Source organism: Paramacrobiotus metropolitanus, unplaced genomic scaffold (assembly GCF_019649055.1).
Source record: "Paramacrobiotus metropolitanus isolate TYO unplaced genomic scaffold, Prichtersi_v1.0 Parri_scaffold0000023, whole genome shotgun sequence".
NCBI lineage: Eukaryota > Metazoa > Tardigrada > Eutardigrada > Parachela > Macrobiotidae > Paramacrobiotus > Paramacrobiotus metropolitanus.
Genome location: NW_026570243.1, coordinates 1,348,865 through 1,418,325, shown reverse-complemented (window position 1 = coordinate 1,418,325; position 69,461 = coordinate 1,348,865). Strand labels below are relative to the sequence as shown.

The 69,461-nt window shown below is 42.5% G+C and overlaps 8 protein-coding genes, 1 long non-coding RNA gene and 1 other non-coding gene across 16 annotated transcripts in view; 6 read left to right on the top strand and 4 right to left on the bottom strand.

The window, feature by feature from the left end:
• Positions 1-565, top strand: part of LOC129587120 (uncharacterized) — a 3,991-nt gene extending 3,426 nt beyond the window's left edge. The window contains exon 6 of the long non-coding RNA XR_008690257.1: positions 427-565. This is a non-coding gene — a long non-coding RNA (uncharacterized LOC129587120). The remainder of the gene's footprint in view (positions 1-426) is intronic.
• A 380-nt stretch (positions 566-945) lies between these two features.
• Positions 946-4,414, bottom strand: LOC129587126 (uncharacterized). Of its 4 annotated transcripts, none has more exons than XM_055480724.1 (9): positions 4,199-4,414; positions 3,731-4,117; positions 3,577-3,652; positions 2,994-3,389; positions 2,742-2,850; positions 2,334-2,516; positions 1,834-2,264; positions 1,641-1,762; positions 946-1,396 (listed from the first exon to the last, which is right to left on the bottom strand). In XM_055480724.1, exons 1-6 carry the CDS (start codon positions 4,365-4,367, stop codon positions 2,388-2,390), a joined length of 1,266 nt encoding a protein of 421 aa, XP_055336699.1. In that variant the 5' UTR covers positions 4,368-4,414; the 3' UTR covers positions 946-1,396; positions 1,641-1,762; positions 1,834-2,264; positions 2,334-2,387. The 4 variants fall into 4 exon arrangements, with proteins under 4 accessions (XP_055336699.1, XP_055336700.1, XP_055336701.1 ...); XM_055480725.1 differs by having other exon boundaries at positions 3,731-4,114; XM_055480726.1 differs by lacking the exon at positions 2,334-2,516.
• A 36,866-nt stretch (positions 4,415-41,280) lies between these two features.
• On the top strand, positions 41,281-42,661 carry LOC129587189 (trace amine-associated receptor 2-like). The gene is made up of 3 exons (XM_055480808.1): positions 41,281-42,294; positions 42,358-42,465; positions 42,543-42,661. Exons 1-3 carry the CDS (start codon positions 41,407-41,409, stop codon positions 42,546-42,548), a joined length of 1,002 nt encoding a protein of 333 aa, XP_055336783.1. The 5' UTR covers positions 41,281-41,406; the 3' UTR covers positions 42,549-42,661.
• A 1,368-nt stretch (positions 42,662-44,029) lies between these two features.
• On the bottom strand, positions 44,030-46,396 carry LOC129587173 (uncharacterized). The gene is made up of 4 exons (XM_055480787.1): positions 46,051-46,396; positions 45,195-45,306; positions 44,484-44,661; positions 44,030-44,377 (listed from the first exon to the last, which is right to left on the bottom strand). The coding sequence occupies exons 1-4, from the start codon at positions 46,132-46,134 to the stop codon at positions 44,266-44,268; spliced, it is 486 nt and encodes a 161-aa protein (XP_055336762.1). The 5' UTR covers positions 46,135-46,396; the 3' UTR covers positions 44,030-44,265.
• Positions 46,397-47,647: 1,251 nt separating this feature from the next.
• Positions 47,648-47,719, top strand: Trnad-guc (transfer RNA aspartic acid (anticodon GUC)). Its single transcript has one exon. It is a non-coding gene; the product is annotated as a tRNA-Asp (tRNA).
• A 220-nt stretch (positions 47,720-47,939) lies between these two features.
• On the bottom strand, positions 47,940-48,950 carry LOC129587146 (succinate dehydrogenase assembly factor 3, mitochondrial-like). The gene is made up of 2 exons (XM_055480755.1): positions 48,838-48,950; positions 47,940-48,552 (listed from the first exon to the last, which is right to left on the bottom strand). Exons 1-2 carry the CDS (start codon positions 48,850-48,852, stop codon positions 48,148-48,150), a joined length of 420 nt encoding a protein of 139 aa, XP_055336730.1. The 5' UTR covers positions 48,853-48,950; the 3' UTR covers positions 47,940-48,147.
• A 3,603-nt stretch (positions 48,951-52,553) lies between these two features.
• Positions 52,554-53,718, top strand: LOC129587128 (uncharacterized). Its single transcript, XM_055480730.1, has 3 exons — positions 52,554-52,679; positions 52,745-53,026; positions 53,246-53,718. The coding sequence occupies exons 1-3, from the start codon at positions 52,623-52,625 to the stop codon at positions 53,477-53,479; spliced, it is 573 nt and encodes a 190-aa protein (XP_055336705.1). The 5' UTR covers positions 52,554-52,622; the 3' UTR covers positions 53,480-53,718.
• A 2,735-nt stretch (positions 53,719-56,453) lies between these two features.
• Positions 56,454-61,964, top strand: LOC129587049 (nuclear distribution protein nudE-like 1-B). The gene is made up of 8 exons (XM_055480627.1): positions 56,454-56,735; positions 56,797-56,950; positions 57,338-57,474; positions 58,172-58,217; positions 59,336-59,426; positions 60,204-60,398; positions 60,722-60,813; positions 61,485-61,964. Exons 1-8 carry the CDS (start codon positions 56,677-56,679, stop codon positions 61,554-61,556), a joined length of 846 nt encoding a protein of 281 aa, XP_055336602.1. The 5' UTR covers positions 56,454-56,676; the 3' UTR covers positions 61,557-61,964.
• A 141-nt stretch (positions 61,965-62,105) lies between these two features.
• Positions 62,106-63,846, bottom strand: LOC129587050 (uncharacterized). Its single transcript, XM_055480629.1, has 2 exons — positions 63,189-63,846; positions 62,106-62,547 (listed from the first exon to the last, which is right to left on the bottom strand). The coding sequence occupies exons 1-2, from the start codon at positions 63,463-63,465 to the stop codon at positions 62,510-62,512; spliced, it is 315 nt and encodes a 104-aa protein (XP_055336604.1). The 5' UTR covers positions 63,466-63,846; the 3' UTR covers positions 62,106-62,509.
• A 786-nt stretch (positions 63,847-64,632) lies between these two features.
• LOC129587177 (uncharacterized) lies at positions 64,633-66,950 on the top strand. Of its 4 annotated transcripts, XM_055480794.1 has the most exons (6): positions 64,633-64,984; positions 65,214-65,289; positions 65,485-65,551; positions 65,624-65,780; positions 66,256-66,289; positions 66,372-66,950. In XM_055480794.1, the coding sequence occupies exons 2-6, from the start codon at positions 65,215-65,217 to the stop codon at positions 66,612-66,614; spliced, it is 576 nt and encodes a 191-aa protein (XP_055336769.1). In that variant the 5' UTR covers positions 64,633-64,984; position 65,214; the 3' UTR covers positions 66,615-66,950. The 4 variants fall into 4 exon arrangements, with proteins under 4 accessions (XP_055336769.1, XP_055336770.1, XP_055336768.1 ...); XM_055480795.1 differs by lacking the exon at positions 64,633-64,984 and having other exon boundaries at positions 65,036-65,289; positions 65,642-65,780; XM_055480793.1 differs by lacking the exon at positions 64,633-64,984 and having other exon boundaries at positions 65,036-65,289.
• Positions 66,951-69,461: the final 2,511 nt, after the last annotated feature.

Here is a 69,461-nt window from a genome sequence, read left to right as displayed (position 1 = left end):
GTACTCTCAAACTGTAACAGAAGAACTAAGGTGGAAATAAGACGAACGAATCAGGAACACAGAAGATCAGGAATCCCTCAGGAACGAGCTAACCACAACTTCCGGTCGTAAGTCCTGTGAGGATCGGCAAGAGCTAGGACGATTGTGTCACGAGCAAACCTGTATTCTATGCAATAATCCGGGAGCGATCATGTACATCAGAAGGAACAAGTATTGCTGTCTCTTTATCCAATTCACTTCACAGTTCACAACACTAGGAAATCGTAATTAGAAAGCAGTCTCAGAAGTAAATCTCAGACTACTGATACCGATATTAGGCATCACAAGAACTTATATAGACTTTGCGTTATGACATCATATACATCGCTAGTAAAAGAGAACAGCAAATCACAGCAGAGATTGACTAGATTATCCGTTATGTTGCAGGTGGAAGGCGGACAGTCAGCATCCAGTACGTACATCCGGCGTATGATCCTACTCCCATACGTCAAAGTATAATATTACTACCGGAATCTTGAACATTTTTACATTAGATAAAGGTGTTATACTTTTTATTCGGCAGCCGCCAGTACGCATGTCACGCTTGCCCAGATTTACACTAATTAAAATCAACAGATTTTAAACAAGATATTATTGATACTACGCTATCTTCCGGTTTAGTTTGCGGGCATGGCAGGAGAACCTTTGCACGATTAGATTGTAATCTCCGATGCAGTATCTTATAATCCCATGTACACTGTACCTTTTGTGCAATCAAGATCCAATCGGACCGAGAACAAATCACAGCTGGAACCGGTACAGGTCTAACGCTGGCGTACATATTTTCGTATTGATAACTTTGGTTTTTTATTATTCGGAGCAAAAAACATGTGTTTACAAAGTCTGCAACCACGATTCGCGATGTTTTGATCGTGCAGTGAAAGAAAGGTACTTCAACAGCAATAAATAAACCAGAGTTGTTGGTATCACATTTTTGGTTGACTTGTCGAATTCCATTTAAACGTTATGAAGCCAATTTACTTCAGCCACAATGAGGATAAGAAAGCATGATTACGTGCTCTACAATCCGTAACTCTCAATTAGAAGTTGTAGACCCTAAAATTTTAGATAGCGTCAATACGAATAGCGAATGTCATTACTGGATAAGCATCGCCTGCACCGGTGTCTAATATACCGGTATTTTAATGAAGTCACAGCAGAGCGTCTTGAGTACGAGTACAGATAGTTCGCGAATCAATAAGCCTTAAACGTCCAAGATGTCGTCAGTCGAGCCGTTGCTGTTTCATTAAGAAATCTACTGAGGACGTCGCCCGACGGGTATCTCCATAAAGTCCAGTACTTATGGCTGTCCATTCCCGGATAAGTGGAAGCAAAGACGAATTTGGCCGCATCGTTCCTAGAAAACTTGTTTAAAGATAGGTATTCTTATTCTTAAATAGGTATTCTTATAATTATGTTGTGGCTTTATTGCGCAAACGGTAGTCGGAAAAAAACGTGCTTGCGCTTTAACGCAGTCTATCATGGTTACCGGATGTTTGTAAATTATAACTGTATGAAATGGAAAAGCCGGTGCGAGTGTTAAACTTATAGCTGATGTACGAGTACTGTATATGAAAAGCGAAATGATTACATAAGCGTACCCTTCAACAGTCTTCAGATCCTCGCGTTCCGCTAACGTAAGCGTTAGTGTGACATCGTCAATCGTTACCGGGTTCGCTTGGGCAAATGCTTGTTCCACCGCATGAAGGACTAGCGAAGAATTCTGAAACCGCACGAGTAGGATCAAGTTTAAATCTAAGCTTGCTCGAACTGGTACAATGGTGCAATATTTACCACATAAGTAGCAGTAGGTCTGGAGTCGTACATGCCAGGTGCTCGCTGTGTTGGCAGAGACTGTACGTACAAGGTGAACGTCTCGTTTACGGGACACAGCTCAAAGGGATTACGTCCTGCTTTACATCCCTTTATGATGCTTTGTTTGGCAGACTGATACCGCTGCTCAACTTGACTGTCAGTCAGCGGTTCTCTGTACTTCCCAGAAGGATATTTTTGCAGTATGTAAGTTAGATTGGCATTTAGGCTTGGCACCGGCATCTCCACTGTAAGACCCTGCAGTCTGTCGTAAATGGTTTCAGCGTAGGATAAACTCGGATCTGCGTTAACAATGGTAAACCCGTCGGAATCATAAACTGATACGAAGAAGTTGATAGCGTTTCCAACCAGCTCCGGGTTCCAAAGAGTAACGGCTATCTTTAGGGAAACATCTACAAAATAACTTTTTCCGTATTTTATATACCGCCATAACTGTACGGGAGCTGTGTTCTGTTCGATACCGTTATCATTCAAAGATTTCTGCAGCCGCTCAGTCATCTGCTCCTCCAGCCGCGTTAACAACTGTATCTTATAGGATTGTTCTGGTTCGACTGCGGCATGTTAACATACATTCGAAATGAATAAGTTTTGTCAACCGGCCATGGCACGGTTCCATTGACAAATGGTGAACCCATGGGTTGTGACTAGAAAAGCGTCATAATAAGTTACCGTGGAAATTCGTATTAGTACTGGACGTCTAGATGAGGTAGTCCGATTTCTTCGGACAGCCGACAGGAGAATTTAGTAACTACCGCAGGGGTTTCAGTGAATTTTAGTTCGCTTAAATTATTTACAGTATATCAACATGAGTTTCGATGTGGATTACGGACATCATATGGTTGTAGCACGCTGGCTTCACCGTCACGTACGTCAAAGAACTGCTTTCCATACTTGTGATGGAGCGGAAGATACGGCATCTCGCCCAGGTAGATGTTGTTGTGCACAAGCACCGCGGAAGGGATTACTGTGACCGTGAAGCTACAGTATCCAAATTCAAAAAGGGTATTACTATAAAGTATGTATAAGTGTTCGATCGAATCTGGTTTGATACCCTTACTAAATCCGCGAAGTGCCCCAAAAGCTCCCTGCACAATTTTGCACATTTGTAATAAGCTGCTTACTATGAAAAGGAACCATTTGCTCGCGACGTCATGATCCACGGGCTAGTGGTACCAAACTGAATATCCAAATCACCGCTCTGCGGGCTGCCACAACCTCGGTTGGCCATTTCTTCCGTAGCTATTTCTAGTAATTCGCTGTGCAAGGTGGCCATGTCGGCTACATGGCTCAGGTTTGCCGGCTTCAAGTATACCGTAAACCGGGCGTAGCCGTACACGGCAGCACCGCTGACTAACGACACTCCAATTTTCTGCAGATTCTCCTGGAGATCCGCAACGGATGGTGGATCAGCTCGAGACAACTGATTCAGTGCAATGTCGTCAGAGTAAATCCGTGTGTTCACGTCGCCAATTTTTGAACGAATTGGCAGGATATAGACGACTTGCACAAGAGGTAACCTACAGGAACCGAAAGGTTTATCTTGAAATGGCACACGCAGATCAATTTCGTACGTTCTACTGGTTCCAGTAACTATGCAGTTTCTACTGAGTGTCGAAGAAATGTGCTAACTGCCTCGCAGACACGATATTCGTACATCTGAAGTTACAATACTTCGTGTGAACTGAATTCGGATCGTAACCCTACCCTTCCAAGGTGCTGAGTACTGTGCCGTTGTCAATGAAAATGATCTGCACCTGGTTCCATGTTGAACTGCTGCCATCTATCAAAAAAACACTGTCATTGTATCTAAAAAACAAATTCTCCACTTGTCGGATTGACAAGATATAGTACCAATTACCGAAATTTTTCGACCATGCCGCCGATAGCGCATCTTCTAGCTGTTTGACGGAAGCGTTATGTGGCTGCAAAGCGACCTGGTGTACGCCGACAAAATCGGGTATCTGTAAGCCCCTTCTAGTCTTGATCAAAGAATTCAAGTAGAAATCCGACTTCTCCGTGATGTTCATGTAAAACCGAACGCCCCCGACGGCTGAATTGGAATAGTAATATCCTAACCATTCTGGATTGTCCTCAATCTCCACAGCATTTATAGTATAGTTCAGGTAGCTGGAATTGGAGATGCTGTGGGTTGTTTCTACGAGCCAGTTATCAAAGACCGCTGGCTTGTTTATCTTTGCAGTGGCATTGCAAAACTCCGTCGTCGTTCCAGGAATATTGTTTGCTACTGTGATTTTGCGAAAACGGCACCATCTTAGAAACGATGAATACATAGTACAAAATGTGCAGCAAAACAGCCACGTTTTACCGTCTTTCGTCTCGGGAGCGGGCGTAGTGTGCGGTACATCGACTATTTGAGTAAGGGCCCGAATGTCAGCATTTCCAGATGGAATTAACAACAACGTGCAGACGAAACGTAACATTGTTACTGGAATTTTGTATATGCTTACAATAGATAGAACAGTTATTGATGGCATTTGATGCTACCCTAGTTTTGATTAAATTGGCGGGTATGGCAGAAGAAACTTTGTACGAATAGATTGCAATCGCCAATGCACATATCTTAAACTCCCATGCATCTTTTCTGCAATCATGATCCAATCTGACAAGATATCCCGAGGACAAATCACAGCTGGAACCGGTACGCTGCATTCACAAAACGTTACATAATGTGTACACGTTTACTGTTGAATATACACCGTCTGCTGTTTGAGTAGGCATATTGCGTTCTGTACAATAACATGCATTATCGAGGTCTTTTGTAATAATTTACATCTGAATATCCTTTATAAATTTAAGCAAAGCTTGCTAGCGCCTTGTGTTCCAACATGCGCGACGCTGATGGGTACAAATTAACGCATTAAACTGTTACAAACGGAGCCGGTTTGGCTGCAGTTTCAAAACCTACTGGGTTGGGTAATTAATCCATATTACTAAGATCTATCGACTGTTAGTGTGGGAAATCCGCTCGTGCCAATTATTGGCACGTTGGCAGCAATGCTGACCGGAAGCGGCTGGTTCTAGACAAGTGGGCAGACGACGCATGTATGGTTAGTGTAGTATTGGTATAGTATTGGTTGAGTATTGGTAGGCTACGCATGACGGCATCATCATGCGCTGCGATATACCATTAGAAGCCACAGGAAATTGTTCCTACACTTTCCCCTCGCCCAGAGCAGTCGGGTAATATCGGACAGCCAGCCCACCATGTACCGTCATGTTTCTTACGGTTTTCCATCTTTCTTGTTGAAAACAATACCAAGCTCTTTCATTAACTTTATTTTTGAGTAGCGCCAACATCTTTCATTAAATGTATTTCTGAACCTTCCTTATATTTTAAAGCTTTCGAAATATATGGTGTATTGCATCTGTGGATTCAAGTACACCCGACAGATGTAATAATTATTGTAAAGTTCACTAATTTGATAATTATTATGCTCATATTTTAGTATTAGTATAATTATTAACTCGTATTAGTGACTCCGTCACAACAACCCTATAGATACGCCGCTTGCACTTGCATGTATAAGTACGTACATTCTGACACCGCGCTTCAAACAGCGAGTAGAAGTATATTACAGAATTGTATGCACTTGGGAATTGACATCTTTAGAATTCTAATAACATGCAATCACAGTTAATATGTAGTAGCTAAATTATATGACCAGAAGGTCATTCTGAGGGCGGTATCGCGTTCCATGAAGTATTTTCCGTAAAATATCGATGTTTTGTTCCTAGCCAAAACTAGAGTCGGTATACCGACCTTGTCGGCCATGGAGCATACTATGCTCCATGGCCGACATTGTTATACTTGTCGGCCCGACAAGTATAATTATATCGATTAAAATAAGATTAATGCCATCAGTGGCGACATACTGTAAGCTATAGCCCAGTCTACACCTGTTTTACTACTTAAAATTTTCGCCGGTTTTCATGTTTCCTGGCGTCTTGGACATTACTCACATAATTTCCGACACTTCACCATATAAAACGCATACTGTTAAGCTTGCCTTTTTAATGTTCGACTGCAGATGATCATGAATCCATCGAATGTTACCAGTAAAACAGCGGCAAAAGGTGGTGATTCACTTCTGGCCATTTCCAGCACTATTACGACTGCCGTTGCGTTTTTCCTAAATCTTGTTGTTTTGATCTTCTACATTATTCGCATCCGCATTAAAGCGCCATTCACCGTATTTATTGCCAATCTTCTGCTTGCCAATACGCTGTTCTGCATTACCCCTTTTTTCGATCTGGCCATAAGTCTTTACGTAAAACAGTTACCCAACGATACAACGTACCATAATGCAAGTCAAGCGGCATCGTCATTATGCGCTATAAAGTTTTACTGGCACTACACGTTTTCGGGTTTGGTGGCTCACGCACACGCTTTGATCGGCGTCAACCGGGTCTACGCTGTTACGTACCCCATTTCCTATCGGAGTTTTCACACAGTGAAAACAACACTTCTAATCTGCAGTGGAGTATTTCTGTATATGCAAATTATCGTCGTCCCGTATTACGTGAACCGGTTCGTCCATGTGGACAGCTTTTGTGACCGCTCTCAGCATTATGAAGCTTTCACAGTGTTTAGTCAAGCAGCTATGGTTATTCTGCCGACTGTAGTGGCCATTTGCGCGTATCCAGTTGTCTGGATGATGAGACAAAAGCGAAGGGCGCAGATTGCAGCAAAAGGTGCATCTGGCAGCCAATATTATTTTATGAAAGGACGAAACAGCCACAGAGACAGATCTTTCTTGATCTTAACTACCTTGACAGCGAGTTTACTGGTGTTTTGGATGCCGGCGAAAATTTACTTTTCAGCGCTTATTTTTGCTGGTGTAAATCTCGGATCGATGTTTTTAGCTGTTGTCGTGACACTTTCCATGTTTCAAGCTGTGTCAGATCCTGTGTGCTTTGTTCTGACCTTTCATGAACTGAGAACTGCCGTTTTACTGGCATGCTGTAGGAGAAGACCATGATATATAATTACTTTGTGCAACATTGTGTACCTGTTTTTCTCTTCGTTCATGTGAAACATCTTCACTAATTTATTCGCCCAGAATTTGCCGGTGCACGCTCATTATTAGATGTATAATTGTGATAAAAAAGATGTGAAAACCAAATCTATTAGTGTGTCGTGTATAAGCGTTCACGCCGTTTAAGGCTCCATGAACAATCTTTACTCTTCTACGCCTGTAATGCTCAATCGGTAGGCACTCGTACTCTCAAACTGTAACGGAAGAACTATGGTGGAGATAAGACGAACGAGTCTGGAACACGAGTCAGGAATCCCTAACGATAGTCCAACTACAATCTCCGGTCGTAAGTCCTGTGAGGATCAGCAAGAGCTAGGACGATTGTGTCACGAGCAAACCTGTATACTAAGCGATAATCCGGGAACGACTATGCACTTCCGTAGGAACAAGTATTGCTGTCTCTTTATCCAATTCACATCACAGTTCACGACACTAGAAAATCGTAATTAGAAAGCAGTCTCAGAAGTAAATCTCAGACTACTGATACCGATATTAGAAGTAACAAGAACTTATATAGACTTCGCGTTATGACATCATATACATCGCTAGTAAAAGAGAACAGCAAATCACAGAAGAGATTGACTAGATTATCCGTTTGTGTTGCAGGTGGAAGGCGGACAGTCAGCATCCTGTACGTACTCCGGCGTGTGATCCTACTCCCACACGTCACCCCCACGAACGATGCTTGGCCGTGCCAATATAAACAATCCATCCCGCAACATCCCAGTGCGATTGTGCACTTCCATCCATCCTGATCCCGATCCACCGCACAATCCACGTGTCCATCCGATGCCCAATGCGACTGTACGCCGCGATTCCCAGAGAGTTAGAGTGTGGAATCCTTGGCGAAGAGGCATCCGGAAGTCCACGGGTTTGGCAGGGCGGAGGTCCAAGGGATCCAGGAAAGCGAACTACGAATTACCGATACCGTGCCGTTTGAGTTTAGATGGTGTTTTGTATGTACAGGAGACGGAATAAAGCTTTATCGAACGCAATGTGTAGATGTGAAGCGTGAAAATGTGTCGAAGCTACTATGTATTAAACGAACAAAAGCGCTGATTCAACCACAAGTAGTATTCTTACGAATTCTCGAGTACTACATCATCCAGTAACAACTGTCAACAACAACAAACAAGCAAAAATATCCGCACCAGCACAGAATTAAGCCTTGGTACACAGTACAAACCAATAAAAGGAATAACAGAAAAATGGTACCGCTAGTGTGCATTAAATCGAAAACACAATAAGCAGTAACACAGGTGAGATCAAAAGGGCGAACAACAAAAGATCATTGAAAGGTTATTCGAGGTTACTTGCCAGCACTAGGAGCCAATGAAAACAGGCCAGTGATACCAGAGCCAGATGCAGCGGCATCCAAACGACGAGACACTTCCGCAGCCATCTGTCGTCGGCGATCAGCATCCAATTCACGCGGCTGCTGCTGGGCCAAATAAGCAGGCACAAAATTATGCTCAGCTGATCCAACAGGACCGGAAGGTGCGGACGGCGCACGAGGGCGATCAGCCGGAGAGCGGTCACGGGCATCGCGGACAATCGGCACTTCAGCTAACGGCAACACATTTGGTGGCAAACCCGGAAATTCAGCGTTCTGCGGGGCCTGCTGCTGAATCTGGGCGGGCGGAATAACAGCCGGAGGAACGACAACGGCATTCAAGGCTGGCGGGCCATGTAAATTGACAGCAGGGTTGACAGCATCGGGCTGACCTGGAACCACAACTCCGCCGACTTGGCCCTGATTCGATGCATTCGCCGCTTGGTTTCCCGGGTCATCAACCTCCATGTTTGCGGCGGTAGCTTCCACTGGTGCAGCTGCGTTAGGAGCTCCATCAGGTACTTCAATAACCTCCGGTGCGCCCAGATGTCTCCCATTACGACGCCAGTGATCGTTTCCGCGACGGAGATTATTGTCTCCAAAATTCCGATGATTTCCTCGGCCGTACGGACGAAAGTTGCCACGGAAAGTACCACGGGCGCCACCCCTTCCTCGGTGATTATAACTGGCATTATATTGCTGCTGGTTGGAAGACGAATGAAAAATGGCGTCTACCAATTTATCGAAAGCACGGTTAGGATCAATAGGCGGCATGCCCAAACTAAAGAAAAACTGGTGACCTTTAACGCAGAATGAAAAGAGAAAAGCGTTAAAATCACAGTCTACACACGGTGAAAATCTAACGCGCCAGAAGGCCGAAACAAAAAAATCCACAATGCCGATTTCTGCACGCAACTCACAAGTGATTTTATACCTGTCTAGTAGAGTGAATGTTTAAACTGCGGCAATTTCCACACAGGTACGGGAGACAACCAACCAGCGCGTCGCGCTATATCCCTTTAATTCGACGTAATCAGAAAATCAGATCTGTCTAGGTACAACGAAAGATTCAGCAGTGATAGTTACAGCGGAGCGATAAAAAAAAATAGTAAACGACCAATTCATTGACTCAGGGCGCGTAAAATTAGAAAAATAAAAATTGGATACAATAAAACACAAGATTCCTGTCACAATCTATAATACCGAATACGATTGAAACACAGCGCTGACAGCCGTTGAGATAATACCAAAGCAACCAAACCACAAGGAACAAGAAGTAGGATGACGAAGTACAGCTGCGAACGGTCGTATTACAATTCATCCGAGTGCGGCTGTTGGGCATAAACGGTCGGTTCCGCAGTCTCAGGCGAATCCTCACGCGGAACGGCCGGAACAGGCATTACAGCAGGGGCAACCGGCTGCAGAGACGGCAGCGGAGCAACATCCATTTTTTCCAGATCGGATCCATCGTCGCCATCACAATCAACGACCATATCCGCATTCTCGTCAGCTTCAACTTCAGCATCCTCATCAGCGGATAGCACTGCCGAAGGATCCTCATGGTCACCGCCATCATCCGAAACCGAAACTTCGCTTGGCGCAGAGGACGAGGACGGCGAGACCTCCTTGTACTTGCGCTTTTCCCCACGAGTACGAAAATAATAAGGGCCAGCAGCTGAAGTTGAAGCCTGCGGTTCAGCATTTTCCACTGCACCGACATGGACAACCGCTTGACGCGCAACCGCATCTGCCTTCTGACGCTTGGCGATTTCTTGAAACAAGGCAACAAAAACAGGATTCAGATAAAGATACTGGCGGCGTAGTTCTAAGGCAATAGCTGTGGGTAAACAGCAGGTGATCCGACTCAAATCGTAGCGATTTATTAAAGATCCATTCGTATACAAAAAGCCAGATAAATATAACTCCGAATAACGAGGATGAAAGCGATTAAGGCCAATAAAATATGCCTGCGAAATAACCACATCCTCACCGTTCTTGTTTGCCACAGCCATTCTTGGAAATACACCGGAGTGAGCTCGTTTGCGAGCCGTCTGCTTGGTCTTGAAGACCGGCCGCGGTGCATCCGGGTTATACGGAACATAGAGGATGCCGCCTTTGCGCAAGTGCTCTTCTTCTGATATAAACAAGAAACAGCAATTAACACAAGCGGGGGCGAAGAATTATCCCCGTTAAACTGCATCACGGATATGTAACGGCAACACAGACCAGATATCCGCTGATTGCAGGTAAACACACCAAACAGATTCACAACAATATTAATTGGAAATTTGAGCCGATAAATCCAACCAGAAGTGACCGAAAAATGAGTACTATCGTTATTATTAAGCAAAAGAAACCAAATCAACAGGGTATTACGAAAATACCTCGCTTTGCTCGCACAGACGGAGTCTCAGAAGATGATGGCTCCTCTTCAGTAAGATCTGGAGTACCCAACTGTCTCTCCGCCTGTGTCTGCAGTTTCTTCGGGGACGACTGACGGATCTCAACGTCAGGGTTAGCAGGAAATGATCCTCGACGGGCATGACGGCGGACCACAGCTGCATTGCGACGCAGAATTGTACGTCGCCGTTGTTTGTCGTATCGGCGCTGTAAAGCATTGACTACTGCATTTGCCCAACTCGTTGAAGGTTGCTGAGCCACTGCTGCACTCACCGATCCGGATGGCCCAGGAGATTGTGCAGAAAACACTGGCTGGGCAGCAGTACGGCGAGAGACTCGAGATCGAGTGACACGCGATGAAGAACGGGCTTCATCGCTGTCCGGGGAATAACCAAAATTCAGCCCTGCTGTTGCACGACTCGGGCGCGGGGTACGCGAAGCAGTCTTGCGCGCGGTTGGCTTCTTTGCTGGAGGAGACATTCTCAAAATGTAAAAATGATAAATTATAAAAAGACAGGGAAAACAGGATACTATCGATGGCAGCAAATTCGGAGAATTGAAGAACTGGAGTGCAGAGAAAAAGCACAACAGATAATTTCAACTGGCACCGACACCGGAAATGCAAAATTCACTGAGTATACCAGCAGGCGGTTGACAGGCGACAAATGGATTTTGTGAATTTTAAACCCACTTTAATCATTTGGCGTAGAACACACAGGATACCGCTTGTTTCGCCAAGGATTTGTAAATTACAACCATAAAGGGTAGATTTTTATACAAAATATAAATCGTAACGAGTAAAAGAATACGAAAAAGGAAAACGAAAGTCAAAACACGCGGCTGGGAAATATTCGAACACAGACCGGAAACTGTACAGTTTCCGATAGCATTGTCAAATTAGGGCGGCTGACAGGCGACTGAATGCCGGTTATGCAGCACAGCAAATATCAGCTGTTCTTCACTAAAAGTGAAAGTGAAGAACCTACAGTATTTATCCTTTTGGGGTGACGGGATTTTCTGTTTGTCATTTACTACCATATTCTTTTTGTTTGTTTCGTTTAATTTTGATTATTTCGCTGGATCATCATGTCAGGACAGCCTGTAGGACCAGCTGGAGAGCCACTACCCTCGCCCGAAACGGATGCGATTGAACATGCTCGATATTGGAAAGAGCGAACTCGCGAATCGATACAGTTTGCCATGGCTGAGCCTTTGCATCAAAACGAAACCATCCAAAGCCGTCGACAACTGGCGATGCATACCGCAGCCCACGCCTGCATTCTGGAGGCCGAAATTACGGGCTACTATGTGGATATGTCTTCGATTAAACAGTTTATCATTGACATGCACGACGTTTTCACAGCTGATCGAGTGGACTTCTTCCTCGGCGATGCGATCAACGCCGGAATCCTGCTGAAAAAGATGTCGCGCGACGGGCGCTTCATTCTCGAAGTGGCCGAAGAGGTGCATAAGAACCGCGATCCCGAAGCAAAAGTAATCGACATATATGGAAAATTTCGTCGGATGATTCGTGCTGTTCTGTATCACGGCCGTTATGCGATGTCGCGGGCCGAGATCCAGCAATGGGCCTGCACTTACGACGTGCTGCTTGAGGATCGCGATTACTGGCTCGAACGGGGGCTGCGCCGACTGGTCAAAGAAAAGCACGTCATCGTGGTCTACGGAAACTTGTTCGTCGATAGTTGTATTGACTTGTGGCTGCGAAGCATCCGCGGATGCTGCCTTTGCAACACGCTGGCACAAACAATCAGTGAGTGTTTCTCGAAGCATTTTTAATACTTACACATTTTCGTCAGCAACTTATGGCCAGACTTGTGGCCAATATATTCGTGCACCATGATAACCGAACACCATTTGCAAATGTGAAGATGGGCACTATGAAAGTCGCAATTAACGGAAAAGAAACCGAACAACATGTCACCGATTGTAGTTTCGGCTATATGGGAGAAGACGTCGATCTGGTCGTTGACGGCGTAATGGAGCGCCTGGACGCAATTGAGCCATCAAAGAATAACACGACTAACAAGAATTTGATGATCCGGGCCAGCAAAGACGGGCGGATTGAAAGAGAGCCAATTATCACTCTCACCCAGCTAAAAGCCATGGGCGGCCGTCCGAAATATGTTGCCCCAGAGAAAAATGTGCAGAAGAAAAAAGACGACAAGAAAACTAAGGAAAAAGCTGAAAAGCCCGGCGCTGACAAGAGTGATCACACGGACGATATTGACAAACTACTGAAAATGGTTGAAGGAGAGCAAGCAATTATGAAGAGCTGCAAAGCGTTGGTGAACACGCTGAAAACGCGAGCGATTACTGACGCCAAGCATATCGCGTACATCCGTGAGGCGCTGGAACAGCGTATGAATAACTTGAAAATCGCCAAAGATAAACTGGATTTGGACTAAACGGCTATAATTTACGTGCGATGGTTTTTCCTACGGCTGTCTGATAATTGTGCTCTGAAATTCAGCCGACTTTGTTTCTTCCGTTTAATCTCACTTCTGTTCTGGTTTTATAATTTTCATTCGTACAGATTCTCATATAGTCGTTAATTTTGCTGGTCGGACAGATCTGGTCTAATCCTAAATTAATTTTGGATTTATGTAGCATTTTAATAACTACAATAAAATCGGTGTAAGAGTATGCGCAATCGTAATTACAGTAAACTCCGGTGTAGAATGACACATTAACAGTTTAAAATCAAATATCACACCGGCAATCGTGAATCAAACGCTAAAAACAATTCTAACATTCTATCAGGGGAATAAAGTTACTGAAATCACCAAAGAAAAGTAAAAAGAATGGAGAGAAACTCTTAACACTTGCAAAATTTGTATTCACGCAGGATTGAACCTTGCATCTGGGTGGACAACTAAATCCTGCTCTTGCCCATACGCTAGCATGGCTATACCACATTTCACTTTTAATTTGGCAATCACCAAAGGCGCTGCACTACGAAAATTCACAATACAAGGAAAATTCACCACCACAGCCGCGGATGGATTTTAATATTTCACCGTCACCGTGGCTATAAAATTCATTCCGTCAACGGCAATATTTTCACAATAACAGCAATAAGAACACAAAAACAAAAAAAAGTAAGTTTTCAGAAAATGCATATTAACTTCAAGGGGTTTCGAACCCGCACCCTTCATTGCACCTGTTGTTGTGGTTCAACAGTTCAGTGCACTACGCCACTACGATCTGCGGAGTTAAACTTTAAATTCGCTCGTCGGGAGTGACCGTAAAATTAGCGATCTCGAAGCCAACATAATGCTGCATATAGATATAAAGATATAAAACCGAAAAAGAAGGTTTTTTAAATTAAACGAATTAACTTTAGGGATTTGAACTCTAGACTTTGTAGGAAGCGGGTCGGTATGGATTATCAGTCTAGCCACTACACCACAAGGTGCTCTACGCTATGGCTGAGTTAGATTCAACACCGGAAGCGCCATGTCGTGTACATTCAACCTGACTGCAATAAGGCACTAAACCATTAACCCATTGGCGTAACTTCGTCCCACAAAAATACAAAAATATAGGGCAGAAAAAGGTAGTTTTAAACATGCAGCATGCAACCCTGAGATTAAGACCGGCCGTCAAGGAGGTAGTACATGAGGCGAATGGCCATCATTCATAGCCACTGAACTACGAAGTCATTCGAATGCAGACAAACAGACGGCCAAGTGCAATGTCAACCATTGAGTGTGCATACAATTTTACGCCCAGCTCTTTGAGTTTAATTCTAACATTCTGGGAACTATTGTCAATACTTTTCCCAAGGCGAAAACAAAAATATAAAACGAAAAAAAAGTAAGTTTCTCAGAAAATGCAAATTAGCTGTAAGGGACTTGAACCCGAAACCTTTTAATTTCCCCGTTTCTGTAGTTCAAAAGATCTTCCTACTACACTACGGAATTATCTACGGCGAAACTTTTGAATTCACACGTCGGAGAGAGCATAAAATTACAATGGTCAACAGCAATGCATATTCGATGTTATTACAACAAAATAAAATCCAAAAAAAAGAAGGTTTAAAGAAATGTGCATCACTTGTAGGGGTTTCGAACCCAAGGCCCTAAATTGACCGAGTAGTCGCGGAGATAAGGCGGACAACCACTACACTACGACGTCTCACGGCAAAAGAACAAAATCCGAACGATAAGGGTTGTACATCTGTGCGCCGCTCATTGAAAATTAATACGAAATTGACGGTATCACACTGAATATGTAAGTACAACAAAGTGCAACAATTTAGACACGAAAAAGAAGGTTCTACGAACACGCTTTTAAAATTTTTTGGGAGTAGAACCCAGGACCTAGCGGAGAATCGTCCAGTATTAGTCTCCTGTCTAGACCACTGCACTACGATAACCAACGGTAAAAACATTGTAAAAGAGTGCCAGTTCATGGCAACCGCACTCAATGTAGAGTACAACATAATTCGCACCATTTAATCCAGTGTATAAAAATAGAAAAATATAAACAATAAAAGACAAAAAGAGGGGTATTTACAAAATTGCATTGTTTGTGTGTACTGGAACCTCCGACCTCCAATGACGAAGCAACGGAAGCCACTACTATACTAGCGGGGTCGCTCTATGCCAAAAATCAAATTACCACAGCGCCGTAATAGTCGCTATAAGAATATGCCGGGATTGACTATCTGTTATACTACTGCCCGCCCGAGGAACAGGCTACCTGAAAACGAACGAAGGTGTTCCCGGAACTGAGCTATCGTGCGATTGCATGCTACATGTGGAGATTTTACCAATAAACAACACCGATGGCAACTACGTGAACTTTATTAAATTCGCAACTCGCATAGTGGCCAAACAACAACAGTAACTTGCGGGACGAAACGCAAAAATCATAATGAACCAGCTAAACGGTGTACAACACGTGTGGCGAAACGCAACCTTGAATAAAAGAGAAAAACTAACCGTAAAACAATGAAGATAAAAGATAAAACGATACACTAGATCTACAGTATGAGATCTCCAAAAAGAAGGACATAGGTGCACGAATAAAAGAATGAAGGCAAAGGAAAATCATACGCGTGTAGCGATGTATTTCAAGCACTTCGCACAAAATACCAGACATTCTAACGATAGTGGGCAAAATCCACTTCCAAAAGTCCACCAGATGATGCCACATTAAGGAATCTTGGGAGGGAGCTTAGATACAGCCTCCTTCACAGCAATTCTGCCACGCTCAAAACGTTGCTGAGCTTCTGTGCGTTCAGCCATCTTCTGCGCCACAATCTCCGTCCATGCCGTGACACGGTTCTCCAGCGCCTGCTTGGCCGCTTCCTTACGCTCACTTGCTGGTCGGGTCATAATGATGCGAAAACCACAACAACGCAAAGAACGAAATGAGACAAAAGTTATCGCAACGATATCGGGCGTATAAATGAAACGGAATAATATAATTTAAATTTTATCAAAATTTTACACTAGGATAGATTCAGGATAGGAGTCTGACAACCGCCCACGCTGGCGACCACATACTTCGAACCAGCAAGGTCCACTAACACACGGCCTACGGCAGAGCGTGTGTATTGCAGCAACACTTCTAAACGTTGTCAGCCACTTCACTAGAGTGTGTATATTAGAGGAATATACGCTCGACAATTCACCATTTTTCAACACACCAAATGCGGACTTCCAAAAGTTTTCTAATTCTTTTCACAACATTTTACAAAATTAAAAGATATTGGGTAGATTATTCCATCAATACCAAATTCACAGAAACAGAGCCATAACGATTAGGCTCCCATCACAACTGTTGAGAAGAGCAAACGGCGGTCGTTTAAAGCATTAACAGCACAGCAGCCTTTAAAATTATACACAATTAAGCGCTACGCTGAAACATGATTAAAAACGCAGGGAAGGATACCCCACAGCAAGGGATTTAAACAGAAAGGCCATACAGTTTAAATCATCCAACCTGTACTCTAAACACGCAAACGGCCGATCAGAAACAGGTGAAACGGATTCCGCGCAGAGAATGGCGCTGCACGACAATGTGCTTACGCTTCTTCTTCGGTTTCTGGTCAGGACCAAAGTCTTCATCCACCCACAGCATATCCACATGCAAGACCTTGACTGGATCCGGAATGTCCAGCTTGTTCTCTGCCCACCAGTCAGCAAGATCGGAGGCAGGCTCCTTCCAGTCTTCAAGATTGCCAGAGCCCCAGATATACGGCACAGGCTCGTCACTTTCAGCCATTGGCTCTGCTGCCTGTTGAATCTCAGGTTCCGACCACCGGATACGGCCACAAGTACCTGGACCGAGGTTCTCGCAATCGACGCAGCAGAGTTCTTCTTCCATGCGCTTTTTCTCTTCAGCCTCTTCAGCTTGTCGGCGAAGACGGCGAGTGCGCGGAGATTCCGGTCTCGGTGGCAGCGGTGGAAGATCCAAATCCGCACGGATGCGATCTGCTGCAGCACGGCAGACCAATGTATCAGGTCCAGGCCAGATTCCACTGCGGACGTAGAAGAACTCCGTTTGATCCGCACGGATCCTGTCCTCCTCATAATTAACCAACATCTCAAATTCTTCAGGTTTTTCCAAAAATAGTTCTCTCGGGTGCTCGTCCGAAATAATACGGCCAAAACTACTTTTGTAGCTGAAAGGACCTTTAAAATAATCCATCTTTAGAATTAACTGATAAAATTTTTTAACCGACGGAAAGGTGTAAATTTAGACATTCGCAACAGCGTGGGCAAAAATCGACTGACAAGTCCGAACAAGAAAAGTGCTGACACACTGCAGCTGTATAGACCGGAAACAGCTGAACAAACTCAAACTGCCACTGCCCTAACATTTGGCTACATACGGGCTACATACGGTTGACACGACGACAGTACTCTACATGTTAAAACGTGAAGACTGAAGTTTTCATTGTATTTTAAAGCTGTTAGATACTTTTCTTGGCATTTCAACAAAAGTCAGGCAAGTAGGAATTATATATCCGAATTTTACGGATTATCGGATCTTATAATTGATTATTAATTCTGATGTTCGAGTGCCAAGAGGTAAGGATTGGGGTTCATCTGGTGATATCGCGTCATAAGACTTTAATACTAATTAAAGGATGGCATCAGCGTTGCCAAAAGGCAGAATCGAGACCAAAACTGAGGTTTCTGTGCTGAAAATTCTAAACGACCAGACTTCTTATTTAAACTAGAATAATGCTAGATCCGTACAACGGATGTACGACGTACAACGGATGTACAATGTTTACAGGAATATGGCAACTAAACGGCAGGAGCCATGTCTTCGTCATTATCACGGCGTGGGCGATGCCGTTTGGCAATCGAAGCATCCAGTTTGCCCGGGCCGCGCTTCTCCTGTCCTTCTTCCAATAACCAACGGGCTTGTTGCTGTTCCTGCCATTTCTGAGCTGACAAGCGCGGATCGGCTGCGTTCAAACGATCGTAAAAACGCTGCTGCGCTTCCAAGCGTAAGTGTTCATCTACATAGGAGATTTCTTCTTCAATATGTTGATTGTAAGCATCCACCAGCGTAACAACAGCACCACGATCTCCCGCTTCTCCTGGAACATAATCCAATGCAGTGAGAAACTCAATGGGATTACGCACAACATTGATGCCGTGGTTCCGACGGAGTTCGCAAACGATCTGCCCGACGAGCCATCCTTGTCGGAAATCCACACGCAGGTAACGCAACAATGCATAGTGTGCGTCCTTTGACAGATCCAGAGTGTGGACAAAGCGATTGTATTTGTCCAGGGTCATTTCCGAACCATTGTGATAAATCTTGCCACGAAAACGCAATCGAGTCTCAGGGTGAAGCTCCACATAATCGGTGTCTGGATTGTAGGGACAATGAATCAAACCAGACGGAGGAATGTAACTTTTTCCTCCACGAGCATAGTCATACGGAGATGGCCGAAGGCCGCAATCCACCATGCGAGTCGACCATTCGAACGTTGGCTCAGGCCATCCAACATGAGGATCGGGATACATTGGCGGCTGAACATCGGCCAAAACATCTGCCAAAACCTGCACTGAATCCTCCGAGGAACTGGTGGTATCCTCATGCTGATAGGAAGGATGTGGTGGTACCTTCAGGCGATGCATTATAACGGCACGTCTCAATTTGCTAGCCAGAAGATCAGAGTGAAGCAAGGGCAACTCGCACAAGATCAGGGGCAGCGAATGAATAACACTGATTTTACCGGTGCGAATTTTCGTTTTTACAGCTACTGTCAAGCAGTTTCAGCACCGCAGATGTCTCTACAAGAGCGATAAACCCTACGTCATTGCAACCTAGCCAATGGCGAGTATATTCAGTACCTTTGTACGTACAGCGACTTATTTGGGAATTTTCCAGGTAATTCAGTAAATCAAAGCATAAAATTTCAATTCTTTAGAATTTAAAAATAAAAGAAATGTACATATTTACACGGCCGCTTGGCCCTTTAATCCAGATTACATAAGGTACAAATCCGGCAAAATTTCGCTAAATCAGACTTCATTTGAGGCCAGAAAAACCGAAGAGTTTTATACAAGTACTCATATGGCGTAATAGCACTACAGTATTTATGTAATAAACGGCGGTGCACTGATTCAGCCACTATTTTACGCCATTGAAACGGGATCAGAATTTTAGGGATTCTTTTTGGTATATCCTCTTTTTCACCATAATGGCAAATAATGCCTTTTATTTTCAGTACAAGGGGAAGGTGCCAAGCTGCATACGGGGATTCCTCTAAAGTACAGTCTCCGTCAACAACGGCGTCCCACAACATCATGTCACTACACTCCATTTGTCGATACTTCCAGAATTCCTGTTTATCAAGGGCGTTATCGGATATCACGCCCTGGGGCCAGAACTGCTCAATTGGGCGCGCCCAAGCCGGGGCTGGGAGAATTCTATCTTCTGCAACTGCCGGGGAAGAATTCGTTGACTGTGTTGGGCCAGTCTCCCTTAAATTACAGGTAATTAGCGGTGTGTCACTAGCCAATGGCTCAACCAGTTCGGAGTTTTCTGTCAGCTGGAATACATTCGGTGTAGGTGAAAATTGATTATGTACAGCCTTACGCTTTTTATTATCCACTGACGGATCTCTTTTACGCTTTTTGTCATTTACTTCGTTTACATATCGTTCTACAGGTTTAACGACACGCCCAGAGCGAGTTTTCAAAAGCGGAACAGCCTCCATCTGGTTATCCAAGTATTCAGCGTATTCAGCATCAAGACGCGACGATGCTGAATCAACGGACGGGATCACCGGCGGCGGCGCGGGTGCCTCAACCAATTCATCGGGGCATTCCTTCTCCACACAATCGAGCAATTTCGGTAAGTGCTCGTCTTGTAGAATAGTATCAACGTCGCGGAAATTATACGGCTTTAGGCGGCTGACATGGACTGTGTCAGTTTTAACGTTCCCACGCCTATTACTCTTTACTACATAGTGAACCGGCCCTGACTGACGAACGATTTCCCATCCAGCAGTCCAACGGGGCATAAGGGATGGATTCTTCCCCACTTTTCTGTGAAGTACGTACACCAGAACCTGATCACCCGGTTTATACGATACTGCGAAATATTTGCATCGTAACGAATTTTTTCCTTCAGTTTATGCCGAAATTCTTCTGCGTTTACCAAATCCAAAGCCTCGCCAAGTCCACGTTGCATCTGCTGCACATAAACGTGAGCGAGGATCACGAAATCCTCTTCAAATGGCAGGAAGTTATTCAACGGTAAGCGCATCTCGGTGCCGTGCATCATGAAGAATGGTGTGCGGCCCGTTCGCTCCACAATCTTACTGTTAAAGGCAGCACAAAGTGCTGGGAGGAAGATATCCCAGTCACTTTGCTGTTCATTAACATACTTCGCTAATGCCTTCTTGATTTCCCCTACGCGTTTCTCAACAAGTCCGTTACCCTGCTGGTGTCCTGACGCCGTCGGTGCGTGAGCAACACCAGCGAGAGCTAGAAGCTCTCGAAACATTTCTGACATAAAATTACTGCCGCGGTCTGAGGTAATGTGTACGGGCATGCCAAAGACCGTGAGGATACGACGATAGAAGAACAACGCCAAAGTGGCGGCGTCATTTCTCTCAACTGCCTCCGCGACTATGTATTTGCTTCCGTAATCAACCGCAATAATTATGTTTTTATTTCCAGATTCCGTCGTTGGAAGAGCTGGAGCAACGTCGATTGCCCAAACTAACCGAGGAGGAACAGTCGGGTTTGACTGGAGAGCACCGGCCGGAGCCGTAGCAAGAGGATTTTGTGCAAGGCACGCCGGGCAAGAGGCACAATAATTTTTGACGGACTCAAACATACGGGGCCAATAAAAATACTTGTACATCCTCTTGTAGGTGGCTAAAACTCCCAAGTGTGCCGCTAATGGTGAGTCATGATTATCCTGAAGGAATTGTAACCGCCAGTGCACGGGCACATACATGCAGTAATAAATCTTCCGGTTTAATTCGAACTTGTAGTATACAACACCCTGCTTCACTACAAATTTGTTTAAATGTAATTTCTCGTGTTCTGACATCTTTTCCTTTTTATTTTCTAGGAGCAATCGCCATCTGACAATGCGGGCATCTCGAGACTGCTCCTCAGCCCAGTGTGAGGCTTTGTCATCTGTAATCAACTTCTGGACTTTATCAGCGTCAAAGGCTTGCATACCCTCTTGAGAGACTGCCTTCACCTCGGCCAACATCATTTCAAACCGGATATCGACGTAATCTCTCTCCAAAACCGCAAAGCAACACTCAATCATCGCTGCATCACCAGCGAACGGGTAAGTTTGCCGATAATCAAATTCGATGTCCAAGTCGTCAGAATCAGGTTCCGGTTGCTCTCCTGGATTTCTGCTCAAAGCGTCTGCAATAACGTTCTCTTTGCCAGGTATGTGAACAGGCTTAGTGTTAAACTGCTGGATATATAACGCCCAGCGCCCGAGGCGGCCAGCGGCATCGCGCATATTATTAAGAAAGACAAGCGCCTGATGATCGGCTTGTACTTCGAACTGATAATCAGACAAATAATGCTTCCACTTCTTTAAGGCACAGATAACCGCGTAAGCTTCAAGCTCTGTAGGAAAGTAGAGTCTTTTTTGCGTCTCGGTCAACTTACGGCTTAAATATGCGATAGGACGCCAGTTCGTCGGCACGTCCGTTGGCTTATCCTTGGGACATTGCATAAGGACTGCACCCACCGCGATAGTACTGGCATCCACGACCACTCTCGATAAAGCCTCCGGGTCATAACGAGCCAAAACCGGCGCCGTCACCAAGGCTTCCTTCAATTGTTCCACCGCTCTACATTGATCTGTTCCCCATTCAAAAGTGGCTTTTTTAGGAATTAACTTCTGAAGCGGCTCTGCGATTTCTTGAAAATTTTTAACAAAAATTGGCGATAGTAGCCAACCATGCCCAAAAACCTAAGAATATCTTTCTTATCCTTTATAGGGCCAAATTCTTTAACCGCCTGGATCTTCTCTGGGTCTGTGCTTATTCCAATCTGATCGACTGTGTGACCCAAAAAGGTAATCGAATTAACAAACAACTCTGTTTTTTCAGGATTGATGGTCCAGCCGCACTCCTGGAGCCTCAAAAAGAGCTCCTGTAAATCGCGCATGTGATTTTTACTGAAGACAATAATGTCATCTATAAACACTAACACGTTTCTCCATTTCATGTTTGCAAGCGTCAGGTCCATGGCGCGCTGGAAAGCCGAAGGCGCGTCCTTCATCCCAAAAGGTAAGACTTTGTATTGAAACGTGAACTCTTCTCCGACCATCGTTGTTTTACAGCGATCTTCTGGTTTAATTTTTATTTGCCAAAATCCACTCTTTAAATCAGTTTTACTGAATACCGTAGCTTTATCCAACGCGTTCAAAATATCGTGGACTCTGGGAAGCGGGTAACTGCTGCCCATTAACCGTTCGTTTAATTTGCGGAAGTCAACCGTTAATCGACGAGATTTATCCTTCTTTTTTACGATGCAAATAGGACTTCCCCACGCCGAGTTCGTTGGCTCGATAATGCCGTCTTTAATCATTTCCTGTGTTTTAGCCTGGAGCCATTTACGATCCTCAAACGACGTGCGATACGGAGGAGTTCTGACCGGCAAACTCGTTCCAGTATCAACCGAGTGCTCATATATGGTACAACAGCCGACGGGGCGCGCTTTAGTTGGTAAGACTGACTTTGCCTGATAAAAAATAGCCTTTAATTCTTCCTTGCTGGGGCAGATATCACCAACTTTAATTTTGGCAAAGGTTTCTTCTGTTTCAGGATCCACAGCACTGCCGGCAGGTGGTTGCAGCTGCATGGCCGGACATTCCGTTATTTTTACTGGGGCCGGGGCGCCTTCCTGATCACTGGAAATGCCACCAATGGCTTCTTGACAACTCTCTTGGAACTCCGGAGAGTCCATCTGATAGACCGCATCGACAAGCGCAACTTCGCCAAGGTTAGTTTCTTCGTTTAAAACCAGCGGTTTGTCAGAAACATTAACGACGCAGACTCGACAATTACCGTACTCATTCAATGTTAAAACGCCGTCCAACAGCACTGCATTTTTATTTGATTCAGGAATTTTTCCTTCATAGAGAAACGGCTGAGTATATAAATACTCATCCTGGAACTCCATGAATTGCTCATCGAACATAGACGTCGTAGCGCGAATAATTCCCTGCGAATGGGGCTGAATTATGACCGGTGAAGCTGGAAACAGCTCCATTTTAAAACAATCGATCGGACCAGGTTCTGGTTCAAAGCGGTAAATATCGTGTTCTAACGAATTAATTTCTGTCTGCGCTTGGGCTTGTTTCAGGTGAGCTTCTTTGTATGCTAATTCAATAGCATCCTTCGTATAAACACATGCCGGGATCTCTGTGGATTCACGGACGTCCTGTGACCGTTTGGGCAAGTTTTTAGCCGTCGGTTGTTGTAGCGCCGGTGCCGGCGGCACTGTCTCAGCAGACATCTGACTTGCCGCTTCTCTTTCCGCATATTCCCGTCTGATTCTACGGCTGTAACTGGACTTTTTACGCCGAGGAGAGCTCCTTCCCGAACCTTCCGGTGATGGTTCGTAATTTCCCACGGTGGGTTGTGCTGGATTAACAGCTGCAGATTCACTCAACGCTTTCTGCTTCTGTATTTCATTCCAGATTTCCCATTGTTCATTAATATTAACATCCTTGGCTAGTTCATATGCTACTCTGGCTTCTTCAGATGTAAACTCCGAATACTCCTGCTGCGGTGAGTTATTAATTATTTGGGAATTAATTTCCCTTTGCTTCTCCGCCTGTTTATCCTCGTAGGAGACCGGACACGGGCCAATATTGATGGGCTGCATTCCATCAGCAGGGACAAAGCTACCATTCTCAAATTGACCTGCTGGTGCTGGGTTATCCACAGAAAAGGTAACTTTACGTTTTCCTGTAGCTTTTTGTGCGTGTAATTGCTCGGTACGCTTCAGAGTTTCAAAATGCCGACGGTCATTAATTGAATTTCGACATACGTCACAGTTCTTTTCGTACCGTTCAATTTCAATAATACAATCCGGCCAGTAAAACAATTTCACCAAATACGGATATAATTTTTCATGCCGGCCATACGCCTGCCGGTGAATAAGGATTTTGTGGAAGCAGGCGATTAATTTCTGTCGCCATTGGTGCGGCACGTAGATTCTCGGACATGCTCCGCTGTGATCGGGCACCCTGCATAGAATTCCTTCGCAGATTATGAACCGATTGATTTCGTACTTGGTAAAATTCGTATTAGCATGCGACGGCTTTTTGTACATTTTGTACCACATCCGGCTATCAACACACTGCTGCTGAGTTTCGCGCCAAAACTGTGGATCTCTGAAACGTTGCTCCGAGGGAAACAACTGTTTATCCTGAGGCCTATCCATCGGCGTCATCCACTTCTTCAGCTCTGGATTGCGTGCCATGTAAGACGGATAATCGTGGACTTCATCTACGTCTCTGCGGTCGCGCTCAACCGGTATGACATTAAGCAATTTGTTATCCATGCTAAGACATTCAACAACCTTCGCTGATTTCTCCAAAACACCCATGTAGAGATATTTTGCTGCAGGGTGCTGCTTCAACACCGCATCTACAGAAGAGATTTGGATCGGGAGTTGTAGGGAGTCGTCACCCCCACGAACTTGACTGGAGCCAGAGTTAGGCACAGGACTAATCGATACCGATGGTGAGGTACTTGGGCTGCTTGCCGGCGACGGCTGCACAACTTTTTCCTTTTTAATTGGCGGCTGAGGAGACGCCTGTTCTCTCCCCCGCGAACTTAACTGCATGTTATGTACAATTGTCTCACCGCCTCCCCCACGAACTTGACTTGGTTCTGGGAGTTCCTCCGTCTTAATTTCCTTTTTAATTGCAGGTCTAATGGGTTCATCCGCTACCGAAGCTGCTTTCGGGAGATATTGCCTGATCATTTCTTGTACCACACTACGCACAAACTCTTCATCACGCCGATCAGATCCCTTTTTAATCTGTGTTGTCTGTACAGGTGTAGTTTCTTTAACTTCCGTTTTCACCGGGGCATCAGCCATTTTTATCACTGGTGGGGACTGAACTGGGCGAGGCCACTCCTGCTTAGCCTTTTGTAAGTGTAAAATACAAATTTCTGGATCTGCTTTCGCCAGAATTAAATGTGCGGACTCATATGGTACGAATTTTGCCTCCTTAGCGACACCGATACGCTCCGTTAACATCAACGCTGGAATTGACGGGGACGGCTTAACTCCCACAGGAATTAATGGATCAAAATCATGTGAGCGGATGACATCCGACATGAGGTGAGTCTCACGACGGAAAAATGCCGGAGCATTAGGCTGTCTACGCTAGAGACGCCACGTCATAGTATTCATATCTAGAATAAAAGGCTTTGTAGCTAAAAAGTCCAAACCTAAAACAACGTGGTCCCTATCAAAAGTGGAGCTCACAAGCACTGCGTGCTCGAAAGCCATCCCAAATTCATGGATGGTGACCACCACTGAAAGCGGCTCGATTAATTGTCTTCCCTGATAAGCCGTGTGAACAACTCTGCCCTTAATATGATCGGGGCAGCGGTGAATATTTAATTTTAAATCTTTAGCCATTTTTAACGACATAACGGAAATGCTAGAACCGGTATCCAGCATAGTTTTCACTTTCTGATAATTTATGTCAATCACAGAATACCAGGCCTGGGCGTCGAGCGTCGGCAACAGACACACATGATCCGCTAGTGGGTATTGCGAAAAATCCTGGACTTCCATTTTGTTACACTGGGGCGTCGGAGAAGACAAACCAGCCGGTAAGTCTAACTCCATCATATTAATTTGCTGCTGCGGGTTGTTGTATCTTGCCAACAATTCGGCAGACGGTTCATACTGTCGGGGAAGTACAAACTGATTCGTACAACCTGCAGCAGGATGAAGACCATGACAGCGGAAGCAAATCTCCACTCCGCGATTCGTTCGCCATTTATCCTTTAAAATGTTTCTTTCGTCAAACGGGGGTTGATTTCCAACCTGTTGATTCGGGCGATAATTTTGGTTCTGATTTTGCTGGCGGTTATTATTGTTGTTAAAGCCACCTCGTCCGCGATAATTATTATTATTGTTATTTCGGTAATTTCCACGATTATTGCCGCCGTTATAATTGTTATTATTCGCAGGGCCATCCTGTTGATACTGTGGATCAAAGTTCTGTAGCGGCTGCTGAAATTGCGGCTGCATAACCGGCATCATCGGATTTATCATTTGCATCGGAACAGGTACCGGAGCCTGCATGGGGATAGGCTGCGGGAAGGTCTGAGCAAATTGCACCGGTTGCTGCTCAACATATTGTGGCTGTTGAAACACCGGGACTGGGACAAACTGCGGCTGGGGCACATTCAGGACAGGTTGGACTGGAGCCACCGAATTCTGCGGCTGAGGAATTACTGTCTACGTGTACGAGCGGGAGTATCCTCCACGATTATTCCCATAATTTCCGCGGCCTCCCCGGTTCGAATAATAATTTCCCCTCTGAGACAAGCCACCGCGGTCGCCTCGATTTTCATAATTCGAATTATTATTATTATTATTTCCAACACTTCTCGGTTCTGAAGGAGCACCTTTCTGTGTTGATTCGGGTGCCTTTTTATCTTTATTCATTCGCTTCCATAACTTCTCGCACTCTTGCAATTTCTTTTCGAATTCCGAATAATTTTTAGGCGCTGCATTATATATTTCTCTGAACCACGCCGGTCGGTGCTCCTGAACGCCCTCTAGGAGTGCTTCCACTTGTTCCTCATCCGACACTTTTAATTCTTCAAACCATGGGAGGAAACTATCCAGGTAAGCACGAACAGGCTCATAGAAATCCAGCTTGCGGTTGTTCATTTTTCTTCGAATATCGGCTTTAGAGAGAGAGCCGTTAAAATGCGCAATAATCGCCGGTTTAAAGAAATCAGACCATGATTTCCCTTTATTGTCTTTCCAGAATTTTTAAAACCATTGGAAGGACGCTCCATTGAATGCACCGGTTACTCTACGACATGTAACCTCATCATTCCAGTTATTCGTGGTTCGACACTGCTATACATTCATCAGCCATTTCTGAATTTTTTCCGGATGGGAATCGTCGAAGGTGAGCAATTTCATTCCACCCACGTTCTTATCGCTATCTTTTTCCGCCAGTTTTGCTATTAATTCCACCACGCTTTCTTGTGTAAGCGCGGTTCTGTCAGAAATTTGGGTCTGTTTAATTAGCCATTCTTCCAACTGAGGGTTTCTGGAAGCGGACTCATTACTGGTTGTGCTGCTAGGGCGACGGTGCTCATCATCCAGTAGAACATCATCCCCAAATTCGTTTTCTGTATCTGAGCTGTCCCTGTGTTCAGATCCACGCATCGGGCGGCCAGAGTCATCAGCTGTTCTTTTTAGAATTTCTTGCCGTAAATCTGTTGGCTTATTTTTCTTTTGTTTGGATGACACCATTTCCCTGGGAATTTGGCTCTCTGAAGACGAGCGTGGCATGAAGTGAGCTTCCGAGAATTCGACTCGCGATTCCTGTCTAGGCCTCCGCAAGATGCTAGCCGGATTACTGCCAGTAGCTAACGGCTGATCAACGGATGACAGAAAATTTTGGGGGTTGAATAGCGCGAATGCGGGAGGACGTAAAACGTCTCCTGTTGCTACCGGTGCTTCCCTTTGGAAATATCTCTCAGTGCCACCAAGAGCAACATCCGGGTTTCGGAATTGAAGTAGCTCCTCGGCCGCTTGCCTAAGGTCATTCTCCATCTTGGTAAGTTAGTCGTGTTTTTCATGCCATTCCTTTCGGCACTGTGCATTTTCCGCATATAGCCGGTTGCACGTTTCCGATTTTTCGTAGGCATCAGCCTGTGCTTTGTTCTTGGCTTGAATCGCGTTTCCGCAGTTACTGCATCTTTTATCGTTTTTCAACTCATTTAATTCCTTTGAGCTTTCTGAACATTTTCTCGCTCAGAGTTCAACAAGCCCTGTAGCCGTTCAATTTCCTTTTGGGACAAATCATCTTTTTCCTTAGGAATATGCATCGGGCCAACCGAAGACTTGTTATTGAGCTGGACTCTCACATGCGTGAGATCCCTTTGAAGAGACTCTTCCGCGTCTTTAGCCCGCTCTTTTCATCTTCCAAATCTTTGGTGAGTTTTGTGGACAAACTCTGCGCGTCCGCTAAATTTTTACTTGTCAATTTGTGCGCGTCTTTCTCAGAATTTAAATCTTTCTGAACTTTCAGTAGTTTTTGGTTCGAATCGGTTATTTGTTTCACCGAATCCGGTGTTGGTTGAGCACTGAGACCATCAATCGTGGCTTTCGCGTTTGAAAGATCCCTCTGAGCGTTTTCCAACAGTTTTTCCAAGTTTCGATTCGTATCTTTTAAAGTATCGCGCTCATCTTTAATCGCGTTAAACGCGACCTCCGCATTTCTGTTAGCCTCTCTTACGTCGTGCAGGTTATTATTTGCAATACGTATTTCATTAGCTAATCTGTCATTTTCCGTTTGTTCATTTTCGAATTTAATACGCATTTCATTGAAATCGTTTTGGAATTTCAGCTTTTCGTTTCGTTCCGCCTCGACACGGGCGTCTAACGACATTGTATTACCCATTTCATCAACTTTTGTTTTTGTAGATGCGATAAGAGTGCGGAGACCCTGAAGCAACACCGGCATGGTTTTCCGTGCGATCAGTCCCACGTCCTGATCCGTTTCGGCTGCTGCGAGCTGCTCATCTACTTCCATGGCTTGAGTCAGGAAGTCCTCATCAGGTTGTTCAAAATCTTTTTCAGATACAAAACTATGAAGTTTTAGCTGTGCCGGATGGAACGTCATCGTTCCACCACGAATGCTTTTACTTGCTCTTGTTTCAGATCCCTCGGAAATATCCGCTTTATCCACAGCCGACGAGGCTATCAGGTTATTGTCCGACTGGGACGACTGGGGTTCTGTCTGGCTCTCAGCCACGCTTGGAGTTTCCGATATGGGTTCATCCAATATCGCACCAGACGCCTGGGCTGGATTTTTCTCCTTAGCTCCTCGCGTGACTCGCTCATTCGCCGCCTGTTTTTTGGGAGTTTTTCCCGTCGCCTTGGACGCTGCATGCGCGTTTTGCGCCTCTAATCTGCGTCTACCCAAATCTTCCATGTACTCTGGCAGCCATTTGATTGCATCTTGCAGCGCCATTTTAAACTGCTCATCTGTTATGTCCAGGTAAGCTTCGGGAATACATCCCTCGTATTCAATCCATGGCTTAAAATGGGCCGGTGATCTTGTTTTGGAGTTAATAATTCGCTTAATTTCCTGATAATCAATCCATGACTTCCCACAGAATGCATCTTGTGCTTCTGGTGGTTCGACATTAAGAGCGATATACATTAAATTTAATGGGATTACTTTCGCATTAAATTTAAACCTTGTCTGAATTCTTGACCCATCATACGCTCCGATGATCACCTTATTATCAGGAATTTTACGCGGCGGAGGACGATTTCTAGGAATCGACCCACCCGACATTTTGCCTTTTTCCAAATTAACCTTTGCGGTTATTTGAAAATAAAAGGTACAGCAGCGATTGTGCTACTGGTTTCCTAAATTGCAATTGTGCAATTACTGTCACGTCACTTCCCAATCCTCCTTTTAGGTTTGAATTGTTAAGTGAGTTTAGACACAGCCGACCTTTGCGGTTTCGACTGTAACAAATTCCTAAAATTACGCTGCTGCACTTTGCGTGCTGCAGTAATTTAAAATTCACAGGTCAGTCACCGTTTGCCGGTGTTTACCTTTTTTCACGGTCAACTCTCTCTAGCTGCTGATTTTGGCTACCGCTTGCGGCTTGCCTTTATCAGTCTGCTGGAGATCGTTATCTCACCTAGTCACTGACAATGGCTCGGTACTCACTATCTGATCTATCTGCAGGCCAGGTACACTGACACTGCAGTTTACGTTTTATTCGCCGCGGTTACTGCTTTGCGCAGACAACCCGGAAATTACCCACACAGACACCGATTAATTACACAGCCGACCTTTAAGGTTTCGACTGTTTTCCTACGGTCCAAATTAGATTAAATTATTAATTTAATTGGCGAGGAAGCTCACCAGTGAGGAAGCTCACAATTGCGAGGAAGCTCGCCAAAAATAACTTAAACTAGGCCAGATCAGGAACGCTGACCTCCTTCGGCGTACCTTTGCGGTTCGACGCCTTTCTGTACGGACCACTTTTACCAATAAATTACCATCAAACTTTCCACCAATAATTTTCTGTTACATCGGGAAAATTAAAAGACACCGGTGGGCGCCATGTCGTGTATAAGCGTTCACGCCGTTTAAGGCTCCATGAACAATCTTTACTCTTCCACGCCTGTAATGCTCAATCGGTAGGCACTCGTACTCTCAAACTGTAACGGAAGAACTATGGTGGAGATAAGACGAACGAGTCTGGAACACGAGTCAGGAATCCCTAACGATAGTCCAACTACAATCTCCGGTCGTAAGTCCTGTGAGGATCAGCAAGAGCTAGGACGATTGTGTCACGAGCAAACCTGTATACTAAGCGATAATCCGGGAACGACTATGCACTTCCGTAGGAACAAGTATTGCTGTCTCTTTATCCAATTCACATCACAGTTCACGACACTAGAAAATCGTAATTAGAAAGCAGTCTCAGAAGTAAATCTCAGACTACTGATACCGATATTAGAAGTAACAAGAACTTATATAGACTTGGCGTTATGACATCATATACATCGCTAGTAAAAGAGAACAGCAAATCACAGAAGAGATTGACTAGATTATCCGTTTGTGTTGCAGGTGGAAGGCGGACAGTCAGCATCCTGTACGTACTCCGGCGTGTGATCCTACTCCCACACGTCAATTGTATCGCGTACGCAGCAAACAACAACAGTTTTTTCTCTCGTTCGGTATTTATTTCTGAGCATATAAAATACCAACAAAAACCAAACAAAAACAGGACGGTTGTACCGAGGGTGCAACCGAAAACCTCCTCTCAATTAAATCTGGTAAGGGAGGGACGGTGGGAAGATCAAAAAGCTAACACGATTCGCTGCGGTATCAAATGTCTAAAGACTAGTTGAACCTTGGCAGCGAAAACTAAAACTAAAAAGATCTGTTGAGGATAAACCTTCCCGGGACAGCTATTTATACGGTCTCCTTCGGGGCGGTGTTACATCCCGCTTCCCCATGAAGTGACCAATGGCTAACACGCTGCCAATAATCGCACAGGTTACGCAGTAACCTTAGGCCATAAAACCTATAGCTTCCAAAGGATATCGGCCTTTTGTATGGCATCACCATCGGCAGTAGGTTAGTACAGATAGCTAATTGTTGCGCTGTCGCTCGATTCGGGTGTTATTGTACATACGAATTGCAGGGAAATATAATCAAATATTTCAGCGCACTACCCAGCGGACTGCCCCAGTCATCCGCTCGGTTTTGATGAAATATAGAAATTTTACCGGCTAATTAAACACTGCATGGATTGAAATATTAACAGTTCTACCAGCTCTTTCTTGAATGCTGATTCGCAATAGTTCATTAATAAGTAACATAACCACGTCAAAATATGTATTGGGTAACATCCGCTTACAAAACATCAGTAAAAGCGTCCGTAGTTTAAACAGTAAGGTCATAACTCATGATCTCTCGGTAGCTGTAATCCATGGTGCGTTGATCCATTAATCATTAAAACGATGAAAAAGGCGTAAATGACGAGGCGTAGAGTCATTTAATTACGCTAAAACCATGGCCGATATGCTGAAAATCCTTCTGTATCTGTAAAGTGCAGCCAGCAAAACCTAATACTTTCTTAATACTTACAACACCAGTGACGTCTCTATTTGTTAAAAATTATTCTAGAGCCTTGCCTGCAAATACAATGTAACTTACATAAATCGACCATTACGGGTAGCTCCAACCGTGCATTTTTCAAAACTTGTAACGCATACAATAACTGCGGCGTGTTTATAACACTTTTGCTGCAGCGTTCCAGAGATTCTTAAGTTTGATAACACAGGGTTGACTGCAGGCCTATCTGCGTATTTGCTATCCAGGAGCGAATGCTAATGATTTCTGGTCGGCAATACACCAAATTACAATTTATTATCAACAGCTTTGTCAGACGTTGGTACTGCACTTTAAAAATACTTCTAACGATAAGCAGGACATCGTCGCTAGTTGGAAAACCATTCCGCCTGACTCTCTCATATATATTATGTCCATCAGAATAAATTTGGTGTCTTCCACGACGAGGAGCTTTAAATTGTGACCGCAATATTTTCCATATAATACTGCGGTATCTTCCCTCAGTCTGCACTTTCCCTGGAAAATCTCTCCTGTATTACGATGATCCGGAAAGTGAAAGTTTTGATACCGTTCAACATAACAATGAACTCCACTAATAATGCCAGCAAAGTAACGACACAAAATGACGATCCATTGTTGGCTGTTTCCGGCGCTGTTACGACAATCGTCGCGTTTTTTCTGAACGTTGCGGTTTTCTTGCTCTACATTATCCGCATCCGCTCCAAAGCGCCATTTACGTTTTTCATAGCCAATCTTCTGTTTGCCAATATAATGTTTTGTATTACCGCCTTTTTCGATTTAGCCATAGCGATTTACCGAGAGGACCGGCAAACGTCATCGCCATTGTGCGCCACTCAGTTTTATTGGCATTACACTTTATCTGGTTTGGTGGCTCACGCCCACGCTTTGATCGGCGTCAACCGGGTCTGGGCAATCACTTATCCGCATTCGTATCGGAGTTTCCATACGGCGAAAAGGTCTCTTCTCATCTGCGGCGGATTATTCATATATATGCATCTTGTCGTTGTTCCGTACTATATCTACCGTTTTCTCAGTGTCGACAACTTTTGCCATTCCTTCAAGTACGACATAATTTTCACCATGTTTAGTCAAGTTATTGTTTTTCTTCTGCCGACTGCAATGGCCGTTATGGCATATCCAATTGTGTGGTTCGTGAAGCGAAAGAAAGTGGCTCAGATTACAGCAAGCATCGAGTTATCTGGTGGTCGACCTGGATATCCTACTAAAGAAAGAAATAATCAAAGAGACAGGTCCTTTGTGACCTTAACTGCTCTAACCGCAAGTTTATTGGTTTTTTGGATGCCGGCTAAAGTTTATTTTTCAGCACTCATTTTTGCTGGCGTAAATCTTGGACCAATCTGTTTAAATATTGTTTTGACGCTAGCAACGCTTCAAGCTGTAGCGGATCCGATTTGTTTCGTTCTGACTTTTCAAGAGCTTAGAAATGCCGTTTTGATAGCATGCTATAAGAAAAAACTATGAGAATCCACCAAATCCACCCTACTAATATATTTTTTACATTGCATATTTGTTTTATGATTAATTGCAAATCTTGTTTCTTAGTATTCAGTCTGTACTTACATGTGATGCTTATTGAAATTGCAAAAGCATAATACGTCACCACCTGTAAACCCAAAATCGAAAAATTTATAAATAAAGTTCGGGAAGCGAACAAAAATATGCCTTACTTTAATAATCTTAAGTCCGATAGTCTGATTGTACTCCAGCTAATCACAGTGTGCTCACATGCTTTATTAACAGTTTTGCGTCACTTTGGTTGTCAACTCCAGTAAACATAAAGGTCCACTTCAATTGGGTCCGCCTAACTTTTGGGTGTGAGGAGATTTACATAAGCAGAGTAAACTAATCCGATGGCGTTTAAATTCGGGTTTAGGCATTGCTGCCGCGGGTTCGGCTCCGGTTTTTTAATTTAGCAGCTCGTTTATTGATTTCTTTTCTTCATGGCGCCAGGATCAAAGGTAACATCGATTCCTTACAGAACGAAGTGCGGCCTGTATATAGCCACGTTGACCTTTATACCGCAGTAATTAGTATGTTTTAAATAGCAGATGGAGACTATTTTTCCTTGGGATATCGTCTGTAGAAATTGCAGCAACAAAGTTATGTCTCTATGATATATATCTGCCAGTTATTAGTTTCTCTGATGCCTAATCAGCGCGCTCAAATTTGTTGGTTTCACCGTATTTCGAGGGTTTACTGGACAGTTGTTTAGCGTTTTCGGAAATCAGATACTTTTTTTAATCATAGATATACCCCATTACATAAAAAAGGCGTTGCTAGTGGCTGTGATTACCTGCGAATGGTAATGGGCCACTGCATCATTTTTGAGACTGTGTTTTTGACAGACAAATATGTTTTTGCAGGTTGTTATTAATCTTGTTTGGAGTGCTTGCTCTCATGTTAGAGCACCTTCTTAATATGACACAGCGACACAGCGGTAAAATGAGATTTCTTTGAGAAAAAGCGCAATCCAAAAACCTTGGTTACTGTAGATCAAAGGGTTACATCACGACGATGACACAGCAGCCACTTATATGATGAGCAGTTAACCTGACACGCCATGTGTGGGCAGTTTGATCAGATGGTTCCAATTTCCTTAACACAATCAGCACTCTGAGACAGCTGACCTTCTATTAAAGAAAACGGCCCCATGCTGTTTGCTCAGGATAAAAACTTAATATGTACAGCAAGCCGGTAAGTATCTATATTAAAGCGATCCGACAAATTTCCTGCGTTGGGAGAATGCACCTTAGGGCAGTTAGGTCTTGTTCCTCTGAAGTAGCATTGCGTGACATTTTTTATTAATAGCCAAACCTAGTGGCAGCTTCTTGGAAGAATATTTCTTAGAGATCTGCACTTACTAATTTGCTGCTTTGCTCATCTGGTCGTCGCTAGAACAAATCTGGACATTATATGTCTCAGAATTAACGTTGCAAAAATTTAGCTCGTTACTACAACGTGATTCAGTCGTCCCTGAAAATTAACCAAGCGTTGTCATTTTGCGGCTTTATTTCGGTTACATCACTTGTCCGAGTTCTGGGGTAAATCCCAAAATTATATGATTAAACCAAAGGTTCTCCTTGCAAGTACTGGAAAACGTCTTCTGCTACTAACATCTTACAATCTAAATCCTACCGCTATTACCTCTTGGTTTGTTTGAGTGTTCCTTCTTGCCTAATCACTTAAAATATTTATTGACAAAGATGAACATGAGCAACTCTACCGGCAAATCACCCAGTTCAGGCGACAGCCCACTGTTGGCTATTTCCAATACCGTGACAACGATTGTGGCGTTTTTCCTAAATCTTGCCGTTTTGGCACTATACATTATTCGCGTGCGCCACAAAGCCCCGTTCACGCTTTTTGTGGCCAATTTATTATTTTCCAATATTTTTGCCTGCTTTATTGCCTTTTTTGATTTGGCGAAATTGATTTATCGTCATGAGCAGTGGGAAGCGTCATCGTTATGTGCTACCAGATTCTACTGGGACTACACGTTTTCCGGTTTAGTCGCGCAGGCGCACGCCCTGATCAGCATGAACCGCATCTGGGCGGTGATTTTTCCCATTTCATACCGGAATTTTCATTCAACCAAGACTTCTCTGCTTATCTGCGGAGCGGCGCTGACTTATATGCACATCATCGTCGTCCCGTTTTTTGTCTACCGTCTCTCCTGTATCGACGATTTTTGCTCGCACTTCCGGTCAGATAAAGTGTTTTCTGTGCTCATCCAAATTGTCGTCTATCTGTTTCCATCGGCAGTAGCCATTGCAGCGTACCCCGTGGTGTGGTGGATTCAGCGTAAACGCATGACGCAAGTGTTGGCCAATCAATCTGTATACCGCAACAGTCATTTTGCCCACGGTCGTCATCATTCCAGTGACAAGTCTTTTTTGACACTGACGGCATTAACGGTGACGATTGTGGTGTTTTGGATGCCGGCAAAAGTGTACTTTTCAGCGTTGACCTTTGTCGGTGTGGATCTTGGGCGAATTTGCTTAGCTGTGGTTTTAACGTTGTCCACGCTGCAAGCTGTAGCTGATCCGATTTGTTTCGTATTGACGTTCCATGAGCTTAAGCGCGCTATGTGGTTTAATTACGTTAAGCGGAACTGAAGTTTCTGTGCACTTGATAACTTGCTTGTTAGTAGTACTCTTTTATCTATTTTTCTAATTATTTTCTGGCTGATTTTCTGATAAATACGACATTTCAAAGAATGAAAACGCAATGAACAATGTCCGAGTGCAAAACGTTGGGAACAGTTCGGAAATTTTGTTGTGTCAAGCAGTCGAACCCGCTGGTCACTGATATGTTGCTCTTATTATTATGTAACAGCGTTACAGCGCTCGGGGTGCGCCATTTTAGACGTCAGCAAACAAAAATTAATAAACAAATTAATTAAGCTGAGAGACGAAACCACCAGATGTCGAACATCCTTAAATCAGTGTTTTCCCGTTGCAATAATTATCCTCCCCCAGTTTCCTGGAAACTGTTTGGCTGAAGGTCCTCAAATTCCCATTGTTTCAAAAGCAAGAGGCTACAAAATTATATGGAACTGCCAATCCTTGAAACTTCTGTAGTTTCTACTGCTTTGTCATTTCCGTTGCTATTCCAGCTAGGCAGCCGTGATGTCTGCGCTAAATTACTGAATGCTGTGACGTTCCGCACCATCGGCTTTTTGTGCTGCCAGGGAAATGCCGTCACGAAATACCAGACTGTTTTCCTCTGTCCAGAATGTGTAATTACCTTCTTGTGTCAGTTTTCTTTCCTGGAAACCCAATCAGCCTCTTTTGTTAAATCTATTTCCGAACCTTATTGGTTACCCTGAAGCAGCTATCTAAAATAATTATTATGAAGTGGTAGAAGCTCTCTATCGTAGTCCATACTAATACATCTGCACAGTGCAATTACGGCGTAACAAAATAAAGCTTACCGCTACTTGAACCGATCTCAAAGGCATGCAAGTGCGCAATTAAATTTCTGACCTTTCGGCGGCAAACACTCCTAATTTCTGTTTACAGATACAGCACGCTTGCAAGTGTTATAAACTTGGACATGACTAGCAGTTAATTCCAGTTGGTGATGTATAATACTGTACTGAATGCCAGAGCCCCTTATGAAGTGCTCCTTTTCAAAACACCGTTATTTTTCTTTGGGTTCAAATTTAACCCTAGCAAACATCGTGTGCAATTAAGTCGATCAATATATGGTGCTACCTAGGACGAGGAAATTTTCACCATGACTCCAACATCGTCCATTCAATTTTTCAGTACATGACTGACTGACCTTTGCAGCTGTTCCCCTTTTTGCCTTACTTTACATGAAAGATTAAGATGTTTTAAACGATCTTCGTATTCCATTGAAAATAATGATGAACTTCTCTAATACTACCAGAACCAAAGTAGCGGTTCAAGGCGGTGATCCATTAATGGCCATTTCTACCGCTGCTACAACAGTCGTCGCGTTCTCTCTCAACTTGGCGGTTTTAGTACTCTACATCATCCGCATCCGTGCCAAAGCGCCCTTCACATTTTTTATCGCCAATCTCCTGTTTGCCAATGCATTATTTTGCATTACAGCTTTCTTCGATTTAGCCATAACCATTTACGTGAACGGGCTACCCACGATAATAGCGTACCATAACGAAGGCGAAGCGCCATCATCACTGTGCGCAACCAAGTTTTACTGGCATTACACGTTTTCTGGTTTGGTGGCTCATGCCCATGCTTTAATCGGGATCAACCGAATTTGGGCTGTTACGTACCCACATTCTTATCGAAGTTTCCATACGGTGAAAAGGAGTCTTCTAATCTGCGGTGGAGTATTTATATACATCCACGTTATGGTTATTCCGTTTTTCATTTATCGCTTTTTCCATGTCGAATATTTCTGCGACCGGTCAAAATACGACAAAATCTTCACCACGTTTGCCCAAGTGGCTATTTTTCTTTTGCCGACTGCGGTGGCCATTACAGCGTATCCCGTTGTCTGGTTAGTGAAACGAAAGCGTAAGGCTCAAATTGCAGCCAAATTTGAGTCATCTGGAGGTCAGAGTTATCCAACCAAAGGACGACATATTCAGCGAGACAAATCCTTTGTGGCCTTAACAGCCCTGACAGCGAGTTTACTGGTGTTCTGGATGCCGGCTAAAATTTATTTTTCAGCACTCATTTTTGCTGGTGTAAATTTCGGACCGATGTGCTTAGCCGTTGTTCTGACACTGTCCATGCTGCAAGCTGTTACGGATCCAATATGTTTTGTTTTGACTTTTCAAGAGTTGCGAAGTGCCCTTCCGATCCCATGCTTTAAAGGAACCTCTTGAGACCATACCTTCTAAACAATCCTATATCGGCTTTATCTTGGCGTGATTCTTCCAGAAAAGGTAAGATCCAACAGTAATCAGTCTTAAAAAAGGCGATCCTTATATGCCTTGGGGTCAAGGTCGTAATTCCTCCAAAATAACCTCCGTTTGGGCAGATGTCATTAGCACCTAATGTCCTTCCTCGGTCGATTCTGGTGCATATGATATCTTCTTACAGATTTGGAGAGACGCCCACATCTGTACTGCGCACAAGAACAGTCTTCAAAACCTCACCTCGCCACTCCCTTGCACAAGGATAACCTTCAAGGCCTTTCCGCTCCTTTATGTGGGCTTCGCATTCAAGCTGCCCTGTGGCGTTAAATGTTTCTCCTAACAATGACAAGGACCTCTGTAAACCACGTTATGTTGTTTAAAGCCTTGTGATACGCTCTTCGGCAACTGCTAACACAATAATTAAAATACTCGTATCGTGTTTATTTTGTACTAGCTGTAAATGCTATTGTTGATACGTATTTGATGCGTACATATAATTACCCATGCAGGTTTAATCATAAGGGATGGTGAATGATATCGCTTTTTAAAATACTGAAAGCGGTGGGATAAAAAAGTTGCCAGGTATTTATGCGTCCTGCTGAGGAAAAGAACGCCGGAAAATGTTGGCGCACGAGTGAACGATGCCGGTTTAGGTTAGCGTGGATTAGAACAGGAAGTACTAGCTGATATGAAGTTAGGCTCAAAATTCAGTAATCTGGCGATCACGTTTGTTATTGTCAAACAAGATACCCTGCTTTTTGTGCAGACCTCAGTAGTCAGTAACTTATCAAGTATCTCCCACACAACACTGAGCTACGCCATTACCAGCGAAACGTTTGATTAATTTAATGTTCCTGGCAATTCAGTTTGAACCGCGCAACGAAAGAATGAAACCGTATTATACTGAAAACATATAGAAGCACGATATCGTCTGATATAAATTATTTCTTTGCACATTTCCAACGTTATTTAGCATCTCACGAAGCTCAGCATTGTGGTCAGTTATAAATACAGTACATGTTTTCATACGTGATAAAAGTGTATAAAAGCCAGTGATCCCAGTACAGCTGAACAAATGACATTGGGATATCATGCAGTTACAGAATGCGTACGCATTGTGCTCCTGTTCCTGTGGGCATTCAGCGACTGTGTCCGGCCCTCAAGTCTACCTGAAAAGCGCACTTGGTATGAATGTTATTACCCGCATCTGTGTCCCGTTGGGATGCGGGTACTTCAACCTTCGTAATTAACTATTTAAATGGTAGCAGGGCACAGTAGTAGACGGCAAGGAATATGAATACTATGCCACTGAAGCTACACTTTTAAGGTCTTGCTTGTGAAAACGGTTTCCTAAGACTCGTACTCGTACTCGTTAACCATTAATTTTAAAAAAAAACGGATTTTTCAAGTTGGCTTTTAGTGTGCCTTTTATTTATTTAACTGTTTCGCATCTCCTGGGAAATCAAACTTGTCCAATCACCAGCTTCAAATATCCATTATAAACAAATTTTTACACAAACATGGTTTAACTGGACAGGAACTCATTGCGTGTGTAGCAGTTACCTGTTTTCTAAGTGTTTCTGGAAATGAACTAAGGCGAAACGTTAATTATATTTGTCGTTTGAACGCAATGAATGCGTCCCGGAATACCACGGATGACCTTTCAATCCCGGAAAGCAATCCGTTACTGGCTGCTTCTAATACGATCACAACAATTATTGCATTTTTTCTAAACGGTGCGGTATTCATGCTGTATGTTATTCGCGTGCGGAATAAGACACCGTTTTCACTGTATGTCGCAAACTTACTGTTATCCAACATCTTTGCTTGCATTGTTGCCTTTTTCGACTTGACAAAGTTGGTTTACAAAAGCGAGCAGCTGGAGATATCCTCCTTATGCGCCACACAGTTCTACTGGGATAACACATTCTCCGGGCTGGTCGCTCAGGCACACGCCTTAATCAGCATTAACCGAATCTGGGCGGTAATTAGGCCGCTGTCTTATCGAAATCTGCATACCGGGAAAACCGCTTTAATCATCTGCAGCGGAGCCGCCATTTACATGCATATCATTGTCGTACCATATTTTATCTACCGCTTTCTGCATATTCCCCATTTCTGCAACGATTTTGCGATGGACAACCCGTTCAACATTTTTAATCAGTTTCTGGTTTATGATTTGCCATCTGCGTTAGTGGTTGCCGCATTTCCTGTCATCTGGTGGGCGCAACGGAAGCGCATGAAGCAAATATCAGCTAATGAGTCGTTACGTGGAACGCACAGTCATTCTACTGCAGGTGGAGGTGGACGTGCCGGCCACGTGGATCGCTCGTTTCTCACCCTAACCGTATTAACCATGACCTTGCTGGTTTTCTGGATGCCGGCAAAGGTTTACTTCTCCGTGCTGTTTTTTGCTGGAGTCGACTTGGGACAAATTTGTTTAGCGGTGGTGCTGACGCTCTCCACGTTGCAGGCTGTAGCGGATCCTATTTGTTTTGTATTGACCTTTCATGAACTCAAGGAAACTATCATACATTTGTTTCAGAGAAAGTAACCTGCCTGCTATTTTTCCTCTTAAGTAGAAATCTCAACTTTGTAATTAAGCCGTTGACTAGTTTTGCCATAAACTGTATTACAAACTAGTTTCATATTTTTACAGCCATTCTGCATTGGATAACGGTAAAGCTAACCTCATACTAATGAAATTACTATGCATAATTGAGCATTCCGTCCGTCTGCGCAATTCACTGCATTGCACCCATCCCATGGCGTGATGATAAAGACGTTTGCAGCATTACAGTAATAATTTAATTAGCGAGATTTCTTTACTGTCATTATGCAAAGAGGGGATAACGTGCTAACCGGGATGTACAAAAGGATTGCCTCATTTGCTAGAATCCGTTGAATTCATATTCTTTCCATATTGCTTTACTTGTATTCTGCTGAAAGTAACAATTCCTCCTGTCTGAGAAATGTTTCGTAATAACAGCTCGTTTGTTGTTAGTCCTGGATCATTAATTCTCCATGACCCGCTTCATTATGCCTTATACTTAGCGGTAACGGTGTTTGTCTGCTCGCTCGGTACCATCCTTTCCTTTCTTCTTCTAACCGCCATGATCAAAGAGCGCAAGTTGTTCCACGGATCCCGGTTACTAATAATCAGCCAGATTCTAACAGAACTCCAGGAATTTTTCATCCACCTACCGCTCACCTTAACCGGGACCCTGATTGCGGAAATCGAAGCACGAACGGTCTTCCACCAGTTGACCTTTTGCCAGTATGCCTTGTTTTTTAATTTGACGGTTCTGTGCGCCAGCATCTGGGGCCTTTGTATTCTGGCGGTAAATCGTTTTATGGCGATAACCTTTACCAAACCAATGCTGTATAAAAGATTTTCATCGTGGAAAGCACAGCTCCTCCAGTTACTCTTTGTCTACATGCTGACAATCGGTTTGCATGTGACCTATCTCTTTCCGGGCCTCGAGGCGTCGGTGGCCATCGATCCGGTGAAGATATGCGGGACAATGCGGTTAGGAAGTCTGTACACCGTGGAAACCGTTGTAGGAAAAATACTTCCGATCTGCCTCACCATTGTAGTGTACTTGGTCCTTTTTGTGGCCATTATAAGAAAGAAACAGCGGCGGCAAGTGCGTGTAGGTGACAATGTAAACAAAACCTCAAATAACGTTCTGCGCAAGCGAATGGCTATGGCCAAGCTGCTTGGTGCGACGGCTATAGTACATGGCGTCACATATCTCGTCTATCCGGTTTATGCCTGGATGGTGCCGGTTCCGGAACGCAATGCCATGTTGACCTTGTGGTTGAGGTTATCTTTTCATGCTGGTCAGTTATCCACGACTGTAAGTTAATTTAAACGGATTTACTGGAGAATTCTTCCTAATTATGTCAACGTGTTTTTACAGATATTTTTTCTGGCGATGAGCAGCGATTGCCGGAGAGCTGTGCGGCGGCTGTTTCGATGCAACAGAGTTACAGAACGATCAAATGTTAACACACTTTCGACTCCACAGGTGACGCATGTAACATGTGCAGTGATCTGGAAATATAATGTATGCTTAACAGTTTAATTTGTTTCCTGCTATTCTAGGCTTAACGGCGTCTGGGGACTGCATAAAGGAAAATAATTGGTATACAGGAATGGTGCATTTCGTGCGGGCACCTAATTGTTTCTAGTAGACCAATGACGTCATGGATTGTTGTTCGGACTTCCAGAAATCTGCATGCAGGAAATAATATTATATCAATGTACTTTGTTGTCGGCGATGTGAAGTAACTGCTGTAGCGATTTCAGAGACTTCTTTACTGCCACTCGTAAAATCAAAAATACAAACATTTCTAACAAATTTTGCTCTGCATAATCGGTAATTTATAAATCATTACAAGCGGCAAAATAACCAAAGCAAGTGATACTGCGGCAACTACAATGTAGGACTAAATGGTCGCATAGCCCCATACCCAGCATTCTGTACGCAAGCGGTGCAGTGCACTTGTACGAAACGGATATTTTGAACTCAGTCGTACAGTGCACTGCGCTGCATTCGTACTGAATGTGGAGATGTTGGGTATGCGACCATTTTGTCCTAAGCTGTACATACTGAAGCTGGTAGAGCAACATTATGCTTGCTGACAGCACAAAGCTTGTTATGTATAGAAGTACGAGTAGTATTCTAAAATCAAGCAATATACAATACATATAGAATATACTATCTGTACAAGAAGTACATAATTATATGTACATACTACAGATAAGGCAGAATAAGCAGATAGGTAAATAGTCACCGTTTGTAGCTGCATAATTTGTTATCGAATTAATATGGCTGTAAGAGTACGTACGAACATATAAATGATCCTAGGAGTTATATTGTTTTCTTCATGTGGAATCACGCTCCAGCAAAATGAAATGACACAATATGGACTATTATTCAACCAAAACTTTGGTCTACTGGTATTTCTGAATTGTATCGTTGCTGTTCAACACGCAGACAGTCAGACTAATGGCCTGACATTGTAAAACTGATTCATCGGAATTGAAAACGAAACACTCGCGCCCATCGATCTCAAATTTTGAATTTTTCTTCCCGGTATGCTATGTAGCTGTGTGTAGCATACTATTGCAGATTTTGTAAATTTTAAAACTTAAACGTTCATTAGAAAAACATATGAATCAAAATGATTCGCGGCTAGAAATATATCAGGCCATTAAGAGTTAACCGGTGAGCGTGGACCGTTCCGATTTTGTCATTCTATGAAATCTTTTGAATTAATAACAAGCGCCATCTTTAGATCCTACATATTCGATCCAAGGAAAAGATCGTTTTCATTGCCCAAGACAACAGTAACATTTTACGATTATGTCTGAAAGCCAGCCACACCATGTGCTTATTTTTCTACAGCTTTACAATATAAAACAGCCGCTTATCCAATTTTTAAAAAAGACAAATTGTTGTCTTATAAAAATAAACCGACCCTTAATATTCCATGTACATGTATTTATCGTTAGTTGCGAGCGGCATAGTCTTCTTTATGCCGCACGCAACTACATAATACATAATACTTTGTAATACAAATGCAACGCAACTCATGAAACGTTGTTCATAATACACTGAGATGCTCAGATACGTCTTGTCCATATTTTACCAAAATTTAAAGGATTCTAATTGCATAAATTAACATGAGAGCATAATTTACCGCCTTAAAGAAATGTACTACCACATGATACACTTTTGCTGAGTTTAAAGAAATAATTGTCAAGCAATTAATTGTCCAGCAGTGTACAGAATAAAAAAATGCACAATGACCAAGCCAGCATATCATTCCAATAATTTTCCAAATCCCAGCTGCAGTCCCAGTAAACCCAATCCACCGAGTCCGCCCATACTGTTCATCCCCATACCCATGCCGGGATTGTAGCTCCAGCTCGATCTATGAACACAGTACTATAAAAGGTGACAAAATATAAAAAAAACGAGTGCACAGATAAATAAAATAGTACATCAGGTGACCAAGATCATAGAAATGCTCATTTTACCCCAATCCAGACTGCATAGGATTGATCATCATACTCTGCGGCTGTGCAAGTCCTTGGCTGGTCCCACTGCCGAGACCTTGCTGCATCCTTGGTTGTGGCGGTGCGAATGCATTCATCATGGCGCTTAACTGCATCCGGTTGAAGGCTTCTTTCATGAACGTTTCTTGATCAATAAATCCTATTAAAAAATTTGAAATCCCATACATTTAACACTCATACAAAAAAATTTTGAAGTGCCTGATGAGGTCATCATTAATGGCTTCGAAGCCATTCTCCTGTATAAAAAATGTAGGCATTAAGTGCTATAAACTTCGCATATTCCGCTATGGATACCGGTAGACTATTCCCGGCTTGAATGCAACCAAGTAGAAATACACCGCAGCTTCTCTAACAAACGTTAAACTACGTACAGTACTCGATTAAACTGAATTTATAAAGAAAAATTGTGACTTGCGAAAATTCACCTATTATTGCTTTGAAATAGCTGTAGCCGAATAAACAATTAAGTGCAGCAAAACAGACCAAGAAACCCTGCCGCTCACAAACACTAAACAATAGGATAAGGAATATGCAGTAAATGCATACGATTAACGGATCTACTTATTTTTGCTTGTTTGGTAAGTGAATTCAGCTATAATTTTAGATAAACTAAGATAGCAGTTAACATGATATATAATTAGCTGCGCAATTGTATGCCGCTGCACCACTTACTTCCAATCGGCGAAATGGCGGCATTATTCTTTGACGGTGACCCTGTCGCGACGTTGTTCAGAATGTGTTCAAGGGTCAACTGGTCGGCAATGTTTCGGATGTAGTTTGTGGGCTATCACAAATACAGAAAGGTTTATTTTAACTTGCTCACCGTTACGCTATAATGCACTTGTTCAGTAACTTCAGTCAGTATGTTATCGTATTTTTTCAATACTGCTCCCTTGATCACTACTTTTGTATGCCTTTCAAGAGGGAACTCTACTTGTTTCCCAAAGGAAACATCCTAAAGACGCGCTTTAGAAAAAGAGCCTCGATTAGAGGGTAAGCGGTTCACTAAATAATAAAATGTAGTACACGGTACATCTAGTGCGTAGAATTAATCTCCATCGAAATGATGTGATAAATTAATGGCAGCCAATATAATCAGTATACAGGGATCCGTAACGGCATTTCTTGAAATTATGCACTTATTACTCGCCGCAATATATTAATTTTGTCGCCTACCGCTGGGCCCGGACTCCCCCACTGCAGAGTATGTAGCACATCAACTTGAAATTTAAAACAGTTATGTTAAACATTTATTAGCCTAAAAGATGTAGGAATAAAATAGTCCAACACATATACAGAATGAGCATATTAAAGTCAGTTATTTTCTCAGCATTATAAAGCACAAATTTTAAAAAGGGTCTCAGTTGTTATATCCGGTGATTAGCGATATAATATATTATAGCAATAATAAAAGGAAAAATAATGTATAACTGTATAAGTAATAGCTGATCCTTACAGTACTTATCCAAGTCTGGAACTAAGCATTCTCATAATGTAATGCACGTACAATAAAATCGAAACTTCTTACCGCAGCGTTGACATGTATCCGCTTGTGCCCAAAAATCGCTAGAAAAATTATACTGATAGTGACCAATAATCCAAATACCGGCATTCTGCTGATGAAATCGACCGGCGTGGTCGCAAGTGTCCAGCCGAAAAGGCTCAACCGTCAGACAGCGCTGTGAGTTCTGGTAAACTTTACTACGAAAATGTTACTAATAGCAGCACGTTGACAAATTATAGTTTACCAACAAACTCATAATTTAGCGCATATCACCTTCATCCAACCAACTGACCAGCCGACTAAACCTGCATCTACACAGCACCGCCGGAAATCAGCATCTGGATGGCCTTCGACGATGGCGACTAGATAGCAGTGGCGGTGGTAACTGAGCGCTCTTTATTCGCGGCAGATATGACTTGACATGCGAAATCAACACCGGTCATTTCGTTGGCATCTCCGATAGCCGAAACCCGTTGTTTACATCTTAACCACATTGTGCGGTGTTTATGGTGAAAGTGCCGACGCGGGTATATCTTTCCCGACCGCTTCGTGCAGCGAACATACATGTTAACGCCCCAGAATGACAATGGAAACATGTTGTAAATTGGTACCCGGCTACATTCGGTATACGCGTCAACACTAGCTGCAACACGGAGGGAAACGAGCAAAGGATAAGTGGTTGGACGGCATATTAGGTTTTTCGGCTCATATGGCAGTTTATGCAAGCAACTGGATAGCTTATAACCCAGATGCGTTTGATATGTATTGTGCACTTAAAACAATTCGTATACAATTACAAAAATCATCGATGTTTGTGTACAGCAGGTCGTCTTAGCTGTTAAGTTGCGGTTTCTCGCCCAACTTGAAATTGTGCGTATCTTTGGATACGAACAAAATTTCCAAGTACCCCGTATAAGTAAACTAAACTTTTGCCGCAGCCAAAGGCTGTCAGAATATACGTAAATCATAAAATGAACAGTCTCTTAATGGGCAAAGGCAAGTAAATCAAATGACAATTGCTGTGAAGGATTACCCAGCTTTGCCGGAAGCTGTTGCAGCATGAACTCTAATTAATTTGCTTTTACTTACGGGGCTGCATATGTTTAGAGATTCCTGTAATACTGATAATCTTGAAATCATGCGCTTCTTGCGATAGAAGTAGTTATAAATGTGCAGTAATTAAGTGTGCAGCATTACTTTGTAATTCAATTTGTTTCTTTTTTAATTATTTGTAAATGGATAAAACAGGTTGTATAAAACAATACACCTGTTGCCCGTGTATCTGGTTTAAGATCTTGGTTCTGTTAAATTTTTGTATTTAATTATGCGACATTCACTATTCGGCAGGTACCAGACGAAATTCGGCATTCTGAAACATTTACAGGCTGTTATTACTGTCATAAGAATTACTGTGCATATTACATGGATACTTATGGTTAGAACACAAGAGCAATTTCCCCTCACTTGAAATATTTTTGGCGGTTTCCGGAATCCCGTCCGTTCCAGTTTTACAACAAGCTTGTTCTGTCAATTTTTCAACTGTGCATGTGCGAATACCGTATACATGCACATAAATGGATATCAGAGGCAACGACAAATTAAGCAACTATATTATTAGTAATCCCAGTTAGTATAGTGGTGAGTATCTCCGCCTGTCACGTGGAAGACCGGGGTTCGATTCCCCGACTGGGAGACTTTTTTCTCTTTTTTTGTACTCCGTTCTTCCTTTGTCGTGTAGCAAGTCATGGGAAGAAGTGTTAATCAAAAATACAAAGGTATCTGGCTATTTACCATCTTTTTCTATCGTTCATAATGCACATTACGAAAACTCATTCGCTCATTTTATTTCTTACGGAGATGTAACTCACAATCAGGTGTCTGCGATTTTTGAGCTGTCCAAACGTTTCTGCGATTTACGCTGCGCTTTATGATCTGGCAAAATTTTGCTTAAAGCAAACCATTTAAAAACGTACGTACGAAAACGATGCATATTTATTTATTGTTTATCACAAAAACGAAGTAACGCAACGACTCCATCCATTGCCAATTTGCTATGACTTTCAACCCACGCGATAGAAGTACACAAAACCAGTAAAACAAAAATAAAAATTCTGCAATACATCACGATACTGCAGGTGCAGCAGCTTCTTGCGAGGCTTTCGTGGCATTTTCCAGTTCGACTTTGAGGGCGTACAACTGCATAATCTGCTCATTATTGAAGGCATCCAGTTTCTCAGAGGGTATATCCCTTCCCAATTTAGATCCCTTGACGAGTGCTGCGCTGGAGAGCTGTCGCGACAGCGTCATGGCATAGTCCGTCCATTCCAGCATAAAATGCCTAATCTGCTCGTCGTTCGTTATGGGCTTATGCAGGCGAAATTCATCCTGCACGTATTTCGTGCCCAATTCGCGGAGTCCCTCGGGGAGACCACGGTGCAGCCTTAGAATGGATTTGTACAGGATGCGCACGTTCAGGCGGTGCGATGACTGCGCAAGGGGGGTGCACATATTCCGAGTATTCCCGATATAGAATAGAGCGTATACTGAATTATTATTCAAATCTCACCGTGCAAATGAAAACCCTTCACAATCCGTTGCACTAGCATCCAACAAGAAACTTTACACACGGAGGAATAGACTGCACGAGCAGTGTGAGCCTGCGTTACATCATTCACTCGGTACCTAGCATTAACTTTAACCGAGCCTCGAAATCGATTCAAAGTTTTGCTCTTAGCGTCTTGGGTTTATAACTCCACTTTACTCTTACATAAAATATGAATAAAATAACAAATAAACTGTAAAAATACCTACTGTATTCTGTAACATTTTAGTCCATACTTGAAGTAGTCCAGAGACTCCAGAGTCCAGACTTCATACTCGGTGCATGGCAGCCTGTATTTAAAACATTAAACAGTACGTAGCCGCCATCCCTTTAGGTTGTAATAAATTAAATGTTTTGTCCATTCATACAGTAAGTACTAAAATTTTCCGGAGGCGTAGCGCTGTATAGTGCGTACGTCTAAAGGCAAGATACGTACGTTTACGTACGTACGTATATATATATGTAAGACTAGTCTTAACATATATGCCTTTAGGCATGGATTCAGGTCGTTTCCTATCTTGGGAACTGTTAAGGCCGGCTCAAGTTCTGAACGTAGCTAAGTATGATGCAGCTGCTCCACCGCACGAGATAGCTACATGAAGTGTCCACGCCGACAAATACGGTTCGCAAAACCACCTCATGAGGTGGAGCTGCTGCACCGTAACCAGATCTAGCTGGACTTTGAGAGTAGCCCTAAGAAAGTGTAAACTTGTAATTCTGTAACACAAGACAGACAAAAACGTAGCTCTGTTAATGTTAACACTGGACAGACAGCAATGAAATTCTGAGTTCTGTGACTGAGGAGACAGAAACGCTAATGCAAGGGAGATGCATGTTATGTGGAAGAAGGCAGGGCAATGGGCAATTGGACATAGCTGCCTTGCTGAAACTGGCAAAAAAAGAGTTAAGATTTGTAAAAAGAGTTAAAAATTTGCAAAAAACACTCACGCCTCCGGAAGTGTCCCGACGTTTACGAGGGTCGCCACGCTAGTGTTTTTGTCCAACGATGCCGTGCAGGTGGCATCGAAACATTCGGCCTTTTCCGACCGACCCTTGGTCATCCAACTAGGGAAGAAGATACGACAGGAAACAGACGAGATACGGGCCACAATTAAGGTATTAAATTTTAAACCAGCAGAGTAGCATCGGAGTTCAACGCGGGAATGCGGCCTCTGTCATAGGGACAGCATGTCAGCGCTTCGGCTTATTTAGACGAAATGTTCTGTGCGGTTAGGCAGCCTATTTCCGCCTTTGGCAGAAAATTGTTACTTTTATAGAAAACGAGAGACTATTTTTACCGCCAATTAATAAAAGATATTTTAACAAAGTTATGTGAATTACGCAGATGTTTACTAGCTTTATAGTTACTAACCAAGATTAGTCGCTGACGCGCTTGCATTAAATTGTCAGGCATGAACCTGACCACGGGTACCAGGCTGGTCGGGAGAAGACCAAACAGTTGAGTAGTGCCAGTGGTTTCAAAAGAGTCTGTAGTACTTCTAGTTTATGATAACATCATAAAACTCCTAATAACAATAAAATTATTATTATTGGGAATAGGAATAGGACAGACAAATAGTTGTTATTATGTATGCCCGGCATTGCTCCCTAATCCACCGATTACTCACTTTGAAACGATGCTGTCGTTCGCTGAATGCCGAAATCCCTCGTGACCTCGCTGTTGCAGCTTATACATTGTAGTTGGCTCGACACCCCATTTAGGGTGCAGGCCACAATCATTTTACGCTGATCATTGTATATTGCTCCGAAATTCCTCCGATCACGTCGAAAAAATCTAAAATGGACGATACTGTGTGCACTACATGTTTAAGAGCAGTATGCAATGTTTCCCTTCCCAAAAATCATAAGCTGTTGATTAAGACATCACTACTACCGACCGAAGCCGAAAAAGTGGATGGTATAAGCTTTTTTAAAAGGAACGGGATTCGGTTATTGTTCCGCCTGTTCTGCTGTTTGGGTTTTTTAGCAACCGTGTTTTGTGGGGCGCGCGCTGATTTGTATTACCTCTTTCGGGAGATTCCAACGTCGAACAGCGGATTCGACACATTATTCCAGAAATCTCGTTACAGATTTCGCCAAGCTTTAGTTGTCATCATTACCGTAACAATTTATATCAAAAGAAAAAATCTGGTCGATCTGGGACTTCTCTTGCGACACCTCGTCGATCTTTTCAGTCAGATATACGGCACGGACCAAAAATCTCTATTGATTATTGCCGTTAAAAGATATGATAAGTGGCTGTTGGTTATTTTTACGTCAGTCTTTTATTTCACCCAAGTGATGATCGAGGTCTCACAAATGACGAAGTTTCGCTCCGATGACTTATGGCCAATCCCCGCTCACTTATCACAATTTGATTATACAGTTACGTACTACATGATGATGTTTTTTGGGTTTAACTTCTGGATTATGACAATTCTTAGCTACTGTGTTGCTTTGTACGCAATAATTAAAGTAATCGATCGGATGCGTCATGATCTAGAACATCTCTACGACAACCTCTTGGTGCGGGGTCATTCAAGTGAAATCATTCAAATTTTGCTGACCTTGCGGAAAATTGCCATCAAACTGGAAGCATTATATTCCCTGGTGTTAGGGCTTCACATCTTCAATCAGGCTTTATTTGTATTGTGTCAATTAAGTTTGTTCGAAAATTCACTCTTTAAAAGCGGTGCTCACCAATGGCGGTGGTTTGACATAGCCGTGGGATGCGGTGATATACTGTGGAATTTCGCCGGACTTATTGCTTTTCCCGCCTACCTTGCCGTCACTTTCCAGGAAAAGGTTGGTTGGAAAGTGACTTTCACTTTCACACAAACTGGCAAGAATACGGAAAACAGTCTCAAAATTTCAATTTGATGTGGTTAATAAACACACCATAGCCAAGGCACACCTGTGTGCACCGGCCAAAATAAAATTCCAGAATGATTAACGTACGTACTTACCTGTAGTCCTGTATTATAGCCGGCCGCTGCAAGCATCTGCAGACTGCAGCTAACGAAAACCTTTGCAGAATCATGCTTTATCCGACGATCTTTGGATTCGATTACACGAATCCAAGGAAAGAACAAGTAAACATTCTCAACTTCTAAACATCACAAGCGTAATGATAACGCGACCCCTGTACTTGACGTTGGGGGGTTTCTGCATTTTCGACAAGTCCGTAATTGCAACGGTAAGTATAACTCATCATAGTACCATATTAATATCTGGAAACTGGAGCTACTTAAAGCTCTCTCCGAAGCTACTATTAAAGACGTCATGACGCAATTTATATTTACATCAAATGCGTCTTCCAGATTGCGGGCTTTTGGATCACTTACCTTGTCATTATCAAAGACTTGGTGAGCCGGGAAGATGTATCTGGTCGCAGTGTCTGCAACTGCTCGGCGTGGTAGCAGGATACCGGAAAGAATACACATTCAACATAGTGTACTCGTATACATGCAGTTGATTCGAGCGAACGCTTGTTTCCAACCAGCTAACAATAAGTCTAAAAAATTTTTATCTACGAAATGACATGCAGTGTAGACATTATTATGTAAAATTGCTTTGCATCTTTGTGTTAACTTATTATGGCGGAGGAAGCTTCTTGTACTCCCTGTTAAAGCGTATTGATATTTTGCTGTCGCTCTAAAGCGAACATTTAAAATTCGTACCGGGACGGCAGTACACAAGTGCTTCGAAAATTGCAAAAATTTGCGGCTGACGAATATTCTACATGGATAATTCGAGTCTAATTGTAAGCATACCGAATACAGCGTCTTCGAGCGGCTTTAGGTATCAGTTCCTGCACATGTATGCCAACAGACAACGATGGATCACGAACGGCGTGCGTCTTTTCGGTGCCACTCGGCAAGCATGGTGATATAAAATGTTTGTATCGCTTTGACAAAGAGCATCACATCATCATTTGCCGTTTTCCTCATCTTTTCCTATCTTCAAGCCAAAGCCCGCGCCAAACCGAAGCACCATGAAATCCGCCATCTTTTTCGCCCTCTGCGTGGTGGTCTGCAGTGCCCGCACCCTGGTACGCGTAGGAACGATTTAAAATTTCCTGATGAGACAGTAAATAAGTTTTTTCGTAATTTGCAGGACAAACGGGCCAGCGATCAGAATCCCAAAGTATTCTCCGCCTTGGACAAACTGAGAGGTGGCGCTAACAAGGCTTTGAGCGTTGACCAGATCCAGGAATTGTGGTTGAATGTCAAGCCCGGCCAAGATTTCCCTCTCATTGCCACCATTCCCAAAGCCAATGTTGACTGTGCCTCAGTCAAGCCAGGTTTCTATGCTAACGATGGAGAGGGCAAATGCCAGGCTTTCGACCGTTGCGACGTCAACGGAAACTTGACCAGCTATCTGTGTCCAAACATGACTGTAAGTGGCATGTTTTACCGGCAGTTACTATTTTCGCATTCAGGGCATACCGGTGTTACTGACTTCCACAAGATACCAACATGCTACCAACACATTTTGCTGCAATCTAGTACTTAAATTTCCTGCTTTTGTTAGGTGTTAATGGCATGCATTAAGTACATTTATACCGCTTTCATTTTTTCTAATGTATTGTATCAACCATGTCCCTTTTATTTGCAGCTGTTCAACCAGATCACCTTGATTTGTGATTGGTGGTTTAACATTGACTGCTCGCAAGCCCGCTCTTTTTACGACTACACCAACTCGCGCCTGTACGTCGAGGGAGCCGTACTGTTGGATGATGAGCCTGATTACGTCATGGTCGCTACCGGTGCCGTCGCTGCTGCCTCTGGCGAAGCTCCCAAAGCTGCCAAGAAGGGCGGCAAGAAGGGCAAAAAAGCCAAGGCGGAATAGATAACCTTCCTGGACAGGCGGAATTAACTGGATTACTGCCGCATTACGGCTGCGTTACCGCCGTTCAGTTTTGTGATACTCAAATTCAAAGTGACACGTGCCTACTTGCACAAAAATTTTCCTCTCCTGATTAAGTGCGCATGGTTGCGGGCAGCCGTGTATTTCTTACTAACCGCTATGCATTTACTACTAATTCTGAACCATTAAAAGAATTGGAGAAATGTGATATGAATCGTACGTCAAGACTGTGTCAAATTAAAATCAGTAGAAGTATCCTTGGGGACGCCATCGTAATTTACTCAGTAGGGAGAAGTCCCGAATGATGAGGTATCAAAGCCGCACCGTGACTGGACTTCATCATTCACCACGCGTGCAGTTTCAGTGCGTTAAACTTCTGGAAATTTTTTTCTTTACAGGCGATGCGTAGTGTTCGGCTGAAATTCGGCTATGATCTTCTTTCGATTAAAGCTAGGTAAAAGTCTTGCAAAATTATGGAAAGCACTTTTAGCATTAAGTTTCTAGAAGCTGTATGTGGTATACCTTGTCGTCAACACCGATGCAGATGCTCTGCAAGAGACAGCATACTGGTAACACAGACGCCAGGAGTTACGCAGTCGAGTGACAAAAACTTGCAACTGTGTGCGTTGCAGACAAAATTTTGCCGGATACGGGTGTTTCAGTTCTTCTGCTTGATTGGTTTTATGGCAGCAGCGTTTTGTGCAATTCGATCGAACCTGAATTACTTTCGCGAGGTCCTCGGTTCAGAAGCTGGTTTCGATAGATTATTCCAGAAATCCCGCTACCGAGTGCGACAGATTCTGGTTGTTATCGTGATGCTGATTATATATGTCAAACACAAACCCTTGATGCGATTTACAAAATTATTGAACCATTTGTTCTTTCTCATGGATGAGTTAATGGGAACCGGCAAAATGTCAATCACGATTACCAAGATTATTAATTTCGAAAAGCGCTTACTGATTGTTTTTTTTACCGGCTTCGCCTTTACTCAAACATTTGCGGAGCTTTTATTAAAGGACGCATACCTGTACTCGGATTTTTGGCCTTTTCCATCACAAGATATATCATTCAGTGGATTTACGACAATGTACTACTGTCTAATGAGCTTTGCGTTCTTCTTTTGGCTCGTCGTGATTGTCGGTTACTGCACCGGGCTGTACGCCTTGACTACTGTTGTACGTGCTCTTCGGAAAAACCAGAAACGACAACCGTTACAGGGTGCAAAGGGGACATCTGGCACTCTGATAAAAATTCTGCTTAATTTGCGGAAAGCTGTCTTTCAGTTCGAAGAACTCTATTCCCTTGTGGTAGTGCTTCACATCGCTAATCAAGTGCTGTTTATTCTGTGTGAACTTAGTTCATTTGAATCGTTCGTGCAAAAAACAAGTAGACACAAATGGTACAATCTAACAGAAGCCACTGCAACTTTTCTATGGAATTGCATTGGATTAATAGTCATCCCGGCGCATTTGGCAGTAAAGTTGCAGGAGCAGGTTTGTTGAGCGTTTGTGGTACAAATCCTGAAATAGTTGATATGTGTGCTGTTGTGCTCTAAATGTGGTCTTATCATTTGTCGTAGTGCCAGATTCTGGTGGATGACCTTTGGTCCCAACAGCACGAGCGTGAAGAAATGACAAAGGAAAGTTGTAAGCTTTCCAACATCTCCACGGTTCTGCTAACCCGACCGTTATTTGTGACCCTTGGAGGTTTCTGTCCTTTTGACAAGTCCGTTATCGCAACGGTGCGTTTAACTTGTAACGCATTAGTACTACTGCGTAATAATTATTAGGTCGCTGCATTCCGCTGACTTGACAAGTGCTGCGGATTTAGTGCGCACTGTGCAGTGTGCACCGAAATGCGAATACGTAGTGTTATAGAAGTTACTCTTATTCGAATGCTTTTTATAAAAGATAACAAGCCCTGAGCGTAATTATAATCCAAATTTCCGAACACGCTCTGAGATTATAGTTTTCAGATGCTTTCCGAATAATCCTATTGTAACAACAATATGCTGCACTATCACTCCATAAGTCGAGTAAATCTAATTTTTGCAGATTGCCGGCTTTTGGGCAACATACCTTATTGTTGTCAAGGACCTAATCACTCGGGAAAAGAGTACCGGTCCCATCTGCGTTAATGATACTTCACTGCACTAATAACAAGTTATTGATTTATATAATTATGTAGTATGTACACGACTCACGAGTAACTCGTCCTATCAATACTTTCGTTCTAGAATGCTAAGTTTACGAAATTTCATCAAATGTATTGTATGAGTAGGTTCATACTAATAATTCTAATGATTGTTTTTGCGGTTCATGAATTCGTCGACCAGTCGGCGATAACGCAAATCATACTGTACAAATACATACATGTACGCACATGCCGCGCAAACATTTAATTTATAATGAATGCAGTTACTGTACGAATATGTGAAGTCTATATACAATATTGGGCAAATCAAGTAAGTAGAAGTGGTAATGTTAGCTAACAACTGCATTGCTGCAAAGTGCAGACATCCAAAATCCATAATCAAAATTAAATCTGCTACAGTATCTTCACTTGTTCGTTTTCCGTCTACATTTACACATCAGTTGTATTGTACAGCGCTACAAAAACAGTTACAGTATCATAAATCATAATTATCGGCAATTGTGAGTCGCAGGGGACTTATCCAGTACGGAGTAGAACTGTACTATAGCAAAAAACCTATAATTTTAAACCAAAATTGAGTTGAATACTAATTAACGCTTAAAACTGCGGTAAGGTTTAAAAAAAAGTAAGGTTAACGAATACAAAAATTTCTGAAGTTGTCAAGTTGAGCAGTCAAACCGACTCCACCGTTATGTGGTTTGGATGTGAATTCCAGCGTGGGTGGAAGTGGATGGCGTTAGCGGGTGAGTCATGCGCGTGGTGTTTGACTGGCCGTCCGTTAGCGCTTCTGAACTTCGGATTGATAATGATCCATTTTTGAAAGTGTTACACGAGCAAAATAAATAATTTGTTTCATCAATCTGCGTCTCAATTGCCATCCGAGGTTGTTTAGTGTTTACCGTACCGTGTGCTCTTCTCCCTCTTATCTCAGAGTTATCTGTGATTGCTCTGTGGCCCAAGGAATCTCTTATGCTATGTTAACTCCTTCATGATTAGCAACATTCACGAATCATTAACATAATATGGCGGATACGAATAGTGTGGATTACTGGAAGAATGAAGCGTTATCATGGAAATCTAAGTGAGATTTCGCACGTGATGCTTGTCTGTTCCCCCAGCTGACTAAACGTCTGTTTGATCAGGTGCGAAGAAGCCCAGCAGGAACTGGAAGAATTCAGCAGCAGTAGTCGTGAGTTGGAGCAGGAACTCGAGAAGGAGCTCAAGCAGGCTGAACAGTCCAATGCCATTTTACGATCAGATTTAAGTCGTCTGCGAGACGAAAGCCGTTCAGCCAAGGTTTGCTACAATTAATTTAAAAATCAGATATCTCAGAAATATGTATAGGAAGTAGGTTTACGGAATTAGTAAAAATGATTTTGCGAATTTGAAACCCTTCTGATCCGAACTCTATAGTGGAACTATGTACGGGCTGCTGATAAATTAGCGATAATTGAAAAATTTGATCACTTTAACGAAATAAAAATAGATATTTTGTTTTTTCATGGATTTAGGTTTGTTTTAATGACTGCCGGTTAACTCGCTACGTGATATAATTAATTTATTATTTATTGGAAGTTTAAGTAATTTAATAATTATTATTAATTAGGATTTTATTTTCTTGCCTGGAAGTTACACTTGAGAAAGGGAAATGAGAGTTTTTTAATTTCGGATTTGACGTTGCAGGAGCTGGAGCAGAGGAATACGAGGCGCATCGAGGCCTTGGAGGAGCAGGTGAAGAATTATGAAGCTCAGAAATCCAGCATGACACAGTACAGAAGGGAGCTCGAGCAGAAGAACGATGAACTGGAAACTAACTACAGGTTAGCATTACAAAACGGCGTGTTTACAGTTGATGGAGTGGAAAAGTGCTCTTCCGCTTTTACTTACAACAATATTCTTATGCGCTTGTTTGCATATTCTTCTGTCATAGGTTTCAATAATAAGTAACAGAAATCGTATGATTTTTTAAACACCAATTTCTGACCAGTATTTACTTCCAGACAAAATACCTTTGTGGTTTGTGCATCCCTAATGCAGTTTTAAATTCAGGTTGTTTCACGGGAATCACTGTACCCCATTCTTTTCGATCCTTAAAAATTGTGTTCGGTAATTTTAATAGTGAAATTACGATTACTCGTAAAATTAATTGGCTATACAGATAGGGTTTTGAAAACGGAGTCATTCCGTTTCGCAGTTTTTCTGAACCTTCCGATTGCATGTAAAATCAGGACGTTTTTGGCCTGAGGCCTTCTTTGTTATTTGATTACAAAACCGTGCCACTTTAGACAATAAACGTTTATACTTTTAACTAAATTTGAATGATAATACATTTACGGTTTCGGTTATTGAATTATTTTTTGATGTGTGGTCCCAGCGATTAACGTGTTGTGTATCTCGAGCATAGACCGGATCCAATACAAATCCATACCGCTACGCATCATTAATTTTCAATAAAAAGCTCAACGCATTTTAATGGTTTGATAGGGGGCTAAAACCGCATTTTTAATGGTTTGATAGGAACCTGACGGCATCCTTGGAGGATCATGCACGGAAGATTGAAGCGGTAAGCCCGCATAGCCGACGCTGTACCCTGTCATTCTGTGTTGGAGTGTAGTGCTTTTTTTACGAGTCGGCGTGCCGTAAGTGGCCATCGTAATGCTAATGGCACCCCGCCACCGCATTCCTCTCTCTGTGTACCTTAATCGTATTACCGCAATCTCCAACCGATAGCGATAAATAGGGCTTCCGGTTGAACACTCGCGGCGCGGCGGTTATTAGCTTCCGTATTATTTAACATTAACCTTACTCGAGCGTATCTAATCGGCCCACCTATTCATGCTATTGTCAGTCGCTGTTTTATCCATACCCAATTTGTCGATATTGATACGGTAGTGTTTGAAAAAGGGCAAAGGTATGCAGAAAAATGATTGGAATGAGCTGTGTTTTAACGCCTTGGGCAGGTGCTTTCATCGAAAAATTACACTTAAATTAATGACCATGCGCCAAAACATTTTCTGTTGTTTTCGATTGAAAGTATTTGTTGGCGAGTTTAGGCAGGAGGTTTGCGGGAATGTTCTTGGCGGACATGGTAGCATTTTTTAGTATAAAGAAAGCTTTTTTTTCTAAAATAAAACGCATGCGATTTCAGGTTGATGCATTCATATTTGTCTAAATAAATAAATAAAATATTGTTTTATAATTTTTAAGGTGGTGAAATCGAATAATAAAATGTAAAATTATTCAGCTTATTGTGAAGTTTGTTTTAAATACAAATAAGCAATACATAATTTTTAAGACTATGTAAGTAAAATAGATATTTAGCTAGAATGGCACGCCTATGTATTCTTCGAATTTTTATGAGTGAAAAATTCTGCACGAATGCATAGAATGCGACTTCCGGTTGCTTATGTCTGCATCATTTTGTGTAAATTTCAATTGTTTATTGTACACTTCATTCTATGCACGTCAGCGTTGACAAGGTACAGTTATTATTCATTCAAGACGATACAGTTTCTCCCTAACGTAAATTGTCTAATATCGTTGAGTGATTAATGCTGAAGGTGCGCTTTTCAGCCGTTTGAAGTACGCTTTTGCATCTCTTCTGGCCTCTTTTGTAAATTTGTAATCCGCCTTCTGATACCGTCAATCATGGGTGCTGAATGTTGTTTCTTATATTGACAGCTCATCGAGGAGAAAGCGCTGCTGGAGAACGAGCTCGAACAGTCGCGTGGGCAGAAATTAGCCGAACAGCGTCTGCGTGATGAATTAAAAGGTATGTGGAGCTATTACGCCTTCGAGTTTTTCTCGTTGATGATGGTCAACAATAATGCTATTTGTCTCTGCCATTTTCCATTGGGCTTGACTGCGTTTCTTTGGTGGCTTTTTATATGGCATGATTTAGAGTAGAAAGCCGCCATTTGCGATGCGATCGATCCAGTTCGGACATTTTTCGAATTACTATGCAAATTACCAAGCGCGACTATTTATTTTTCGAATCATTATGCAAATTGCGGATAACGATTACAGAATGCGCATTCAAAAATATACGAATATAGAGCAATAAACGTTGCTAAATTAATCAAAACTTATTGTACTGTAACCCATTTTTGACGTCACATTTTTGTTGTAAATTATGTAGTAACTACCGTAGTAACCCGACTTTGAAATATGGCGTAAGTTATAATCTTTGGATGTTGACGTCCACATGATTATTTTTAAGGTTTTTTTAATACACGAATGAGCAGTTCCAAGCTTCCAGTTCAAATTGGACTATTATTAACTGGATAGTACTAATACAAATTGCAAATAAAAAAAATATTTATAAAAATTATTTTTTAAAATGCCTTAAAAATTCTGCATTTTGTTGGTAAACAGTGACGCTAGGAATTACAGTTTTATCGAATGAGGACAGTCATGACAGGCCGATGAAAGATTATTGCTGTTTCCGTGGATAAATTGTCGCTCATTTTTCAGATATTTTTTTGCACGGAAAACTGCCACCGTTCTGTACGCACAGATATTTAACAATGTTTTCTTCTCTTCACTGCAGATCTTCGTGATGAGATGACAGCCCGTAACCGATCTGACGAAGCACGACAGGCGGCGCAACGCGAACGACGCCGCACGGTGGATCAGAATTTCCAGCAGTCGGACAACGAAATCAGTCGACTGCAGGCCATCGCTAGCGGCGGGGACGTCTCGCCCCTCGTCAACGGGCACGACAACAGTGACTTCCTTCATAAAGGTTAGCTGTCTGAACTGTCCACTGGACAGTTGAGCGTTTGTAACATTTGGCGTTTCCGGTTTAACGAAATTTGTCAAAATATTTTCACATGTCGGATTTCTGACATTTTTCATTGGCTGACATTCAGAATTTATTAGCCCATGGTTTTTCAAGCATTAAGTGGTAGAAAGTACCCAGCTTGAGTTTGGTGCAGAAAGCGTGAGCTTGTGTGGCTGCTGCAAGAAATAGTATGAGAATCTGCCGTTCGTTTTGCCGTGGCTTTGGCCATGTTTTTCCCATTTGGTTCGCTGTTTTGTGCTTATTCTTCTGTTTTTGTTTTGCAGCCTGCAAAGAACGAGAAGCCGAATTAACGAGCGCACTGCGGACACAGTGCGAATCCAAATCAATTGTCCAGAACCTCATTCGTAAATTGACGGTGAGATTTGTTTGTGGCTGTGTTATATTACCGTATCCGAAACTTCGTGGTGCATGATTCGCTCTTTACGTTGAATTATGGATCCGTGGGCAGTACTAGGAGCACCCGGTTATAATTATGAAATGTTTTAATTTTGCTTCGAAATATGAGGCGCAGAAGCACGAGACTGAAGAGTATCGCAGTAGTTTTTCATTTTATTTGGGGTTGAATTGGACGACTGTGTTCGGTTTGCCGACTGGCTGGTTTATGCAGTATTGAAATTTAAAATTTCTTGATAATTTACGATTTTCTGTTTTGAATCCATTGTTTTATTTTGTTGTTTTTGGGCCATAATAGTTTATTATATTTTTTTCAGTGAGTTATGGCAATGCCAAAAAAGTGATTTTTATTTAGCGCGGAAACTAAAGTATTTTAGTGTACATCGTCGATGAACACTAATTTAAGGAGCTACCGCGTATGCAGTAACGCTACTTACTGAAAAGAACAAACGAAATTAATAAATAGATCAACTTCGCATTGAATTGGAAATTTTCATTTCCTGGATACTACAACGTTATTATTGGCACTGTATTTGCGGTACTGCAGGTTTGCATTAAAATTTAAAGAGTAAGTATTAAAATTTCGTAGTACAAGATAAAAGGCCCGTAGTGAATCTGTGTGTTCGTTTGCAGTTTCTGGAGACAAGGACTTCCGCTGTCCAGAAATCTCCAGCTGCGCGTCCCAACAACGCCACGCCGAAGTGAGACGCCGCTACACCACGGATGCCTGACGTGTGAACGAGTCAAATGGGTCTCATGATCTCTGTATTGTTTTTTCGCTGCGCCTATCGGGGGATAATCTGGGTGATTCCCTGATTTCCCGGCCAAATTATAGCGGTCGTTACTCGTTACTGTCGACGTTGTGCAGTGGCGATTCTTTGTTTACTTTTGAATTCTGATCAGCTCTGTGAATTTCTGTGTGGCCTGTACAAAGACTCATTAAGATGCATTAGAGACATGCATTTACCCTGTGTCTCATTTTATTATATATTCCTTTTTCGTTTATTTACTGGCATTCTGGGCTACTTATACGGCGAAACATGGACGCTGTTTCCGGGATTATGTTGATTGTTGTAACTCGATTAACGATATAACAATAACATCGTCTAAATTTATCGAAACAGCTTTGGATCGTCTAAATTTATCGAAAAATATGCAGATATCGTTACCGTGCAGCAGTACATATTACTCTGTACTCACTACGTAACATGTAAGTACAATACTGAATACATGCACTGTTCAAATACCAATGCGCAACGAGAATGTGTGTTTTATTTCTCAAGAGAATTACTTAATTTACGGTATATTCTGAGGATGATGTCGTTTGGTGCCGATAAACATAAATACTTTCTTTATCCAGTAGCAAAATTCTGCGGAATGGCTGTATGCATACGTTGAAGTCCTTCACTATTAACAGTGGGAAAATGTGATCCTGTGATCCACAATTTACAAAGATCTTTTAATACATAAGCATTTATTTAAGCTCTCGTGTTATAACTGGATCCAACGGGAGGAATAATACAACTATAAAAAATATGCTTCTGCATAAAAGTTCATGTTTTATACAATTTTGTAGGGAGGCATCCGATTTGGCCGCGTAACGAGAAACGCAGTTCGATGTGGTGCATCCGGATACGGAAATGACTGGGGTTTATACTTTATTCCACTAAATACAGGCCTGGAGCTGGCGGAATTTCTGCAAATACAATTATACAACTGAATTTCCTTTACTGATTACTTAGTAATTATTCGAAAAGATTCCTGCGGTGCCTCTACGCAGCAAATTTACGATTTGGTTTGAACTTGTAAATCATATCAGCATGTGACGGCATATCTATATAACATGTAAGATGCTTTTACTGCTGCTACATTTTACAGTATGTCATGTATTGTAATATCTGCAGTACGGTAGATATTCAATGTCATAGGCTATAATATCACAGTCTGCATTCAACATAATCATAATAGTAATTATTTGTGTAGTACTTGTATTTAGACTGCATGTGAATATTTGTACGACTTGAGAATGTAATATGAGTGATCATTATTATTTTTATGGTTTAAACGTTAATTCAACCGTTAACATTCGATCCGCATTACGTATTAGTTTTAGCTATGATTTCACTTAACATTGATTTAGATAATTTCACAATTAACTTGATTTTTACATCAGTATAATTTTGCATAGTCGTATTTTTTACACTCTGTAAAAAATGAGACTCCAAACATTTTAACGATATTTCTGACAGCCACAGCTTTCAGTTTCAACAGTTAACCTTTATTTTCCTCAAGGAAAACTGCAATACATGAACGGAAATAAACTTAGTGCGTTGGTACCTTTTGGTCCTAGCTGTCCGTTCGGAAGATGGGGCATTTCGAAGGCGGCATTTTCATTGACATACACCAGCTCCTCGATGGTTTCCACTCTGTCAGCGGGATTTACCACGGCGTAGGTGACATCTTCGCTGATGGTCTCCGTGGACGGGGCATTGCTGTCAATATCGTCACGGCAGACCGTCTCGCATTTCTCATACAGGATCTCATTACTATTGGCGTTGCCAGTGGAATCTTCCGGTACCACGCTGACCGTTACCCGCTCCTCGCACCACTCCATCTCGTCGTCAAAAATTCCAGGAAAATCACAATATAACACCAAAAATTATCAATCACATAGAAACCGAGCTGAACACTTTCTTTCCGGAATAATCGATTACACTGGATCCGGATGATTGTGTTGTGCTATGATAATACGCTGACGGCCAATATCAAAATCAAACACCTGACGTGCGGCTTGGCGGCGTAAATGTCAAGCTTTGAGGTATGCATACAAAGTGGTATTCGCAGAAGATTACCAGGGAGTTCGTCAAATAAGTGCAGCACTTGTAGGCGCTTAAAGAAACCGGTCCTGGTCGGACGAGCAGCTGTGTATACCGGTGTTACCGCGATGCATTACGGTGAACTACTTATGGAACCATATTTTTCTGTACACATTTCGACATCTATTGAGCAATGCATGCATCAGCCATCAAGATATTGCACAACAGCATGGATTACTTATATCGATGCTGCCGTGCCCTTGAAAACGCTAACGTTATGAGCGGCAGATCGGAATAGTCACTACATGTACAATACACACGTATCTACAGTACACGCGTGTACAGCTACATGCACGCTTTTTTTGCTCATCGATCGATAATTATCGGTTAGCAATAACTGGGTAGCAGAATGTAGTTCAAGATCATAACGTGCCGGCAGTGTTCGGTTAGTACAGATTCACATTTCACAGAATTCAGTTATCACCTATCATTTAATTATACGATGTTTTTTATGTATCTAATACACACTATCATTTTTCGCTCTTTCATCTGGTTATCACCTACATATGTTAATTAAAAATCCTAAAACAAAAGCTCCACTTGACAGAAGTAAATTATATTTTGCAATAACATTTTCTTGTCAGCCGTAATTAGTCCACATCTAACATACTAAATGCTGGTTTTAAGGGTAATTTTGAAGAAGTAAAATCTTAAATTATTGCTATAAAATTCATTGCGCTGTCGCCGATCAGTATAATTTTAATACGGGCCAGATAAAATCGAGCATAGATCGTACAGATACGGTACATGGATAATTTCGGTGTCACCCTTTTTGAATAAGGGAAGACATATAAGCGCACCAATCGGCTACCGGCAAGTTTTATCATCGACACATGACGTCACTTTGTTTACTCCTATTGTGGCAGTGCTGGTACACTTTGTAACAATTAGTATTTGATTGAAATTATACCGTACATGTTGGTAGACAATGTTGGTACATGTTGATGGATTGGGAACAATGTCAATGTTTATCGTATTCGTCTTTCAAGTGTACTGATTCGTCCTTTATTGGCGGCTGAGTAACACCGAAGCTGTTGTTAATGCTGGTCAATGTCCATTTTGTTATCAACAACAGAACCTTCATAATCCACTTATAACTCAGTAATTCGATCGGAATTTGCGTATGCATCTCACGTGTAATATGCATTGTGCATCGCATTCATTGTCAGACGTAATGGATCCTGTCACGATTCCTGACGGTCGTCTCCGCGTCTCAATAACGCACAAGAGTGGTCACTTGGTATCGCTATATAATTGGTTCGTAAACAATTTTTCAATCCAATTTTTTTCATTTTCCAATGTTTTTGACGTTGTCTTTGCCACAAACTGTACTTGCTAACGGGTTGTACCATAACTGAACGGCTGCATCTGTCGAATTTATGAGCATGATTGCTGTTGACCTCTTCCAATATCTTTTTTTGTCACTACATTTTGGATCTATTTCACGGTAGTGAAATCCGCCGCGGTACAGAATATTTTTTTATAGAATGCCATTGAGATTACTTATGCTGTGGACGCTCCTGCTTGTATTTTCCTTCCTCCTCCTTGTGATAAGAGGATATGTGAGTGAATTATTGAAGACATTTTCGTGACTACCACTCTATTAGTTAGTCTGTAATCTTGTAAATCCGCTATCACCAATATTTTTAATGTACTTAACAGAAGTGCATAAAAAATCTAAATACTTTTGCCATAATTAATACTCTATGTTATTTATTTATTCGAGTTCAGCTTAATTATTTTTTAATTGTTTTCAGCCTCTACAGACTTATTATCAACCGGCTTATACACAACCGAACCCACAACCCCAAATGCAGGGTCCGAGTAAGTACTGCGCATTTCTTACTGTTGATAATTTATTGAGACAACGTACCGCATGATGAATATCCTCAACAGGCGTTTATTTGGATGTAGATTATGCCGATCTGAGGATAAATACAGCGCCGCATATAAACGGCTATCATGTTAATCGGGATGTTGCCTGGATAGGCGGCGGTCAGCCGATGGGCTGGACCGGTGCACAATCCATGCCCTTAACAGCCTATTCGCCCATGTGAGTACTATGATCTATCATGAGAAACAACCTGTTATTTGCATCGACGGCGATAGCTAATTTTGAGTCGTATTCTTTGCCTTCTAAGTGATAACGAAACCGCATCGCAAAATTAAATTAACATGTGGAATTAGCAAGGTTTTCTCAAACTAATAACACGTAAAAATAAAAAAATAGTATTCTAAAATTTTTGCATTGGTAAAAAATTTAGTAAGCAACGCCAGCCTGTTTTACAGCCGTCTGTCCTTGTCGTTACCATAACCGGTAAATGTGTAAACCGATAATTATATCTCACCTCCGAAGCTTGTTTTTTAACTACATTCTACTGATACATAAGTAAAGTCAAGTTAAGAGTTCCGCAAGTTAAGAAAAAATAATGTGCTAGAACCGCTTAGTTATCGCAGACACAAATATTCCTTGAACTATCCTAATTTTATGAACCTTAATAATTTATTTGTCTTTTGAAGGGGTATAGGAAGTTATCAGTACTACCAATGGCTAATAGACTGGTACGTATGCAAAATTACCTAACCTGACATTGAAAGTATTCGTAAATCCACTGTGATTTAACGGATTTTTCTGTACCCTCAGATGTCCATGCGTCTTACGGCGCCGCGCGCTATCAGTGTGAAGTGGATTGGCACGAAGTCCGCCATCAGTGTGAAACCGCAGCCGAAGCTGTCAGCCGCGCATGACATGAATATTACTCCTCCACCGGGAAAACTGGCAATGTCGACCTTGCTGCTAGATTACCCGGTAGCCGCACAAATCATGCGACGTCGAGGCCAACTCCATAAACTTCTTCAAATGCATCGCAACCAGCTCGTACCATAAAATCAAATTCTGTTATAGTTAACCTTCTACCTGCACAGCCGCTTCCGCCTCCTCTTTTACCTTATGTGTACATATTGGGTTTCGTTTTGCTCAGTGTTCTTTGTTTGTTTTTTGGCTGTACTGCAGTGTTTTCTCAGTTTAGCTGGTTGTTGTTTGGGTTGTTGTTGGTTCATTTGGATAAATGTTGTATGTATAGACAATAATTATTTGCACTATCCTGTCATTAGGAAAGTATCTTCTGTGAAGGGATGTTCCAAATACACAGGATTCCCTCTACTTGTACCGGTAGTTGTATCTGCACTCTTGTTCTTACATGTTCGTCCAACTTAATTTCATAAGTGCAAAGAATAAAAACTGCAATAAAGAATAAAGATATTAAGATACCAGCGTCATATTTGATATTTATTTAATAGGATTGTAGTGTACAAGAGGTGTACCTGGTTCAATATGACAGCTGCATTTATGTATTATTGATTAAAGTGAAAGGTCATAAAATTAATTACTTGCCGGTTTTCTAGTTGCATAATTGTTGTTAGATTTTTCTTTAATTATACCCGCTCTGCAAAGCCATTTAACGTTTAGTTGCCTATGTTTGACAAGACACTTCTATTCGGTATTGATTCCTCTTAATAAATTTTTTGAGTAACAAATGTATCTGAAGAAATTAATTACTTTGAGAGCTTTGCAAATGTTTAAGTAATGGCTTCATCCTGCAGAATCGATATTATGTCTTGTGCGTCAAGTTATGCTCGTACTGTCATATAATGCATTCACCCAAGCCAAAACCGATACTACTGTAGTCTTACGATTGAGCACGCTGTAGCCCATCGAGCTGGTAAATTAGACAGCAACGAAATTCCTTTTTCGGTGGCACTGCTAGAATAGTTGCTCGATGTTGCCGATTTTTGCACACAGAAATGCTTTGCGAAATTTCTGTATCATTAAGCATTTTTTCAGATTACTGAATTGCTAGAATCCTGCTCCATGTGTCAATCATTAGCATCGGTAATTATATATAACCGTTTGGTCAACAACATTAAAGACACTTCGTAAGAAGGTGTCTTTTGCTGACAAAACAAAACAGTGCTACCCTTTCACCCTTTGTAAGCTAAAATACCACATCAAGGGGTCAAAAATCATCTGCATAGAGTACAGAGTGCCTGTAACTGTAAAGTAAACACTGGACAATGGCATGTGCATTTCCATCGCCAAGAAGTACACGTTAATCGGTATCCAGCAGATCACAACACTCGCACAGGTCAGCGTTAATATCATAAATGGCCGCACTGTCCTGCTTGAGACGCTGCTACGAGCACTGCTGTAGTACTGCTGACCACTATTTGTGGCATTCAAGGGGGTCTTGTTCCTTGTAATTGTGGTCTCCAGTTGCGTGGAAGCTCCCATGCGATCGCTGTTAGACTGCAAAAGCGCAATTATTTCCACCCGGCGCTGCCCGAAATTAAACGGCTCTGCCAGCGTTGGATGATCAGATACATATAGGCACCAATTATAAACAGCAGCGGTGTTACCCGGTTAATCAACGTTTCCGCGAGATTCCACTGAATCAGTGCGCCCGTAATTTGCGGGCAGCCTTTATGTATCTTGGGGTTGTAGTAATACAGTTGATCCAGAAGATACGGTGGCACATTTATAATGTTCGCGTAAATAACAACGGCCAGACAAATCAAAACTGCAATTCTTTTTGTATGGCGCTCTTTATACGATACCGGATAGATTACGGCCCACAAACGATTAACGGAAATCGACGCGTGCGACATGACGGGGATAATGCTGATGACCTTTTGAAAATACAGGTAAATGATACACACCCAACGCGAAAATGGCCAGAATCCAAAATATTCACTGACAGCTCCAATGGGCCAAGCCGTGCTGAGATAGATGATATTGGAAATAAATATTGCTATCAGGTAGATCGTGAAGGATGTAATCTGCGACGGACGTAGTGCATGGAAAATCAGCACTCCGAGATTTAGTAGGAAAGAGGCTAGCGTAACAAATGTTTTCAATCCTAACAAAACTGTCCATCCATACTGTGGATTCCCAGCCTGAAGAACGCTCAACAGGGTTACATAGTTGCTATACGGAGTTGTGTTGACAGGAAAGGATAAATTGCTGGATAGAGTCATATTGGTGTGTAAAAGAATGAGAGCTTTTCCAATTCGTCTCACCAGAGTTTTGTAAAAAACAAAATTGTGTAGGAGTACTGCAAGGATTAAATTTTACGTATTTGATTCATTAGCAGCGAAACAAAGCGCATGTCTATACTGCGCATAAGCCGACTGGATGCGCATAAGCATAAGCCGCCTGATCGTTCCGACTGGATGCTCTCCCAGCGCCGTCTTCCGATAGCAAAGCGATCACTCCTCGTGATTTCCGGTAAAAAGAGTGTGAAACTGGATGCTCCACGCTCATTGTTCAAGAGACCGACGATTCTCTGAGCGAGCCCAAAGCTTCCAAGAACGCAATGCCTTGTTTCATTTATGAGACGGTTATACGAGTATAAGCAGTGTCAGGCTGACAGTGCATAATACTCGTATATATGCATAGCAGTGCCTTAGTGCTTACTGCACAACAATATCTACCGTAGTTTTCTTCATTCCAAGCAGAGTTAATAAATGAAAATTAATTACTTCGTGCAGAAATTTGTTCAGTCTCTTGCCATAATATCATAATATCGTTTTTCGAGTTATTTAAATTACTTTGTAGTGTAATGCAGCAGCTGCAGTAAAGTCTTTTGCTTTAACTAAGCAGCTATTTAAGTACGATATTCGTATCGTAATGATGCCAACGGATCATATTTATGTTCACGTACACATCAAGCTTCAG

Excerpts from the sequence above, each read along its gene's own strand:
- LOC129587126 (XM_055480724.1), bottom strand. The coding sequence starts at position 4,367 with ATGCCATCAATAACTGTTCTATCTATTGTAAGCATATACAAAATTCCA. Across the intron at positions 3,653-3,730 it reads GGCATGGTCGAAAAATTTCG|ATGGCAGCAGTTCAACATGG; the intron begins GTAATTGGTACT and ends TTTTTTTGATAG. Across the intron at positions 2,517-2,741 it reads ATGGAAAGCAGTTCTTTGAC|TCACAACCCATGGGTTCACC; the intron begins GTACGTGACGGT and ends ACGCTTTTCTAG.
- LOC129587189 (XM_055480808.1), top strand. The coding sequence starts at position 41,407 with ATGTTTCGTAATAACAGCTCGTTTGTTGTTAGTCCTGGATCATTAATT. Across the intron at positions 42,295-42,357 it reads CTGGTCAGTTATCCACGACT|ATATTTTTTCTGGCGATGAG; the intron begins GTAAGTTAATTT and ends GTGTTTTTACAG.
- LOC129587173 (XM_055480787.1), bottom strand. The coding sequence starts at position 46,134 with ATGCCGGTATTTGGATTATTGGTCACTATCAGTATAATTTTTCTAGCG. Across the intron at positions 44,662-45,194 it reads CGCCATTTCGCCGATTGGAA|GATTTATTGATCAAGAAACG; the intron begins GTAAGTGGTGCA and ends ATTTTTTAATAG. Across the intron at positions 44,378-44,483 it reads CCTATGCAGTCTGGATTGGG|ATCGAGCTGGAGCTACAATC; the intron begins GTAAAATGAGCA and ends CTGTGTTCATAG.
- LOC129587128 (XM_055480730.1), top strand. The coding sequence starts at position 52,623 with ATGAAATCCGCCATCTTTTTCGCCCTCTGCGTGGTGGTCTGCAGTGCC. Across the intron at positions 52,680-52,744 it reads TCTGCAGTGCCCGCACCCTG|GACAAACGGGCCAGCGATCA; the intron begins GTACGCGTAGGA and ends CGTAATTTGCAG. Across the intron at positions 53,027-53,245 it reads ATCTGTGTCCAAACATGACT|CTGTTCAACCAGATCACCTT; the intron begins GTAAGTGGCATG and ends TTTTATTTGCAG.
- LOC129587049 (XM_055480627.1), top strand. The coding sequence starts at position 56,677 with ATGGCGGATACGAATAGTGTGGATTACTGGAAGAATGAAGCGTTATCA. Across the intron at positions 56,736-56,796 it reads GCGTTATCATGGAAATCTAA|GTGCGAAGAAGCCCAGCAGG; the intron begins GTGAGATTTCGC and ends CTGTTTGATCAG. Across the intron at positions 60,399-60,721 it reads CAGTGACTTCCTTCATAAAG|CCTGCAAAGAACGAGAAGCC; the intron begins GTTAGCTGTCTG and ends TTTGTTTTGCAG.
- LOC129587050 (XM_055480629.1), bottom strand. The coding sequence starts at position 63,465 with ATGGAGTGGTGCGAGGAGCGGGTAACGGTCAGCGTGGTACCGGAAGAT. Across the intron at positions 62,548-63,188 it reads CGGACAGCTAGGACCAAAAG|AAATTCCGCCAGCTCCAGGC; the intron begins GTACCAACGCAC and ends TTGTATTTGCAG.
- LOC129587177 (XM_055480794.1), top strand. The coding sequence starts at position 65,215 with ATGCCATTGAGATTACTTATGCTGTGGACGCTCCTGCTTGTATTTTCC. Across the intron at positions 65,552-65,623 it reads ACCCCAAATGCAGGGTCCGA|GCGTTTATTTGGATGTAGAT; the intron begins GTAAGTACTGCG and ends TATCCTCAACAG. Across the intron at positions 65,781-66,255 it reads TTAACAGCCTATTCGCCCAT|GAAGTTATCAGTACTACCAA; the intron begins GTGAGTACTATG and ends GAAGGGGTATAG.